The 67,494-nt window shown below is 45.3% G+C and overlaps 2 protein-coding genes and 1 non-coding gene across 5 annotated transcripts; 1 reads left to right on the top strand and 2 right to left on the bottom strand.

Annotated features, from left to right (window-relative positions):
* Positions 1-7,164: 7,164 nt before the first annotated feature.
* ACKR1 (atypical chemokine receptor 1 (Duffy blood group)) lies at positions 7,165-9,924 on the bottom strand. Its single transcript, XM_014848315.3, has 2 exons — positions 8,624-9,924; positions 7,165-8,187 (listed from the first exon to the last, which is right to left on the bottom strand). The coding sequence occupies exons 1-2, from the start codon at positions 8,720-8,722 to the stop codon at positions 7,186-7,188; spliced, it is 1,101 nt and encodes a 366-aa protein (XP_014703801.1). The 5' UTR covers positions 8,723-9,924; the 3' UTR covers positions 7,165-7,185.
* Positions 9,925-11,575: 1,651 nt separating this feature from the next.
* CADM3 (cell adhesion molecule 3) lies at positions 11,576-41,474 on the bottom strand. 3 transcript variants are annotated; one of them, XM_014848313.3, is made up of 10 exons: positions 41,224-41,446; positions 23,473-23,574; positions 21,248-21,388; positions 20,570-20,722; positions 19,759-19,896; positions 19,229-19,399; positions 16,823-16,913; positions 16,217-16,386; positions 13,680-13,805; positions 11,576-12,758 (listed from the first exon to the last, which is right to left on the bottom strand). In XM_014848313.3, the coding sequence occupies exons 1-10, from the start codon at positions 41,303-41,305 to the stop codon at positions 12,640-12,642; spliced, it is 1,293 nt and encodes a 430-aa protein (XP_014703799.1). In that variant the 5' UTR covers positions 41,306-41,446; the 3' UTR covers positions 11,576-12,639. The 3 variants fall into 3 exon arrangements, with proteins under 3 accessions (XP_014703799.1, XP_014703800.1, XP_044614255.1); XM_014848314.3 differs by lacking the exon at positions 23,473-23,574 and having other exon boundaries at positions 41,224-41,474; XM_044758320.2 differs by lacking the exon at positions 19,229-19,399.
* Positions 41,475-65,175: 23,701 nt separating this feature from the next.
* TRNAR-UCU (transfer RNA arginine (anticodon UCU)) lies at positions 65,176-65,249 on the top strand. Its single transcript has one exon. It is a non-coding gene; the product is annotated as a tRNA-Arg (tRNA).
* Positions 65,250-67,494: the final 2,245 nt, after the last annotated feature.

Here is a 67,494-nt window from a genome sequence, read left to right as displayed (position 1 = left end):
AATTCCTTAGTTCTATCTATTAACATTAATCTATTAACATTAATTCTGGTAAAAAACTTCCTAGACTATGTCGTTAGGCTTCTCTGCTTTGTTTTCACAGCGCTCCTTCATCCTCTTAGAGCCAGTATCAGCAAATAATTCTCTGGCCAAACCTGGGTCTGGAGAGTGGTGGAGCCGAAGTGACAACTTCTCACCACTAGAGGGAACCCAGGCACCAGCTACAAAATTTTTTGGCAGGCGTTGGTGTCTGGAATGGTACCCACCTCCTGGAAAAATTCAGGTCAGGTGCATATCTGGCTAAGAATCCCTTCATTTTTCTACAAAATAGGTCGGGAAGAGACCAAAGTATCCCAGCTCTGAACCAGAGGACTTTAATTCGAGGATCCAAGCAAAGAGATTAAAATCATCACAAGTGGGATCCGGACACCAGAATCAAAGAATATACATTTTAGTCTAGCTCTTTCATTTAACGTATTATCATAAGGATTTCAGAGTCTTCTAGTCCCAAATATTCAGATTCAGAATATCCTGAATTGAGTCAAGGACTATTGGATATCTCTCCCCAGGCGATTCTGACGCACTGCCAATTTGGGAAAAAGTTGCTGGACTTGTCCTGGTTCTAGCCCAGTGCATGGGACGTCCTTCTACTATATTTTGATGATTTATTACAGTCAAGCCTCAGCTTGAGTCCCTTCTGTAACTGTGAACTCATAACTCAAATTAGTTTTATCCTCTCATTCTCTTCCATGGCACCAGTTCTTTTCTCTTATAACAGCATTTGTAATTTGTCTGTGTGTTTAACGTCTAATCTCTGCCTCTCATATTTGTATCTAAACAAGGGCAACACCCTCATCTGATATGTTCACCACTGTAAAACAAGAACACAGAGCAGTGTAGAGCCCATAATGTGTGTGTGTGTGTGTGTGTGTGTGTGTGTGTTTACATTGACAGCAATGCTACAGCCCATCCCTGTCATCTGTAATCCAATTGTGGAAAGCCTTTCCTAACATTCAGTCAAAATCAATCTGTGATGTCTCTCCGTACACTGTTTCTAGTTCTAAAGCGACAGTTACATACATGTCTAATGCTCCTTTACAGGACAACTATTGAGTTATATAGAGAGTGTATATTTTCTACATTGTTCTAGTGTCAGTGTCTCAGTCCCACTCCTGGAGCCCCTCCTTATAGAAGTAACATGGTCTCTAGATTTTTGTCATTTTGGCCACCCCCTTCTAAGAGCTCTGATTTGTCAGTGGCCCTTTCAACATGTGGTACCCAGAGCTGAGCCCTTTATTCCAAAAACGGCCTGTCTAGGGCAGGAGAGAGTGGTGTAGTGCCCTCCCTCGACCTGTACACTGCGTCTCCGAATGCAGCTTGAGTCCGCATTAGCTTTTTGGCCGCAGCACACACTATTGAATCATCTTTAGCCTGTGGCCAAGTGAAACCTCTGTCTTTTTTTCTGTAAGAACTTCTGTTGAGCCAGATCTCTTGCATCCTGTTTTTGTACAATTGATTTTTTAAAACACAGGTTTTGCTTTAACCTCTATTAAATTTTATTTAATTTCTGCATTTCTGCTATCCCAGTGAGCTTCCCTCCAATTTGCTCCTTTCACACTCCCAGAGCATTCCATGGATCTCCTTCTGTCAATCAATCAAGAATGTGAAGTGAACAGCCCTGTTCTGGGGCTTGAAGCAGTGGATGTGGAGGAGGAAAAACATGGTCATGTTTTTGGAAGCTTCCAGGCCAATGGCAGAGACAGTCCACTTCTTCCTCACCTCTTTCTCAGGTCATGGACAGACCAGGGCCAACTAATTTATAAAGAGCTTTCTTCTTCAATGTTCCACACCCATTCCATTTCCTCTGGGTAATTGACCTTCATTGTACTTGCTTCCAGAATCCAACACACTAACCTTGTAAGAGCGTACAACGAAAAATGTCCTTCATTCTTGTATCTTCTCTGCATCTGTACATAAAGAACATTCCTGGACGTGACAAGGAGGCAGGGCTAGCCACTGACTAGTGGCTTTGTGATTCGCTAAGGGTCTTTAGCTGTGAAATAGAGGCCTGGACTAAGAAGTCTAGGTGACTGATGGCCTTGTGGATTTTCTGTGTGTCCTGGGATCCAAATATGTTCAGGGTTATTAAGGAAATCCTGAGAACCAAGGAAGGTAGGGAACAGGAGGGAACCAGATGGGTCCAGGGAGATGCTGATGTTTAGAATTGTGTGTGATTCATTTCTGCACCTTCTGGTACTTCTTACAGTGTCTTGAACTTGGTAGGCACTCAATACATTCTTGAAATGAAATGAGTTGTATACCCCTATGTCCCTTATAGGGTTAACCTGACCAAGCACCTAGAACTGCAGGGAAATAAATGTCACAGGGGGGCAACAGAGGCCAGAAGGTGAGGGAAGGAAGCAGAGTTGAGAGGCTGGGAAGGGGAAAGGAGCAGGGGCGCTAAACTGGAACTAAAGAAGAGGATGGGGAACTGATAAGAAAAAAAATCAACAGGGAAACCGAAATGACTTTTAGGTCCAGGAAGGGAGTGGGTTGTCTCCCTGAGTGTGATGAAATCTGAGGAGGTAGCTGGACTCCAAATTTGATTCTGAGCCGATGGAAGACTGTCTCCTGGAATTCTGGGAGAGTCTCCTGGGACTCACTTTTCCTCAAGTAAAGATGAAAAATGACAGCCCTTCCCAGCTCTCCTCTCCTGTCCAAAGCCCACAGTGTCCCACAGGAAAGAAAGCATTGCTCCTCTAACGTGCAGCTCAGGAACTGTGGAGACGTCCCCCAGCTCTAGCTGGCCGAAAGTTGACCCAGAAAACAAGTTTACAGGCCAAAAATCATGTGTTGACAGTCCTCCAGTCTCTTCAGCCCCCAGACGATTGACTGGAGAGACAACCCAGAGAACTCAGGGAGAGGAGGTCCATTTTCTGGAAGTTATTTGGCACCAATTCTTTGCTGACCTGTTCCTCTTCCCCATGGGACTATAAACCCTCCCAGATGGGGCACCCGTTTTATTCATACAAAATTAATTATTTCATACATTTAGCACACATTTACTGGGTTATGACTATGTTCCAGTTACAAAAAAGAAAAAGGTGTTGTCCTCTTGGTACTTGTTTTCTAGTGGTGGGAGGAGGGGTAGATAAGCAATGAACTGGTAAGCAAACTGTTGAAGAAACAAGACAATGTCATCATGTGATCAATCCTGCGCTGGGGACACCCCAGGTGAATTGATGGAGAATAATTGGGTGTTTGGGGTGCCTGAGGGCGAAGGTCAGCCTTGGAGGAGGAGATATTTGCATTGTGATCCCAGGGATGAGAAGGTGCCAGTCAGGTAAGGAGCACAGGAGAGAGCATTCCAGTCAGAAGAGATGTCAAGGGCAAAGACTCAGAGTGGAAGTGGGATTTGCTTGTTCGAAGAACAGAAAGTTCTTTAGGCCACAGGGCCTCAAGCTTAGAGAGTGAGAGGCAGACAAAGCCACAGTCTGATTATGGAAGTCTTGTTAGGCAGAGGGAAAACATTTGAGTTTAACTCCTAGTGTAGTCAGGAAGAACTAAATGCCAAATTTGGGGTGTAATATTATATTTTCCTAAAGAGAGGCTTCATCGCTTTCACCAGATTTCCCAGGAGACTTATGACCCCCTTTCTCTGAAAGATTAATAATACCTGATTTGGAGGGAAAAGACAAGGCCCAGGTCCAGGAGCCACATACAGTGTATTCTTTTAGCACACAGAGAACCACTCAGGAAAAAGGTATAAACAATAATCTTGGAGAAGGGAACGGGACATTATCTGTGAAATCTTAGGAAGGAGGCAACTTTAAATGCTCCCTCAAACGTGGTAGAATATACAAAGAAAGGTGGCAGAATGTCACGATGGGCAAGTTGGACTTCTCACGCTAGAAACCATGTCGGCAAACAGCCAGACAGTGAATTAGAGAGATCTGGGAATTACAAGGACTTCTTCCTCTCAGTTATACAAAGGGGTCTAAACAGTTTCTTAAATCTAAGTGTGAAATACAGATGTCTGAAATCCCCCTAAAGTTATGACCCCAAATTCCCCTAAACCAATTTTTCAAGGGACCCTCTCCCCTGAAGATTCCTCCTTCCCTTTACCCAGTAGTTATAGGAAAGACGAAAGCTAACATGCATCTTTGCTGAACTGATTTCTAAATTCCCCCCACCTCCTGCCTACCCCACATCTCTTCTGCCCAATTCACCTAGATGTGTAGAGATGATTTGGAAGAACTTGGACTTGTTAATTAACCTAAACAGTCACATTCGTCTGCAAGGTGCATTATTGTTAATTAAAATTGCTATTCTCCTTGTGCCCAGACGGCGGGCTGCTGTTGTCAGAATAATTAGATAGCATACGATGGTTTTCATGCAAATCCCTGGCAATTAGAGTTGGCGATGAATTCAGTTTGAAATCCCAGTGAAGTTCTCCATTGGAATTCCTCTGAGGGCGGCTTCTGGAGGAAGGTGATGAGAGGGTGGGGGCCGGGGGGTGGGGAAATAGGGTGGATAAAGGGGTGTGAGGACCAGGTATTTGTTTCCTAAATCCTCTGGGAGGCACCCCAGCCTGAAATAAATGAACTATGGGTATCAACGTGATCTTCAATCCTCCCTTAAGACCCAAGTCTCTCTCCTTAAAGATGCAATGCAGACTGACCTTCCCCAGGGTGTCGTGTGTTCCCCAGAGCTTGCCTCCCTGGCTCTCATCTTTCCGAGAGGATTTTTTCTTTAGCCAGGAGACTCAATAACTCACACACAGCTAAAGTCCCTGCCAACCCTAAGATTAAATTCTCAAGGGTTCTAAGGAAACAGGATTTGTATTCCTGAAGGGTTGCAGAAAAGACGCCAGATTCAGACCAGTTTTGGAGTGGTTGTTGCCATGTGGTGAGTTAAATGGACTAGGGCAACAGGACTCCGAGGAAACCCTTAAAGAAATGGCTGAGGTCAGGGTTAGACTTACAGAAGAACTTACAGATAACACGGGAAAGGCGGGCCCCTGAAGGGACTGGGGCAAAGCAGCAGGGATGGAATGGGAGGAGATAACTGTGGGGAGGCGTCTCCAACCCACTCTGATCTCTTACCATCTGCTGCCTCTGCCTTTACTTTGTGAGAGAGGTGATAGCTGTGGAGCTTTCTGGGACTCTCTCTAACTGGACTGAGCAAGGAGGGATTTCTATCTGGAGGCACGGGCTGGAGGGTAGATAAGACAACCCCAGTGGTCTTAAATTAAGCCTCCCTTGCATCAGGTAGACACTGGAAGATTCATGAAGTGGAAAACACCCTCTCATCCCCCACAGCGAGGTCAGCCTTCCAATCCAGTCCCTCGTAAGGGAGTCGGGTGAGGCTGGTAGGATTGAGAGTGGTCAGAAGCTGGAGGGGGAACTATGAGAGGAGGCTGGAAAGAGAATAAGAGAAAAAGAAAACACTGGGACACATTCATGAACTGTGTTTGGAGACCTTAGCATAATTTAGGTTTGTAAATCATCCCTTTTTTCTTCATTTTCTCTCCCTTCCTTTCAATTTCAGAATGTCTCCCCGTCTCAATCAGTCCCTAAATCTTGCCTTTCAATTTAGGATGCACCAATCAGCAGCAAGCCTGGTGGTTGCTAAGAGACAGGAGGTGGGGGATTTAGAGGCTTTGTCACCGTGCCCACCCAGGAAAATTCCCACAGCCTTTCGCACCACCTGCCTAGGATGCTCTAACTCATCTCTCCTCGTTTCCTGCACTCTCCTATTTATCTCCAAGCCCAGAGAGTCAAGCAGAAACAGTTTAGGGGAGAAACCAGGTAGAGCACATCTTTGAAAAATGGAAAGACCATATCTGGATTCAGACGGATGTAATGTACCCTCTCAAGTTTCCCCAGCTTTTAATTGGGTTGGAGGGAGAAGCTCATTTTTTCTGTGTGTGACATCTTGGGCAGAGGGTGAAATCATCGGTGGTATAGAAGTTGTTTCCCTAATCAAGAGAGGCTTCTTCATTATGCTTCCAATCATCACTTAAACTTGGATGTGTGGGCTTGAGAAAAAGGCTCCAAGATTAAGCAGCCAGTCAGGGGGTTTTGGGAGAAGAGGTGCCCAGGGCATACGGGCACAGTGAGGAAGGTGGAAGGAAAGACTTGTGTCTGAAAGAATGGTTTATTTCAAGAGCTAAAAGGGCTTTGAAAAGGAAATTTAGGAGATTCTAAGCAGAAGATGAATCAGATCAGGCTCCTCCCCTTTAAGTTTCTCGTGCTTCACAACTTTTGATTTTCAGTTCCCTCTACACATCCTACACAGAAAAGAATAGGCACAGAACCAGGGTAAAGAAAACTCATTCGGGTAAGAAGTGAGTCGTAGATCCTGATTCCATATCCCAAGAACAAGGATGGATAGCAGAATGAAGTGGAGGAAGGGGCCTGAGAGAGGTCAGAGCACACGCATAGGGGTGTGCAGTTCAGACACCGACGGAGAGGCAAGCACATACATAGGCATATGTTACTATATGCGTGAATCTAATGTGGATATGAGTTCTAACAGATGGAGACAGACAAATATACATATGCCCGTGCGCGCGTGCACACACACACACAGGGATTAGGGTCATGCTGAGGAATAAACCTTCGAGAGATGACTCCAAGGAAGTGGCTTTTAGAATTATCTTGATATGTTCCCTGGACTAAGTAAGTTCTCCCAGGATCCTTCTCTCCACCTTCCCCACCACCCTCCTGATCTCTAAACAAAGCCAACCGGTGTCAGTGGGATAGAAGGTAGAGAGGAAGGGTGGACAGGCCAGACAGGAAGGGGGTGTCAGGCTCTGGGCTTATCTTCACTCTTCTCCGTTTTTCTTTCTCTGGTTTCTATTCCTATTTCATTTGCCTTCTGCAGCAGCTTCTTGTCTTCCTTACCTGCTAAGTCATCTCTTCTAGTGTTTTAGGCTTAGCTGCTCCCCTCTTACTCTGGTCTTCCTTCTCTTCTCACTTGAGATGGCAGTAACCTCACACCTCAAGAGAACATCTGTGTGCCCTGAGGATGTTTGTACATCATTCACATTCTCCCCAGGCTAGCTAGAGGAACAGACGCTGGTAGGAAATTTTGGTGTGAAATCTCTCTCTCTATTCTCCTTCCTCTCCTCTACATCCACAGACAAAATAAGAAACCACCAGCTTCATAAAAGCAGCATAGACTTTAATTCAGCTTGACAGGTGGGAAGGATTTGCCTCCAATGGTGTCCAGATGAGAAGACTCTCTTGCTGAGAGAGGCAGGGAGGGTGCGGCAGTGCGAGTGGCCTGGTAGCAGAACAGGGCTAGGAGGAGGGGTGTAGCCACACAGTGCAATATTGCCAGGGCATCTGTCAGTTCCAGCAGCAGGTCCAGGGCCTGCTGGGCCAGACATGTTGACAATTTCAAGGACTTGGACCTCACCAGGAAGTCTAATCCCAGAAACAGCCCATGAGGCCACCAGAAAATGAACCAGACCCACAGGATATCAACCCAGGGACATGGTCCCCTGCCCAATGCCTTCTTTAGCCCCTTAGCTCCCAACAAACCCAGTGGCAACAAGAAAAAGATGGAAAAACAGGCTGCAGCATGTATGGCTGGCAAAACTCCTCGGCCCCGGCTGAATGTCAGGGTGCAGAGTCCATGAGGCACATCATTGGCCAGGACAGGCAGCCCCAGTAGAGTAGCTACTCCCCAGAGACCCACAGTGAGCCCCAAGGTAAGGCATGGGACTTGGCTTGCACTCAGTTTGGGGCCCAGACAGGCACGGCACCCTATCAGCAGAGCCAGGGCAAAGGCTGAGCTATACCAGACCAAGTGGGCCAGGTGGCACAAGTGGGCGCTGTAGACTCCTGATAGCCCTGGTGCCACAATGGGCACCACAATGCTGAAGAGGGCACTGCCCACAGCCAGCTGTACCAGGATGGGCCGGTCAGGGCAGAGCTGCCAGTGGAAGAGAGGTCTGAGAAGTGTGAAGAGGAAAGCTCCACTAGCTAGGATGCCCAGGATGCTGGCGAGGATGAAGAAGGGCAGTGAGGAGTCATCAAGCAGGATACAGGAGTGGCAGGGGGCAGCTGCTTCCAGGTCGGTGTTGTTATATTCCAGTTCATAGGAATCATTAAACTCATCAAAAATATCCCCTTCAAACACGAACGTAGTAGGGTTCTCCTCAGGCACCAGGTGGACACCCTGAGAGGGGGCAACCAGAACATCTAGTTACCCCACTGAAGAGTCTCCTCGAACTGAGTGAGAGGGTGGGGGAAGGACAGAAGGAAAGTGGGGGCTGGAGGAGTTGGATGCAGTGGGGATGGTGGAAAGGACAATGCAGGGAGACTCAGGGGCCTGTGGAGGAAGAAAGAGCCATGGAAAAGCAAGTGCAAGGGTAGTGGGGTAGTGGACAGGACTGGGAGAGCAGGGAAGGAGGAGGTGACAAGATGTGGGTCGAACTGACTGAAAGGCAAATGAGGAGGAAAATAATGGGGGACCTCGGAGAATGGGGTAAGGAGAGACAGGAAAAAAAGAGGGAAGGGATGAGAGAGGAGGAGAGAAGGAAAGAAGTATAAAGACCCAAGAGTCAGACAGAGGCACAAAAAGGTGGGGGCTGTGGGCTCAGTCTCAGACTCACCCCGTGCATGCAGTTCCCCATGGCACTTCTGGGAGCCGGGCAGGCAGAGAAGGGCAGGGACTGTTCTGTCAGTGGCTGTGGTTCCAAGATAAGTGCCATGGACTAATGAAGGCCATCAGTTCTGGGCAGGGCCATGGGGTGGGAGGTGGGGGCATTCAGGAAGCTGCTATCCCACGCCCACTGCCTGCCCAAGACTCAGGCCCACATGGGGCACTGGCCAGTTTCCTGTTATGTTTGTATTCCTCTGGTGGGGACCTGCATTTGAGAAAGGAAGAAGGTGGGGACCAGAAAGTGGGTATTTTCCCAAAGATGGAAAGGGAGGCTGAGAAACCAGAGGATTTCCCAGCAAGAAGGGATTCTTCAAGCACAAGGAAGGAAGAGGGGGCCAGAGGTGAAGTGTGAAACAGAGATGAGAGACCTGCTGGGAAATAGGAGGGAAAGGGCAGCTGATGACTTTCGCTGCTCCACCATTCCCTTCAACTTCATCCAAGGAAAGATGGTTCAAAAGCGATGTGTTTGTGGGAAGGGGTGTCAGTGGTGCTTGTGGTTGGATCCATGTGATGCTGTCAACCTGAATGGTATGTGTGTGGGCGGGGCTCTTTGTGTAACAGAAGGGGGTATATAAACGTACTTATCTATCCGTGTGTGTGTGGCTGTGTGTTGTGTATTGTGTGCACACATCTGAGCGCTAGGCATTACGCAGGTGTCTAGGTGTGTCATGCTGTCTCCGGGTCTGGGTGTTTCAGTGTGAGAGGAGGGAGGGCTGGGGGTGACTGTCAAGGCTGCGTAATGAAACTGCTTCAGGGAGCAGTTGGGCATTTGTCTAGCCACCTATGGGCACAGTGAATGCAGCTTCCATACCAAGCAGAACACATGGTCTGACAAGTTAAAGCAGGCTCTGGGGGACAATGGGACAGCATATTTTAAAATGGGACTGTTGCCTATGGAGTAATCCCTATTCATATTTCTGTTGGGGGACATAAAGGCTCTGGAACTGCTACTTTGGCCTGGCATCTCAGCAATATGTAAAGTTTCTTATGAGGGGGAGAGCTTCTATCTCTCTCCACACCACAGAGAGAAAGGGCTTCCACCCTGCAGGCAGATCCCCCTAAGCCAACATCTCTGCTCTTTGGTAGCCCCTTCTCCACCCCGCCCCACCCCACCCCCACTGCTTTCACATGAGCTCTGCTGTTTCATCCCCACCCCTGCATCTTATTTCCTCTGTTGGAGAGACAGCCTGGACATTGGGAGGAGTGAGTCACGGAGTCCGAGTCAGAATGATGAGACAGAGAGGGCTGCTTAGGTGACACTGTTTCACTTGTCTAAGGAAGCATGAGATGTTTTAACTCCAGTTCAACCAAGTAGCTCTTTCCCATCACATAGGGGTTCCTGAAGGTGGAGTAGGAAGCAAAGATGCAAAAGGATGGGTACCCTACAGAGATTGTCCCCTTTTTTCCAGGACACTAGCTCTAGTGTCAAGTTCAGCATGAAGGGGGTTAGAGAGTTACTTTGGGGAAGGTATGTTGAAGCTGTCCTGGAGTGGTGTTGGCCTTGTCTCCACCTTCATCTCCACCTTCTCCAGCACTGTCTGGCAGAGGGCAGTGGGGCGCAGTCAGATGCCTCACCCCAATCACTCTCTGGAAAGCAAGGACCCAGTCAAAGGGGGTGAACACACTTCTCTCCTTTGGAGAGCTGTATTGTTTCTATACAGAGACGCCCGTGGGAGAGAGGCATGGCAAGCCACACACCACCCCTGAGGGACCAGGCACAGGAGAGACCAGCAGAACAGCCCTTAAACACACGCGTCCCAAAAGGAGCAAGAGCAACAAGAAGGAGGCAGCTGAGCGACGTGGATAATCCAGATATATTGAGGGTGGCCCCTCTGAGATTAGCACAGGAGAGTTAGAAAGATTATAAAGATACACGATCCCCTCCCTGCTCCCTTCCCCCCTAACAGACGGACACACACAGCACAACAGCCCCTCTCCCCCCGCCCCCCGTACAAATATGGCTTCTGTGTAATATGGACAGAGTGGTTCAGCTCAAAGAGGAAAAGTCACTTTCCCAAAAGCGGGTGCTGGGAGACAGGAAGCCGACAGGCCTGGGGCCCTAGGCTGCCTTGCTGCTATAAGAGGAGGAGGCCCTGGCTTAGGTGGGGGACTACCTGTGGTGCCCAGGGCCCTAACCAGAGGCTGGAAGATTCACAAGGGTATTACCTGAACTGAAGGGGCGGGCAGACCTGCTGGATGCAGCTGCCCCAATTTTGCAGAGCCCTGGGTTGTCAGAGCAGGGAGGACATGCTGGAGGAGAGGGAGAGTGGCGCCAAGGGGCATCTGGGTCTGAGGCGAGGCGGCCGGCGGGGACAGGGAGAGTGAGCAACCTCATCGCCACGGAAACCAGCTTGGCCATGAAGGAAGACAGAAAATCAAAAGTGGGGGTGGAGATGGGAAGGAGACTGGAGGTTTCACTCCCAGCTCTCAAAGCACTGGGTACGGACTATGGGAAAAAGAAGTGACCGTGGTCATTCCAGGGTCAGTGCCAGGGAGAGGCCTGAGGGGTGCATAGCAAAGGCTGTGGCACTGACTCCATGGCTCCGAGAAGGGAAATCGAGGCAGGGGTTGAATGTTCTGTGTTTTAAGGGAGAGACGAGATGGACAACTGAACAAAAACGCATCCTGGAACTGTTTTCTCCACGAGAGATGGGCACTGGGGGTGGCACGGAAAATACGAGGATGGAGCAACATCCCAGGTGAGGTACAAAGCCTGACCAGGAATCCTCCACTCCCAAAGCCCTTCTTCACATGTCCCACAGCCCGCCCACCCACCCAGGACCCCCTCTCTGTCTCTCACTCACACACACATACATGCACAGGCACAGAGACACACAGATGCACACATTCACACACTCACAGAGTTCACATTATCCCTTCGTTTGGGCAGGAAACAGCTCAGTGCAGTGAAGCTCCTTTTAGTATTTTTGTTGTTATGTCTGCCTGGCTGCTGAAGGAGGGAGGAAAGACTAAGGGACGGCTCAGGGAATAGGAAGGGGCACAGGAGGGCACAAGATGGGAGGGGCAGTTGCTGAGCAATGCCATAAGAGGAGTGGTTGCCGTGCAACAGTCCAGGGCTTGGGTGAGACTGAGGGGCCCCTCGGCGAGGGGGAAGCAGATGCAGTTCAGGCCCCTGAGCAGCGCCTCTCCCACAGCTGCTGGAGCAAGGAGGGGCAGCCTTGCTCTGCCAACCCCCAAGGGCAGTTCCTGCGAAAGGGGCCTGGCTTCACTCATTGTGGCGGGCAAGGGTAGACGGGTCCAACTCTGCCATCCTTCCTCTCTAAATCTACCCTTCTTTATAGGGACCCACATCCTTCCCATGTTGCAGCCCAGGGTCCCTGTATGGCTGCATGTCATCCGCAGGTCACATCTCTTCGGGGACCTCCATTCACCCCTTTCCCATTGTAGTGGAAGAGAGGTGTCAGGGTGGCACTTGTTTCTCTGTCCATAGCTCGAGGTGTGTGACTAGCAGATGAAAAGCCACCTCCAGCTCCTGCTCACAACCTCCCCATTTCCAGGGAAGTCGGGGAGCCCTCTGTTGTAGAGAATGGAGGGCTGGTTAGAGCCCCCCACTAAACCGGCCCTGTTCCTTTCCTGTCCTCACCCCTCCACCTTCATTCTCCTCCTAACACTCCAGGGTTTTCACTTTTCTCACCCCAGTGCCCCTGCCCCTCCAGCCTGGAGACGGATTTGATTTGGGGTTGTTACAAAAATAATAGTAACCCAAACGCAGAGAAGCCACGGAAAGGGCTGAGGGCAACCCTCCCTCCCCCCCGCCCTCCTCCCTCCCCATTCCAAACCGAGTACAAAACCGCACCCAAAGCAGACATTCTGTACAGGGGGTGGGGGGGCTGGGGAGCAAGCGGGAGGGGTGGCCCTGGGGTTGCTCTGTACAAGTCCGGGTTGGTGATGGCCCCAGCAGTCCCCACAGGGCCCCTGGGGGGCGCAGAAGGTGGGTGGGCACCCCTAGATGAAATATTCTTTCTTGTCGTCCCCGCCCGACTGCCCGCCTTCTGCGTTGATGATGGCCGTGTCTGCATCTGGGGCGTCATCAGAGCCTTTCGCCTCGTGGGTCAGGTAGGTTCCTGGGGAGAGATAGAGGCTGCTTCTTTCAGGAGCAGTTTCCAAACCTCTGAAGCCCCTCAACCCAATTTCCCACTCACCTACCCACCCACCCACATCTTGTTCCTGTAACTTTTCTCCTGCCTTTAGCTTTCTTCCTCCCCTCCTGACCTAGTTTGCATCTTGCTGCCAACATTCCTCACCTGACCGCACCCCTATGAATTAATGAATCTTGCCTTTAATTAGAATCTCATCCACAATACAGGCCAAAAACATGGTGTGCATGTATGCATATGTGTGTGTGTGTATGTATTGTGTACATGTCTATATGTATGTGTTTATGTATGTATGTGTGCGTGTCTATGTGCACACGTGTGTGTAAAGTGGTGATAGGGAAACCACTATGTCGGCTTCATGAGCGATGCATGGGTGAATGCAGATCTGGCTAGCATTTGATCAGTACATGTGGTCTGGCTGCTGGCTAGAAGTAATAACAGAGGGGACAGTCTGAAAGGAAGCACTGTGAGGAGAGGGTAGAGAGATAGCATGGATATAGGAGAGGAGATAAAAGAAAAGAGATGGTGTGGGGACAAGGGGTGGGAGAGGAGATCAAAGGACAAGGAAAATGAGGCTAAACAGAAAGGAAGAAATGGGGAGGAGAAGTGGAGTTGGGCAGTTAGACCCTGGAGGCAGAGCCACATGGGAGCTGCAGCTGACTGAATGGGAAGGTTTGCTTTTACTTGGATGATCAGCGACCAGGCTCCATTGCTGGCCTGGGGGTGCTCAGTTATCGCAGGGTTGGCTGCATTTTTTCTTTCTCAAACACACCAAGGGGCCAATCGAGTCTCCGAAGGCCCTTCCTACAGCTGACTTTTTCCTGCCAGCCCTGACTGATCTCCCTACGGGCTCCCAAGTTCTCCTGACACTTCCCTCACGTCTCTGACCTTTGTGCCGGATCAAGTAGTGGCCGAGGAAGATGAGCAGGATGAGTAGCAGGAAGACGATGAAAGCCACAATCCCGCCAATGATGGCGTGGTAGGTGCTGGAGGATGAGGGCACTGGACTGGGATCTGGAGGGAACGGGGGATGCACAGTCAGATCTGGGAAGAACCCTGATCTTACAGCATTTCTGATCTGGCCATGGGTAATTGTACATAGCAGAGAATATGGACTAACATCAGGAGAATGGAGTGGCGTCATCCAGCAAAGGGGATATGCCTTATTTTGTACACTAGTTCTTGAACAGTGTCTGGACATAGTAATTGTTTAAAAAATTGATGTATTCATGAATAAATAGATAAGTCTGCGCACCCTCAACCCTTTAAGGTGAGTTCATGGCATTGAAGCTTGACCTTGGTCAAAGATCACTGCATTAATGTCTAAGCATTAAACATCTATCTGTCTACCTGCGATCAGAGAGAGAAGGAGCATTGAAAAACTGGGTGGAGCCAAGAATTAGGCCCTCTGATAACATCTTCTGAAAGATGATAGGCTGTAACCCCTGTATAAAGAACAGCGCTCCATCTTGGCAGGGAGTTTAGAGTCCCAGCAAAACCCAAGTCCTCTAGCGTGTCTTATCACGGAGGTCCGGGACTCCGTCTCCACTTCCCCACCATCCAAGGGTTTGTGGTAAGGACAAAGACTGAACTGCTCTCTCCCATGATGGCCGATGTCTTGGCCATCAGATACAGAGAATCTGTCCTCCACAGTAGCATCCATAGAGGGTAGATTTCCACAGCAGACTGGGCCAGTCATGCCAAGGATGGCACCAGCCACAGCCAGAGTCCCAAATATCTGAGGAGATAGTGCACAGGCCCAGGACACAGTCCTGATGTGCCCAAAATTACACTAGCTGTAGCTACAACTCTCCCACCCATGGGAGAGCTACTGTTTTTCCATAGACTCAGCTTGAGTCTTGATGCCTTATTGACTCCTTATACATTTTGTCTTTCCTACCTTATGTCTCCTCAGGCTTGACTGGGCCAGCTTTTTAGTCCCTTGCCTGTCTACGCCTTATTTGAAAAGAAAACATTTATACTCTGATTTTTTATGCTCTGCTTGGGAGGGAGTTAGAGGATGGGCCTGGAGGCTCTGTGATATGATGGGGTAGGTGCGATGGTGTAAGTTGGAAGAAGCAGAATGAGTTTACCTACTATCTTTCTTCCAGGGAGTATGGGAGACACAGTCCACATTAAAAACCAATCCTGGATAATTATTGCAGAGACTATGGAAATTGAAATTCCCTAGAAAAGCAGAGGTTCCCATGGCCAAAATGACCTCTGGGGTCATCAGTCACAGGTTCCTGTCTCTAGGTGGAACTCCATTTAATTTCATTCCAGGCTGGTGGGTGTCAAATCTGCTTAGGGTATTCCGGAAGAAGATGCAGTAACTTATTCTACCACCGGGTGTCAGCACTGGAAGCCAATGCAGTCAAATAGGACTTGACTTTCTAGCACAGGACAGGAGGATCAGTAAGAGACCACCCACAAGGGCACAAGAACTTTCTCTGACTGCCAATCATCATCAGAGTTGGTCTGGAGAGATCTGGGGGCAGGAACCGTATTTCAGTGCATCGTCCTGGCTCCTGGCATCCTACAATAGCTTTGTTTGTTGTGCTGAGGCAGCTTGCACATGCTGAGGTCTGCCCCTGGAATCAGAATCATCCCATCCAGACACTCTGGTTCCAAGATCAGGTTTTTTATCCCTGGGCAGCTTGGCTGCTATCCCCTCACTGCTTTAATGGGCATTTCAAGTAAGGGAGCCTCTGATATTCCCCTGACAATGCATTTCCCTTTTTCTAAGGAAAGGCTTCTAAGACTTTCTGGCAGGACCCCACTGCTGTCGTGGTCTTCAAAATATCTCCTGCCAACTCCCCACAAAGGAGCCTCTGCGCTCACATGTCACTTCTCCTAAAGCTGGGTTTTGTGGTCACATATTTGGTAAGAACTTCAGAGAAGGATCATCGTCCTCTAGAATATATGGCATCTGAGAAATGAGTCTGACTACCTCTTAGCATAGTACAAATGTATCTCTATTTTCTGCCTGGACCCAGTATAGTGTGTCCAAAGTCTGCAGAAAAGGAGATGACAGCAGCAACATGCATCCCACAGTAGTCACAGGAGAAGCAACCTTGAGGAGAGCCTGTCGTATCTACACTCACACTTGAGAGGCTGTGGGGCCGCTACACACAGAATTATTATTCTTGTTGCCAGGTAAGTGCAGGGATGGGAGGATGGTGTCACTTGGGTCACCAATGCTAAACAGAGGCAGATGAGAGTCTACCATTCTATTGATTTTTCCTTTTACACATTCCAGAGTGCACCTAGAGCCTAAGTCCTCAGGCTCTCCAGTGGTGGGCTGCTGTCCCTTTAGTCCACTCCCAAGCATGGTCTGGGATGCTACTAGGAGACAGAAATGAGAGTATAAGATGAAAAGAGAAAGGGAGCAGGGGGATGCTGGAGGAGGGCCAAGGAGGGCTCACCATGCACATTGAGAATGTAGTAGGCCTTGTAGCTGCCCATGTTGCTGGTAGCTGTGCAGCCGTAGGTGCCACTGTCACTCTTATTGAGGAAGGGGAAGATAAGAGCACTCTCCTGGGTCATCTTTAGCGGTGGCTCACTGCCTTCCTTCTCCCACAGGTACTGCTGCGGCCTGTGGAGGCAGAGAAATCCAAAGTGTTCAGGAGAGAGTAGGTCAGGGAGCTAAAGGGAGACAAAAATAACCGGGAGCAGGGAAGTCAAGGACTATTTGATGAAGGCTCAAGAAGTTATAGGGGCCAGAAACACTGAGCTGCTCAGAGATAGGGGGAGGGTGACCTCTAGAGGTTCAATTTGGGGATAAGGGAGATTTCCTAACTTGTCTGTTACTGTAACTTGGTTCCTTATGGGAACCTCAGGGACTCAGCCAGAGAGCAGCCTCTCCCTAATTCTGCTGCTTGGGGAGAAACCATAAAGGATGGACAGTGATAGACAGTGTCGGGGAAAATGAGAGGCTCAGACAGTTGAGAAGGAAACGGGAAGATTTTAAGTGAAGGTCACAATCTGAGAGTATGAAGGGGCATGAGAAACCAGGAAATGGATCTTCTTACACGGGATTGCCACGACCCTCACAGTGTAGCAACAGCTTCTGGCCCTCGCGGGGTTTTGGAGGGTCTGGCCTAATCTCTGCAGTCGGTGTGTCTGTGGAGAAGGAAATGGTGTCAATGCCAAACTCCCACACCTTTTAGGAGATTGTCCCAATCTCAGAATCACCCAGTTATGCATTACAGCTTCTACCCCTAAAAGCCTCAGGAGCCTGAGAGGCTGTGAACAAAGACCTTCCCCCGCCACCTCTTGTGAGCAAAGACTGCTATTGCCATTGAATGTGTGAGGGACTTGTACTGCACCCTGGTGGAGGGAGGATTCCAGAAGGTCTGTCCTTGGTGGAGACCCTCAGGATGTCTTAGAGAGCTGAGAAGAGGGGGGTCACTGGTTCATTTGTGCCTAGCACACTGTCTAGCACATAAAGGGGACTTAATACATATTTTTGGCAGAGCAGATAAACTTGAACTTGACCATTTACTGAGCTCACAACCTCTCCATCCTCTCTGCTCTGCAAGGGAGCATAAACTGGAAGCAATGCTTGAAGACAAAATATCATTTTTAGCGGTCAGGCCAAAAGTGAAGTGAGAGCTTTGAAAGAGCAAGAGATTGGGGTCATATTTTGGCTGCAAAAAGGCACTGACACAATATAGATGGGCTCTGCGAAGGAAGAATGGCATCTGCGACCGATGCCAAAGGGCTGCTTAGGAGGCTGGGTCCAGATGGCTGCATAGAACAATACAACCAGATGCTGGTTTAGAATGACAGATAAAGAGGCCGAGCTTCCCCTAAGGATAGGGCCAACCTTAACAACCAGTTAATGAACGTGTTTCAGTCAAACCAAACAGGACAAAGAGAATCAGGCCAGGTGAGAGAATGGGTGTTCTGGGGCCCCACAGCCATAGAAACCTCTAGCACAGCGCCTGGAGGATAGCATTTGTTGACTGACTGCTGATCACAGTTGGGCCTCAAAGGCCCTGGAGAGTAATTGCCAGACGGTCTGGTATCTAACAGAGAAATCTTTGGGGATCAGACGGAAGGGCCACCTTTAGCTCTGGCCAGAGACCAGGCTCATGGGAAGGAGCCCAGGCCAGGGCCTCACTAAGAACGAATAATCAGAGAAACACCTTATAGCAATATAGAACTTTGAAGTTTACATGGTTCTTTGACATATATTATTTCATTTATCCTCACGAAAATTCAGTGAAGTAAGCAGGAGCCACTAAGAGATGAAATGCTTTGGTGAAAGTAACATGGCTATGAAGTAGCGGCAGTGTAGCTAGAATCCAGGTTGTCTGATTCCAGATGGAGAGTCTGCTAAATGGAAGGTGACGCCACCCCAAACCTACCTCATGGTCAAGTTTCAGCAATGCGTCTAGCAATTGATTTAAATAGCACTGAGGTCAGGCCTGGATCTTCCATAAGAAAGAGATTAAGGGTATTAGTTATTTTAGAAGAACATCCAGCCTGTAGATAAGTTAGGACAAAAAATGCATTATTTGATCACTCGTTATCTTCTATCTTTGTACTTTGTTTTCTTTTCCTTTTGATTTCTCCACTCAGAAAAGTTCTTTTTGAATATTTCCAAATTTCCTTAGGTGAGAGGGGAAGTTTCCTGTCTGTACTCAAGGCAGATTCCATAGAAGGATGAGGATCCTTGGAAAGGTTAGGAGTAGTGATCATGACAATGGCCATTTCAGGGTGGAATCCCAAGAAAAATCACACAGCTGGGGCCGATCGGGGACTACCGTGGCGAAGGATCTGAGAATAATGATGCCAGAGAGATTGTGTTTTCCTACCACCTGTTTTTTTCTTGAAATCAGGGTATCTTAGACCCAGAAGAGCCTTTGTGACCTCCGTGTTCATCTTCTCGTTTAGCAAATAAAGTATCCATCTCAGTGGGGTTAAGTAATTTTCTTAACAACATACAGCTAGAAGGTAATGGAGGGCAGACTAGAGCCTGTGTCTTCTGACTTCTGATTTGCGATGGTTACCACTACAATTTACAATCTAGCTGCATAACACTGGCTTAGTCTAGGAGTTGGTAAACTTACTTGTTGGGCTGAATCCTGCCAGCTACATGTTTACGTAAATAAAGTTTTATTGGAACACGTCCATGTTCATTTGTTTACATATTGTCTATGGCTACTTTCTTGCAGCAACAGCAGACTTAAGTAGTTGAGAAAGAGACCCTATGGCCATCAAAGCCTCAAATGCTTGTTCTTGGACCCTTTACATAAAAAGTTTGCTGACACTTGGCCTAGTCCTGTCACCTCTTGCCTCATTGTTTTTTTTTTTTTTTTTTACCTATTCACTTATCTGTGCCTGTTGTTTCATTAAATGTCAGTGGCACTTTCTTTTCCCATTCCCCATCTCATACCTGATCCTTCTTCACCCACAAGCCCAGGACATACATAATACTTCGATGCGTTGAGCAGTGGATCTGTCAGCTCCCTTAAGAGATTCATGGTTCACAGAGCATATGATGTCTGCCCCATCATCCTCCCGGGTAACTTGGAACGTCACTGAGCTGCTCACAGTGAAGGTTTTACCATTGGGATCTTCCTGTACTTGGGTTAGTTCTCCTAGAGTGCAGAAGCAGACACACACATGCACAGACACACAGACACAGAGTGAGCCCTAACATACAGATATTGTGTGGGCCCCACGTAGACATACAGATGGTGAGTCTCAACTCAGACAAACTTAGAAAGTTGTGAAATGGATATGTACAAATAGGGAGAATGTAGGCCCTAACACAGATACACACACACACACACACACACATAAGTGTACACAGAATATCTGTCATTCCCCCTTTCTCCTTCTACACCACACCTTATGTGCACAAACAAAGATGTATAGACATGTACCCCTCTCTCAGCCTCTCTCCTCCTGACCCAGTACCACCTCCTCCCTTAACCCCAAGGTAGGAGGAACTTACCATGGAGCTCTTGGTCACCTTTCCTCCAGGTGAGCTGGGCTGCAGGCTTGCTACCAGAAGACTGACATTTTAGGGTGGTTGTCTCCTTTTCCCGTAATGATGACTTGTAGCCACTGATTGTGGGCTTCTGTGGGACTCCTGCCGTGGAAAGGGGATGGCCAGGATAGGAAGGAGAGGCACCATGAGGTCACATCTCAGCTCTCCCTGCTGAGACGGCCTCTCTGGGGTCGGGATACCTGGGTTTATGATGGGTAGAAGACTAAAGAAATCATCTTTCTCATTCGTCTCCTCCCTGAAGACCAGAGGGAAGACCTGGGGGGAGGACGTATGGTTGTGGGAGATATACCATACCTGAGATATGATACCCCACAGTGCAGCTGGGTGGCCACAGAAATAGTGTGAGGCTCAGGGAAGCAAAGAGGGAAGTTGAAATACAGGATCAAGATAAGAGCATGTAAGCAACTGGGGTACTCGTCTTGGAAATGATAATCATACATTGCATGCACTTCTCATGTTTCCATCTCACTATCTTGGGAGGTAGGTGGAATAGACATTATCATCCTTCTGTTGCAGCTTAGGAAATTCAGGCCAAAGAGAGTAAGAGATTTGTCCCAGAGCAAACAGTAAGCAGAGGAGAAAGGATTAGAACCCAGTTGTCTTTGCATTGTATTCCATTACAAAGGAAACATAGGCTGAACTTTTCCAAAATGATTGGAGACTTGCCTGGCTCTAGGGTGCTTCAGGGGCCCACCTAGGGAGATTTGTTTGTGAGGAAGCATGCTGCAGAGACACTGGGGTTTGGGAGCCTCACCGAGCACAGTGACGAGGGACTTGGCAGTTCTCACGGGCATAGTGAAGATGGAGCAGGTGTACTCGCCCTCGTCCGCCAGGGCCACATTGCTGATGCTGATGCTGAGCTCATGGGGAGTAGATCTAACCAGCTGAATCCGATTATCTCGAAGGGCTGGGGAAATCGGGAGATTTGGAAGCAAGGCTTTTACTGGCACCTTTAATGTTTTTCTCCCAATCCCAGGCCAGCTTCTTTGGGAGAAGGGGGTCTAGTGTGGTTTGGGGTGGGGGGAAAACTGCTCCTGGGTTTGAGTGGTCTTTAGGTTATTCAGTCACTTTCCTGAGCCATTGGGCACAGTAGCCTTGGAGAAACTCAGAAAAGTAGGTTGGATCTTGTGGGCTTCCTTGTGAGATATATGGGGCAATGCTGACATGCTGACATCAGCTATCTCTTAGGGCTCCTTTGGGGTGAATCAATCCAGGACCCTAAAAGACCATGCATGGCCCAGGGCTTCCTGAAGCCATATAATACTGAAGTTTCTCTTGAACCAGTTGAGGAGCCCATGGCTTGTTGCTTCCTCAAATAGCATACCTTCACATTTCTCAGCCTCTGGACTACAGAGACGTTTCCCCTCGGACTCTGCAGTTCCCTTCCTGAGCCCATGGTTCCCAAGGACAGAGATAACTCATGGGACACTACCTCTCTTCTCCCCAAAGTAGAGAGTCTGCTGGGCAGGGTTAGACCACTGCAGGGATGAGTCCTCGTGATCTTTCACTTGGCACTTGAGCACCACGGTGCCACCAGCCACCACTGTCTCATCCGATGTCCAGGGCTGACTGTCTGCAGGAGTAGAATAGGGTTAATTTCCTGAGGAAGCTCCTGTTCCTCCACCCACTTCTGGGCCAAAGTCCACCTCATCTAATTCAGACCATCCAAGGCCCAGGTCTCTGTGTTCTCTTAAGGCCTCGTGGGAGAAGGAGTAGAGGTGGGGCGGGGGAGGCAGACAGACCTTATTTCCTCTCGCTTTGAATACACAGAAAAACAGTCACTTGCTGAATCTTTGCTGAATGGACTGACAGGGCCACAAACATTTAGAGGAATAAAGGCACCCCAAATCTACACAGATCACTCCACATGTATCTTTTCTGATGCATTCTACCAGTCATCTTTGAAAACACACATATGCATCTGTCGTTCTGTGTTTTGCCTTCCTGCCACCACCTGCACAGAAGAGCAAGAACAAGAGAAGCCATTGTGACTAATAATCCTGAAACTAAAAGTGAGGGAAAGGTGAAGCCAGCCCTTGGGTTGCACATTCATTTACACAAGAGGTAGCTGTTAAAACTGCAAAAAAAAAAAAAAAAAAAAAAACAAATAAAAAAGATAAAAAATAAAAACTGAAGCATTTTGACACAGACTTTTCAATTCCTCCAACAATAACTTCCCTTCAGTCATCAACTCCCTTAACATATTCCTTTTGGGATCAGCACCACCCATCACCTCCCAACACCCAAACCCAAATCACCATCCTGATGTTATGGTAAAGAGTAAAAGATTAAAGTTTTCCCTTCGATGTGATGGAAATATGTTTTCTAATCTCTCTCTCCTTAGTCAAGTTAAACAAACAAACAAAAAGGACGAATAAGGTATCATATGGATGAGCCATTGGAATACTAAATAGAGTTTCTAGTTAGGCCTAGCTATGAACCCCTCAGCCTGTGTCACGCCTACTTCCTCTACCCAGCATTGTTCCATGTTCCCCACAGCATGGATTCTGATTCCCAATATTGATTTCCTCATCTTCAAGACTGACTTTCTACAACCCAATAGCAGTCACTTCCACAGAACTAAAATAAACAACACCTATCAGCTCTGAGTCTGAAACTTCCATAAAATTCCTTGTATGGTGCTAAATTACTTAACCAGCATTTTTCATCTCTGAATAGGACACCAAGAAACTTATTTCATACATTCCCTAATTGAGGAATTTAAAACAATCACCATGCTCCCTGCGGTACTGAACTTATCCCTGCCCTGTCTGCTTATTCCTTTATTTCTTGGTCATCAGAGCTCCATTTCCAAGAAACACACAATGACCAATCCTAGCAGAGAAGAGTCCCTGAGGAGTGAAGGTGGCATGTGTTGGAGTTGCTACCAAGCACCAATGCTTCAGGATGGCTGTCTCTGAATTGGAGCACAAAGCCTGGCTGCTACTTTTAATGTTTAGAATCATAAAAATTAGAACGAGGGGGATCTTAGGGATCATAGAATCCAATTCCCTCATTTTACAGATGTAGACAATGAGGCAATGGAGGTGAAGTGATTGCTTAAGATCATTCTACTAACCAGTGATTCTAGTTTAGACTAGAACTCCATTCTTCTGACTCTCAATGAAGTGTCCTTTTCACTGGAATGCTCCTCAAGCAATCATCTAACTTGAGAATTGAAACTATGATTTTGAGATTAGTGAGCCAGAGTCTGAGCTAGCTGAGTAAATTTGGAAGCGATATATTCCTTATATTATCTCAACAAAAGATTTGGGAAACCTTTCATTTACCGCTAGCCACATACCAATTTTTGACTGGTAATTCCGTTGTCCCTGGTTCCTTTTGAAGAATTCTACCTCAGTTGTATCTTTCCAGAACCTCTTTATTCTGAGGAATACGCTCCTCCTGGAATCATTTTATTTTTGGAAAAAGGTGTAGGGGATACAGAGGTCTCTGTATTGGAGCAAGGGAAGAAGAAGTAGGTGCCGGAGAAGTTGGTGGTGTGGAACTAAGAACTACAATGTCAGATGGAAAGGAGAAAGAGTGCGTGGTAATGAGGGGAGTGAGAAGATGGGGTGGAGGCAACATGAGTGGGAGATGATGTGAGGATGGTTGAGGGAACTGAAGGACGTTGAGATGAGAGGCCTGGATTCTCACCTTGACTGGCCAGCATGTCAGGGCTGCTCCAGACTGTGGAGCTGATGGCCTCGTCGAGTGGAGCCAGAGTTCCCAGCTCCAAATCCTGCTCCTGCCAGTAGCCTGGGGAGAGAATCTCCATCAAGGATGAGCCCTGCATATATGGTGCTTCAGTCTGGGATCTATACTTTCATTGTTGGGGACAGGGGAGAGGTTAGGCTCCTATGGAAAGTGAGTTCACCAGGATACCTAAGAGAAGGTGGGTTTCTCACAAAGGGGAGAGACTAACTAGAGTCCTGAAAAAGGAAGCGAGCTCCTCCTCCGCAAGGGTGAATTAAAGGAGGATGCTAAGTTTTATCAGTCAATCACGTGTTAGAGTCAAAAGAGATCTCAGAGATCATCTGGCCCAATTCTCCCACTTCACAGATGGGGGCAGTGAAGCCCACAAAGGTTAAAGTGACTTGGTGACACTCACCACAGAAAAATGAAAGATAACCAGACTTTTCACTCCTTATCCAGGATTCTTTCTGCTACACCGTATTATCTGCTAAAACAATGACAGGTTGTTCACACACAATCCTTTTAACAAACCCGGTAAGCATGCTGGTATTATCACTCCTACTTTGCAGAGTGGAAACAGAATGAAGTGACTTGCCCAAAGTCATACAAAAAGAAGAACACGGACTGGAAACTAAATGCTCGATTCCAAATCCAAAGCTTTATTTGTTTCAAGGTAAGACCCCTAGCGTTGAAAATACAGACGCATTAGAGTTGCAAGTTGCCCCGTGCCTTCCCAGATTGTTGCCTTCTATTGGGGGCTTAAATTCTGAAGTTTTCCTTTCCACCCTCAGTCCCGCTGCCCACTTGTCCCTCCTCTGGCACAACAAACCCTCAAGACTTGAGTCACCGCCACTCTTCGGAGCAGGTAGCCTCGAAACCCTTTTGTGAAGTACTGGACAGTGTCAAAGGCCTATTTTGCCAACTCAGCCTGCAGAGGCGGAGGGACAAAGAAACCGGCCCGCGAATCTTTTCAGGGTCTCCCGCCGTAAGCCCAGAAGTAGCGAATCAAGCGCGCAAAACTCAGTGAGGTCATCGGCTGCTGAGCAGAATTCGGAGCCCCTACACTTCCCGGCCCTGGAGTCCCGGCCAAACTTGGTTAGTAGTCCCAGCGCGCTAGCCAAAGAGCCAGCGCGGGTGCGCGGGCAGGAGAGGAAAGGATGAAAAGGGGGCGCTGGGACCGAGAGTCGGGGTAGGGGAGGTTGGGAGGGTACGGTGTGGCCGGGGTGCGAGACTGAAAAGAGAAGTGGGACATGGGGTTAGGGTTCCTGGAGAACGCGACGAGGGGGCAGGGGGCAGAGAGAGAGAGAGAGAGAGAGAATTGCCAAATCAGAAGGAAAGAGGAGAAGGGAGGAAAGAAGGGGGAGTTGGAGAGAGTCCCAGCGACGCTGGGATAGGGCTCTAAGAGAAAGCTTCAGAGGTGCACTGGCCTCCATGGAGACGCCTCCTCTCCCCTCTTCCTCATAGACATCTTCCAGGACATTTGAGAAATTAATCTGTTCTCAAACAGGAGGATCGCTAATGCCCAAATGGGAGAGGGAGTAAAGCAGAGAAAACAGAAAATCTGTAACAGGTAGAGAGAAGTGTGCAGGAAAGGGGACAAGGAAAGCGTTGATGAAGAGAGGCAAGAAAGATGAAGATGGGAGAAGGAAAGGGGGCCAGGGAGAGGACAAGGACTCTCAAATCCAGCAGAGACTCTCCCTGGGTGCCAGGCCTTCACCCTGCTGCCTTCTGTGGACATCACGGATGGAGGCAACTTGAAGTTGGTAAGTGTTTCACATTATTTCCCAGGTTGTGTGTTTGTGGGTGCCTCAACACACAATAGCAAGCCAAATTGGTTGTTCTAAAGTTTGGGAGGGTGGAGGGACAGGGAGGAGCCAGAACGGGGATCAGTGCTCAGCCCCACAGTATTGGTACCCAGTGCACAAAGTAAGCTCTATAGAGGCCTTTGCTCAAATGAATGGAGAAAATAGCCGTGTCATACCTTGGCATAGAACTTTCAGTTTGCAGAATGGATTTTCAACCATGAATTAATTAAAGTCAAAACAAGCTTGAGAGGTAGGCAGCCAGATAGAATCGCTTCTTAGAGACAAGGTTTAGAGGTTCAGTGTCTTACGTAAAGGCACACAAATAGCACACCTCTCCAGAATCCTCTTTCTCTCTCTGGTGGCGCTCTCAAAGTTTTTTCAACAGCTCCTTTTTCTTATGGCATTTCACCCCATTGTGTTGCAATTTTTTTTGTTTAGTTATCAGTCTCCTCATCTAAACTTTGAGTTGGTTAAGAACAGGGGCTTTATCGTATTCATCTTTGTATCTTTAGCACTTAGCCCATGGTGGGCTCTCAGTACATTTAATTGTCTCTGGCAATTCATTCAGTCACAACTGGCACTGTGCTATGTCTATTCTTGATCAGGCAGAGAATGTATCCTGTCCAACAGCATGGATTCAGTGTTCACTCTCCTGCTCCCTCTTTTATCTGTGCTTTTTGCTGCATTCTCCTCAGTTGCTTTTCTCTTGGCTTATATTCCTTTCATCCCTCCTTTCCTCCTGCCTTTTGCTGGCATTTTTTTTTCCTGCATGGAATGAATAAGTGAAAGGATGATGTAAGTCATTCAAACCAAACTGAATTGTTCAGACACAGGGCTGATAAGTAAACAAATAATCTCCAATAAATGGCATATTTGGGATATACCTGATATATTGTCTCTCTCGGTTTACAGGGAACACACTCTGCTTTGTAGCGTTTTAAGAAACTGATGAAGAGGTAGCTAGGGTTTTTCCACTGGGGGTGACATTTCTCCCTTTAATTCTGAAAAGTACTTACGATCTCATGTGCCCTCTTGAGAACTGTCTGTTAATATGCCTGAAAGTTTTCTTGCTGCTTTTATAAAATTGTACACCTGTAATGATAAGTTCTGAATGACTATTCCCCTGGGAGTGGATGAGTGATTATAATGCTATCCACAGAAACATGGATAAGTAGCAGAAATTATAACCTGGGTTGTGAAAGGCTTGTGCCTTCTTTGGATTTAGATTGTGCCAGTCATTTATGACATCAGCATAAATTCCCTCAGTGGATTCGGACTGGAAAATAAAACTTAGAAGTTCCCAGAAAGGGCAGCATGGACTTTAAAGTGGATGGAAATCTTGAAAACTCTGCTCAGGTTTGGAGGGAAATGCAGACATTTGGACCACAGGACCGTTAGTGAAGGGAAGCCCAGGCTGCTCACATAGAAAAACACATGAAGAGAGCTCTAGCCATATGGGTCATATTGTTTTCTCTGTTAGAAACCTTCACTGACTTCCTATTGTCTGCAGATAATATCTGGATTTGTTAGCCTGGCCTTCAGCATCCTGTACAGTCTGATGCTAATAAGCCTTTAAGCTTTGTCTTTTCTTTACTTCACTCACCCCGCAGCCCAGATGCATGACGCTATTCGGAATTCTTTCTATAAACCCTTTGCTTTCCTGCGTACATTCCTTTTCCTGCAATGACTCTGTCGATATGCCTTCACCCATCTTCACACATATAAGCCCTATCCATCTGTAAAGGCTACTTTTTGTGGCACCTCCTTCAAGAAGTCTTCCCTGATTGCCTCAGATGGAAAGAATTCCTCATTTCTTTGAGTTACAACACTTTATCTGCTTTTCTTACATTATGCATCACTCTCTACTTTGTACTGCAAATTTAGCTTGCCTTCTAAATGATAAAGATTCTGCAGGTAGGGCTGAGATCTGATTCATCTTTGTATCCAATACTGGCCCTAATACAACATATTACACATAGAAGGTGCTTAATAAATATTTATTAAATAAATGAATCAAAGATGCTGAGCATCTTCTATTGTGAGAACTAGGCTTAGCATTTGCCAGTGAAGAGGAAATAGCAAACCAAACAGGATAAGAAGAAATAGCCCAAGGAAGAGAGTAGACCAACCAGAGGCTGAAGCTGTAGAAGTCTACAAGATGGTGGGAATCGATATTTATCAATCACCGTTTGTGTGTCAAGAAGTTAGGTGCTCTATACTCATTATTCCAGAACAACCCTTTTAATAGGTATTATTATGCACATGTTAAGGGTGAGTTAACTACGACTCAGAGAAGTTAAGTAACTCACCCATATGATGATCCAATAGGTGTTGGGATGAGACAGCCTGTAAATTTAGGTCTCCCTGACCACAAAGCGCAGACTTGCTGCATGTCTTCACTACACTGCCTCCTTCTGCAGAAGTGTGTCTTTTGTGTGTGTGGCAGTGGGGCAGGAGTTACCGGGGGAAAGGTTTCTTGCTGCATTGTTGGCCAGAGGTGGCTCACCTAAACGTGATTCACAACACTCATCTGCAATATGATTAAAAAAAATAACAGTGTAGCAAGTTGGAAATGGGTGCTTGTGGTGGTGCTGGTGGTGGCGGTGGTGGGATTTGTACCCACTGAATTACGTTTTTAATTGGATTTCTTAATATGTCTTCATCTGTACCTTTGGGGGCTATTTCATGCACCACTAAGAGCCTTACAGTGTGATACTTTTCAGTTAACCAAGCAACAGAGGTGTCCAGTTAAAACTAATGGAATCCCCTCTTGTGTCCGTAGCACTCTAGCACCTAGGCTAAAAACTAAAGGATTATCTTCTTGTTTACCCTCAATTGCCTTGGGGGTTTCTTAACTCTTGGTTTAGTTACCCACAGGTTCCAGTATCCTTAGGATTCCTAGCATTTTAAAGGACAAAATGGCCCTTTCACCCCTGATTTCCTTGTGATTGACTGTTCATATTAAGAGCAGCAGAGGTGGGAATTGGAGACTTCCTAATGTCCTCTTTAAAGCATATGCTGGCACCTGTGATTCAGTTTTTCACTCATAGCACGGGACCTCACACATAGTAAGAGCTCAATAAATATTTATTGAATAAATAAATGAGTGACTCAAATGAATAAAAATGTATTGTGTCCAATTTAAGTGACGCTGGTAGGGAAGCCTGTAAGCCCTGATGGCTCGGTTTATGTATCTTCCCTGCCTTGTCTGTTTTGGGAATCTACAACGCATTGGCCTTAGGGCTGTGAACAGGGTCACCGGTGCATATCTGAGATGGTGGCACAAAGGGACAGAGCTCTCCCACATGACCGCTGCTGGCTTTGCCAGTGCTTGGGTCCAGAGCCCCACTTCCAGACTATAGAGAAAACCAGCTCCCTGAGTAGGAGTTGATGATGATGGTGATGGTGATGATGGTGATGATTCAGCATTTCTCTAACGCCAGAGTTAAAAATACTCTTCATCCCAGCCTACTTGTTATTCCTCACGACTACCACAACAGGTGGGTGGAGGAGCGTTATCTCCAAGGGAAAAACACTGGGGGCTGTGGCCTAGAATACTGAAGGGCCCACTTCTAGGATGGTTTACTCACACCCATTGCTAGGCCTCCTGGCCAAGTGATCTCCCTCTAATTCTTCCCTGACCCTGGCTATGCAGTGAATTCTGTGTATATTGGGATCACACACAGAAGAGAATGGCTATGACAAAATCAGAACCAGAACTTAACCCCTGGAGCTTTTCTATGCACAGAGCCCCATTTTTCTTTAACAGTGAATGTCTGATTCTGCATTTGGAGGAAAGTGGACCAATGCCATCTGAGTCCTGATTTAGGTGATAACTCCAAGATTTTGGGGAGTCACTTTGACCTGAGAAACTTAAGAGCACAACACCCTGATCAAAAAGGACTCTCTTTATACTAAACTCCTTACAGTTGCTCTTTGGCTGCCAGGAATTATGCTACTTCTACTGAGGTCACTGTATCATTTCCTAGTCTAAGACGTTCGGGCCTGAGTGTCAAAATGTTCTCTTACTTCCTGCCCTCCAGCCCTCTCTAACTTTGACCTCCCCTAAGCTTCCAATTCCCTAATAATCCTGATAGTGCAGTGCAACCACACAAAAGCTGAAGCCTTAAGAGGTGGGAGTCATTCTGTTCTCTGGGACTGTCTGTCTTTTCAGGTGTACTTTGTCTCTTTCTGCTGCTCCTCGGGGATAGGTCTCTGTCCCCTTACAGGCAGCAGGATCTCCTTGCTTAGTTCAGGTATGCTCCGGCTCACATTCACTGTGGACCTTCGGAGCTCAGTCCTGCTTCAGCTGCCTACCCCCTCGACCTAGGCCATCTCTCCATCTCGCTGCCCCCTCCACCCTCTTTCTGGCTGGGCTACTGAGACCTTGTTCCTCCTTGTTTGCTCCCTCTGTTATTTCTGTTGCTGTCTGGTTTTTCCTCCTGGAGTCTTGTTTATCTACCTTCCTTCTGGCTCCCAGCAGCCTCTTGGGCCCCATGTCACTACTCTCCCAGCTTTGCTTTACTCTCCCAGGAGGCATCAGGATACAAATGAAAATAGATGGTAAATAGGGGTGGGGAGCAGAACCTTCACTTTAAGACGTGCCTCATATGCTGATTTGCCTTGTAGCTTGGTAAAGTGTGGCAAAGAAGTCCAGATTTATAGAACCATGGATCCTACACTATTAGGATTTAGGTTTGGAAGGGACTGATCTGGGCTCACTCAGGTTTATTATTGCACGTTGCACACACCTTTTGGTTCCATCCAAAGCAGGTTGTTGAAACTGAAAGGCTTTTGTTTCCTGGGCTTGGAATGGTATGTGGCTAAGCTTTTCCAGGCTGAATGAGGAGGAGGGAATCTTGGAGGTGGTTGGCTACTTTGCCTGTGGTGGGCGTGAAGGTGGGGTTAAAACAAAAAGCTTATCTTGGTGTTAACTCTCTTTTCACTGAAAAAAACAAAACCAGTTATTCCAAATGTTTTCCCATATCCAAATACTAAAAAGAATATGTATCAAACTTTAATGTTATGAATAAATATATTTTGTATATTTCCCAAAACCCTGCAATCAATTTGCATGTCTAGTCATTTTCTACTGACCTCTAATGGCCAGAAGTGTTTATTTCTCAGATCTTTTTGATTCTACCAGACAGATGATGGAACTGATATCCTTTCTGACTCCTGTTACCAAAGTTCAGTAATTCTCCTCCTCTTTCTGTTACACCTCATTCTTCCAAAAACATTTTCCCTTCTATGATTCTTAGAAGCACACACTTTTAGAGTTGACAAGAAGCCTAAGTAGCATCTAGTGCAAACCTCTCAGTTTAAAGAATAAAAACCAAGGCTCAGAGAGGTTTGGGGACTTGAACATGGTCACACAGGCAGCTAGTGGGAGCTGTAGTTATAACCCTGCCTCCTGTACTCATTGTCTTTTGATAGCAGCCCTGTGGACTACCTAATTCAGAGATTAAGTTGCCATTTAGTGTGATCCTTCCTGCTCCCCATCTCCCTAGGTATCATAGTGAGGAACCCCAGGACCCTCCACCTCAAGGGAATTAACTCTACTGCATGCTGGGCACATTAAAGACTTCCGGTGAGATGAGGAGGTGGTCCCTGACAATGCGAAGAATGGCATCTTCACAAACTTCAGGGCCTTACTGGCAGATTCCAGTTCTAACAAAAGAGGAAGCCAGGGAGCAGAAGCCATTTCCATGCCCTTAGGAGTTAAAAAGGATGGTTATGAAGAGAGGCCCTGTGTGTGTGTGCGTGGTAGCATCTGCATGGTGGAGAGCTGGAAGAATGCTAACCTGCTTGTGAAGTGGGAGACAGACTAGAAGAGACAAAAAAGCAGAGGAGCATGTCCTATTCTGGAGCTAGAGAGAGAAAAAATCTGGAGGCAGAAGTGGGCTTGCGGTAGGCTGACGGAGGAGGGGAGCCCTCAGAGACTTAGTTAAGATTCCGAAGAGCAGAGACTGGGAAGTGGGTGGCAGAGAAGGAGGTGGGGACAGCTGTTGCTTTGATTTGCTATTGAGTCAGTGTTCTCTGTGTATTAGCACTGGGAGGGAGCCCTGGGCTGGCCCCCAACGAAAACAAGCCCCTCTGTAGCCAATACTGCCTTGTACCAAGAACTGCATTTGGGAGACACAAAGGAAGGGGATCTGATTCCCAAAGAGCCCCTTCCTAGCATTAGTTCCTTCCTTATAGGACTGGGCTGTGCGCTCTAGACAAGCATCTAAGCTTCTGTACTAAGAGGCTGGGAGGGGACATGAAACAGAGCAAAGGGGATGGCTAAGTAAGAGCTTCTGGGATAACTGGTTCTGCGCAGGGATCTGACTCTTATCAGTTGTTTCTCAGGTAAGCCCCTAAGGCCAGGCACAAAATCACTCCAGTTGATGACAGCCCTGAGACATTTTAGGAGTGTCCATTTATCCCCATCTCCTCATTCCCTTCCCACCAGGCTCACGTACTCAGAAATCAAGACAAGTACAACCTGCCTGGGATCTGTATTCTAATGCAGTAGAGAGTCAGGAGGCCAGACTTTGTCTGAACTCTTAGATGTCCCTTGAACCAAGTGTAGGAATTTTATACTCTTTCCTTACATTTAGCTTGCTGCTTTTGCATGTATGCAGTAGAACTGGGAAAAAATCCCCCATCTTAGGAAAGTACTTGGGAAAGGAAACATAACGGAGTCAGTGTGGAGTAAATGAATGCAGAATTCAGTTTAGCTCATTGGAAAATACGTTTAACATGGCAAACTAGGGACTAGGAATGGGCAAGAAAGCCCAGGGACATTGGGCAGAAGGAGAGTATAGATTCCCTAAGGATGAGAAGTGTGAGCCCAGGTTCCAGAGCCTTGCTCCCACCCTCCAGAGCCTCAATACCTGTTTGAGTGCAGGGATGAATTCCCTTCCTGAACAGGCTCTATCTTATTCTCCTTTGCTCTGTATGCTGCACTTCAGATATTTCAGGCTGATGGCTTGGTGTGGTGGTATAACAATGCTGTGAAAAAGTTTAATTTGTTGGATGTGAGGCAAGAAAGCATTCGTCTTGGCTGATTCTGATTTTACTGACTTGTTTGCTTCCCTTCACTAGGTGGCCACGAGTCAGGGGGTGGATGACAGGCTCAGGGCAGTGGTTAGGAACGCTACATGAAGAGAAATGTGTTCAGCTCCACACACCTGCAACGCTCCAGGTTCCCCTCTCCCCAATCCTAACTGAGATCTAGTCTCTTCCCTTCACTTTTCTTGCTTAAAAAATGTATTTTTCAGGGGCTGGCCCCGTGGCTGAGTGGTTAAGTTTGCTTGCTCCGCTTCGGCAGCCCAGGGTTTCCCTGGTTCAGATCCTGGGCGCGGACATGGCATCGCTCATCAAGCCATGCTGAGGCGGCATCCCATATAGCACAACCAGAGGCACTCACAGCTAGAATATACAACTATGTACTAGGGGGTTTTGGGGAGAAGAAGGAGAAGGGAAGGAAAAGATTGGCAACAGATGTTAGCTCAGGTGCCAATCTTTAAAAAAAATGTATTTTTCAGAGTGGCACATTGTTCAATTAGCCTTACTTTGTGCCTTTCTGGGAATTTAACTCTTCTATGAAACACACACATTCTTCCAAGTCTACAGACCTCACAGTTCCCAAAACAGCAAATAATACTGTCCTGACCCAAAGATGTCTTCTTCCCCTCTTAAACCATCGAGTGTCTCTCCTTTGATGCAGGTGTACACTTGTTTTTGTTTTCCAAGATGCATATATATTCCGACCTGGTTACCCTCTTTCTCTGCTTCAGCATGTATCCCTCAACACACACACGCACACACACCCAACATACTACAATTTTCACTATTCATATGGCTGGTTTTTTTTCTGACATAAATACTCCGTTTTTCTTGTGACCCAGATACAGAGCCCTTTTCACAATGCCATTATTAATCAGAACCCCTTACTTCCAGAAAACCATATGGCTTAAACTCAGAGATTCTCCCCAAAGCAGAATTCAGGCTCTCTCTTCTGCTCATACTCCCCAGGAGAGGACCAGAATCCTCTCCTCCCCAGGGCTGAGGCTCAGTCCATCTGTCACTGACACTGGACTCCAGGGCTTGGAAACCAGAAAAGAGTTGGCATAAAGCAGCAGTTGAGGATAAATGAGAATATGTGAGGCCCAGAGGCTTAGTGGTGGTGGTTTTTATATTTGTTTGAGATTATAGGATAGAGATTAAGGGAGGAAACATATAATATGTGTTTGGAAAGATTTCATCCTTAAGAACTAGAGTAAGAACTAGGAAGAATAAGTGAGTACAATTGTCCCACTGTCATTTTTGCATTTGCTAGGGGACAAATGATTAGGAGCAGATGGTAAAATTGGCCCCTTATTTTATAATAATGAAAGAACTTGGCCCCGGGCTCTTCAAAGGCTGACCTAGGCTATGCTAAGTCTCAAGTTACTTGTCTTCGATGTATTTATTAGAGTCTTGCTGGATTTCTAAGAAGTGTCAGATATTTAAGTCAGAGAGTCAATAAACCAGCTCACCTTCTGGAGCTTTTTACTCTGAGGCTTTGGCTGAAATTCTAGAATCAGAATTGCAAGCAAAGAGCCAGGGCATAGAAGAAGGAAACTAAACAAATGAAGCCAGGATCTGCATATTCTCAATGGAGTCTGGTATTGAAAGTCCCAATTCTCCATTCTACCTTGCCACTATCTGGGACTATATGAAGGACAGGGAAAGCTAAGTCATAGTTAGTTTGAACATCAGTGGCTGAGATATCAGCCTTCATTTCTTTTTCTTTTGTTCCCTAGGGAAAGGTGATGTATCTGACCTTCCTGACCCTGAACTGGAAGTAAATGAGCCAAAGGTACTTATAATTAGCAATCAATACACAATTAGTGTAGGTCTAGCTGGGGCAAGGAAAAATAAATCCGTAGAGAAGACAACACTTTAATTCTTTATATTATTTAGCTTTCTTATCATTCTCCTGGAGACCTCTAGGAGAATGATGGAGAGAGATGACATGGTTAAAGAATCCCAGAGGTAGGAGCTCACATGGAAGAATGATACACATATTGAAAAAAATGTTGAAATCTCTGCATTAGAATCTTTTCTGAAACATGTCTGCTCTTCATGAGAACAGGAGGTTCAGGGAGATAGATAGATGGGAGATACTCCAGCTGTTACTGTAACCCTAATTCTGTCTTCCTGAAGGCTCGCTCATGGAAATAAATCACTTTCATTACCTGTCCTTGAGGAATGAAGTTTCTCCTTGTTTCAAATGAGGAAATGGAAGAGGGGTCTTGGAAATTCATTCTGGAAGTCCGCCTCCTTAACTAGACTCTGCTATAGGTCATTCATAAGCGTTAACTATTATATGAACTAGTGTGCAGAAATTGACATGGGGAAATCACCATTTAGGGGAAGAGAAGCTTGTGTAGTTTTGATATGATGAGACGAACAGGCTGTCTAGTCTCAGACTGGCAGGGGCTGAGCATTCTCGGCTCCTTGCCGCACTTGACATCATCGTTTTATTGGCAGATACCCCAAAAGAGTAGCAGAGTCCAGTTTAAAGATGCATCTCCTGAGATCTGGCTAATGACTTGGACTCTGGGATAGGATGGTTGTATGTAAGGTCATTTAGTTCTGTACAAGATGGTTTTAAAGATGGAGCACATGAGTCAGGGTTTTGATATTTGTTTTCTATGCCTCTCATATATTGAATTCCTCCATTATCTGTTCTTATAACCCATCACTATGTATTGTCCTTGCAGTTACTGCTAAGGTTGAGGGTAGAGGGAAGATAAGCATCAGGCTCAGGGTGGTGTTAAGAGGTGCATGCTTATAAACTGAGTAGGACTCAATTTGCGTTCCACATTTATGTGTATATGAGGTCATTGTATATGAGCAATACTTTCTCAATCTAGGACATAATTATTTGTAGCTCTGTTTTAAATCTATAAATCCACAGATGGCAAAACATAAAGTTATTTTGAGGCCATTTGAGGTCACTCTAGGCCTTAGTCTCCCAAGCATTTCAAACAACACTTCTTTTCAACTTCAGAATTACTTGCTTTTTCTGTCCTCTTCCTACAGTTGATTAGATAGTTGTGAGGACTCACCAGATCTATATCTCAAGGTTTTATTCCTCTCTTCCTAGTGAGGCAGGTCAGGGATCATAACCAAGATCATGTGTGTGTTTGTGGTGAGAGGAGGGAGATTCCAGCCGTGTTCTGAGGTCTCTGCTGTGGAGAGTAAAGCGATTATGAAGCTTGGAGGGAGAGCAGGACCATGGAGAGCAGCAAGAAGAGCCTGGAGTGTCACCATCAGAGGCTAGCACCATGGAGAGCTCAAAGCACAGGTAGTTTGTTCTACAAAGAACAGGGCAACCAGGATCATGGGTTAAGGCAGCCAGCTCTCAAGCAATCAAACTGAAAGAACAGACATCAGGGTTTCTGTTAGGATCATGCTACATCCATCACTAGTTCTCTAAAAGGCCTTCTGAAATACTTTGTTAGAACCAGTCACACACACACTCGAGTTTATAAAAAGTGAGGACCACCACCGAAGTGAGTTTGTCAACATGAGCCTCAGTAATTATGTCAATTACTTAAGTTATTAGTGGTGGTGATGGTGATGGTGGGGTTAATTTGCTGCAACCAATTATGAATAAAATTATGATTATCTTCTAATGAGAGAAACAGTGCCACAGAGACACTAGGGCATGAGGAAGCCAAAATATGTATTACTATCAGATAGGGTGTGAGATGCAACAGAGTCAGAGTGTTCTAAGGCACCCCAAATTGCTGTGAATAGTTCAGTCTTGATCATACATGGAAAAGAGGAATGGATCATGCCTCTTAAAAAGGGTATTGTGCTCAGGTCTCAAAGGTCTCTGTGTTAGTTGGAACATTTGGTCACTGTCTTTAGTCTTAGGGAAATTTTGGTAAAGGGACAAATACTTCTGTTTTCAATACTTATTGCTTCAGTGAAGGATATGTAGCTTTACGGAACCTCTATTTTGCAAAAATCTCAAAGCTTCATGTATTCAAGACTCTTGAGAGCTTGGCTTTCCTGTGCTAGAAGGGATGGATCTCCCTACTATAACAGTGTTGGATTGAGTTTTACTCAGGTTATAGGAACCCTGAGCATCAGCTAGTTTTGACCTCATAAAGAATTATCATTGCTGCTGATCCTAGAAGAGGCAGGTCTTTGGCCCCAGGGACTTATTCTTCCCCATTTTCCAATTACATGGAGTGTTTATTCTTAATGTGACTGAGATCTTAGAGACCTGAATCTTTTTGTGATGGCTTGCTTCACCAGGCTCTTTTTCTGATGGTTTGTTTCTCTGTATCTCTTATAAGAATTCCCATGGGGATTGCTCTTAGAGTTTATGGATGAACCTCTAGGACATGACCTCATCTAGGAAGCAAAATGTTCCAGTATATGGACCTATAGTCAATGGTTAAACAGGAAATAGTAAATTTTAACATGGAAAATGAAGGGAGAAGATATAATTACCAAAATTTCCTAATACCTTGGAATTTTCATTTAGTAGTCAGTAAGGAGCTAGTCCAGTACACAGCTTGCTTTCATGGAGAATCTGGAACCAGCCTTAGGTGAAATTCCATTACCAAGAAGTAGATGACAACAAAGGGGTTGTTGAGTCTGTATACAGTTCTACTGGAATAGGAAACAACAAGAACTGTGAATAGTCGTAGCCCCAGGGGCTTTAGTTCTCTGGTGATGACTGTGAAGATTTTTTTCCTAGCATGTGACTTAAGGACAGGCAGCTTTTGATCCCATTCTGCATTATTATTTTGACTGCAAGAAAGTAGTAACAGCAAGGAATATCAAAATCAAATCTAAGGATTTACAGAGCAATGGCACAACTACCCAGTCTGCTGTTTCAAAGTGACCAGAACACCAAAAAGATGACATCTGTGGAATTTTATGGCTGCAGAATTATGAGTCACTCTCCAAGTGAATAGTGAATGTCTCCAACAAGGCACTCTTGAAATGAGATTTGGACCTCCTTTCTTCCTCAGTCGGAAGAGGAAGGAGAGAGAGACAGAGCCCAAGGGTAGTGAGCTGGCTCATTTACTGTCAGTCTAGGGCAGAGGATGTCAAACTGCATGTAGCAGAATGCTAGATTGTGCCTTAAGGATTATGGGTTGTGTGGGGAAGCCAAGAAGAAGTATGAAAGGGCTACAGGTCTTCTCTGTTTCAACAAGAGTACTTCTCCTTTGATCTGTTTTATTTATTTGATAAAGAAGTTTCACATTTTTAAAAGAAAGTGTGAAAACCACTGCCCTAGAGGAAACCACTAAAACCAACAGTTTTCCCCAGCCCTAGAGAGAGCTTAGGATAAAATCTTTGCTGTAACTCCTGAATAGGCAGTTAATATGCCACAGCTTGAGCCCTACAGACTGGGTCTGCATGGAATTAACTATACTATACCAGTGTCTTCTGATGGTCTCAACTTTTCTGTGCAAGAAAATGCATATCTCTGAAAGGAAAGTATATCCTTCCCAAAGGTTACAGCTGCAACTAGGAAGAGACCAGGAACAGAAACAGAACAGAACAGTTACAGCTGCAACTAGGAACAGAAACTGGATGGAGTAGGTCTGCCAAGCGGATCTGTGGGCAGCTCTAGAGTGAATGCCTGCTGGACTTCTCCGGCACATTGGGCATGATCTCTACACTGGGCACCTGGCCAGGGGGCTGCAGAATGGACGGCAGTGGGCAGAAGGTCACTGGAAAAGGAAAGACATTTGTGTGTGGGGCAGTGCAGTACAAGGTTAAATTGCTATAACCTGATCTTAAGCAAAGTATCTATAGTTTCTATGCTAGATCAACTCACAGAGTGCTGGAAATAACTTGAAAAGGAAGAATCCAAGGAAGGCTGGTCACAGCGTTGAATGTCGAGCTGCTCATCACAGAGATAACCACAGGACACATTAAGTTCACAGAGCTTTTATCCCCCAAACCTGGAATTTCCAACTTCTGCCAGTACTATTGGGGAAATGTGAAAAGGAAGGTGCAAATGGCAAACTCTGAATGTCTAAACCATTCCTGAGCTGCTAGCTTACAGCACTAATAGCCAGGTTCAGGTATCCCTTGCTTGCCCTTTTCCAGCCTCTTAGTCCCTGTTCAGCTTTATGAAGCCTAAAAAATGTATGCTGTATTCCAGGGAGCTATGTACCTCAGCAGCACATGAAATTTGTTTTCCTTATTCTAAGTGAAAATAGCTGCTCTACCACATACCCTCGATCACTCAAGCATCAGTCTTTTAGGGTATCTTGTCCTTAAACTTTCACACACATCTCTCCTTGTTTTGGTCAAACATTACCAGGTAAGCTATGTACTGCCTAGTTCCCTGCCCAGGGGCCGCAGGCCAACTCAGGGGCCCTAGACACACCTTCTGCATGATCCTGGTCAGAATGGCCTTCAGGATCACCATCCATGAGCATTAAATCTACGCACCCACCTCCCACTATCAGAGCTTGCTTTCAGCTCTGATCCAGAAACTAAGAGGTAAAATTAATTTAAATAGAAGATCGTATGTGCTTGTGTTTCTACTACATCAGTGCATCTTGAGACGTTGCACCCCAGGCATGTGTTCACTGTCTGGACAGATGATGCTCTACAAGGAAAAAGATGCTTGATTTGACTCTTCCTAGGGAACACACCTCCCTCCTCATAGCCGACTTCCCAAACTCTCCTCTAGAAATTCTCCATTTAGAAGTTAGTGGCTTCCACTCCTTTCCTCAAGCCACTATTCTGAGACATATTTATAGATAAGGATAGAGCATTTCTCTTCCTCTCAACCTTAAGCCTGAGTAGGGGCTGGGCCCCCAAGTTGAGGATGAAGAAAGAATAGTATAGTTGGTGAAGAAAGACTTGGCTAATATATAGATTGACTCTGTTCTTCAGTGTTTACATCCTAGACTTGAAGAGCTCACAGCTTTCTGGGACGACTTCTTTCTGTTTAGGTCCAAGCCTGGTGCCATCAGTTCCCATTGCTGAACAGGTACAGTTTGGGTCACACTTGTCTCTGTTTAACACAGCTAGCAGGATGGGAAGGCCAGGGGCTGCAGTTGAAAGTCAAAGCCTAGTAGAGAGTTGTCACTGAGGCATGAACATCCAGCACTCTCCTTGCCTTGCACTTAGCCTGCCCTCCCTCAGGACTCTCCTCACCTCCTCAGTGAGTAGGGTCATGAGTACAGTCCTCTGGGGAAGGGGGCTTCCACATAGGGTAAAGGAGGAACTGCTGTCTCTGTGCTGACTCCAGCAGGACCTCCCGTTGGGGAGTGTTGATAGGTACAGGGGTGGAAGGAGCCAGCCAGCCAGCTGTGAGGAGGGGAATCCCCAGTGTCCCCATACAGATGAGGCTCTTTTATCATGATGGAGACAGGGCTGGGGGAGGAGGTCAGGTGAGATGGAGTGATTATTCCTCCAGCACCCTGCTCTTTGCCTATTTTCTTCAGATGAAATTCTCTACATCATCTTCCCAGTTTCAACCCCTCCCCTCTCCACCCCCGCCCCGCCCTGTGCCCATCCCTGCTGGCCACTGGGTCCATCGCCCAGGAGCCGCCTCCCCTTTCTCCTCCCCTGCGGTTCTTTCTGTTTTTCCTTGGCATCTGGCCGGGCATAGCCACCACCCTCCCTCTCACTCTCCCCACATCCCTCTGCTCCGCAGAGGTCCCGTTTCCTCACCCCCCTCCCCCAGCCCAGCCCTCCTCTGACAGGCGGAGGAGACCGGAGGGAGGATGCATTCCTTTAGTCCCTTCATAGCCTGCCCTCCCTCCTCCGCGGACCTGAGGCTCTGAGCTGTGGCTCCCTTCCTGGTCTCCCTACAGACTGCCCCCCACCACCCCATTAACCGTCAGCAGCCTTTAAGAAAGCTGAGGTTCCCCTACAGCGCTGACCTACATAGCCGGGTCCAGGGCGGGAGGGGCTCTACCCCAAGTCCCCTCATTCCTGGCCCCGCCTCCTTTCTTCCCCCACTCTCCCTTCATCTCTCTACCATTACAAACCAAAGAAGATTTGAGTTCCAGACAGGGGCAAAGAGGGCCAGACAAGCTACCCTACCCCAAATTTGGGAAAAACAATATTTAGCCCAGGAAAGCTTTGGGTTTTCTATGCATCCTCCTCCCCAAATACCTTGATCCTTCCTTTTGCCCAGCCTCCCCCCACCTCCTCGCTCCTGTCTAGGTTTCTTTTCCCAGCTTCTGCCTCCACTAGGGTTATTGCCACCCTGGGGCCCCCTCTGCCCTGTGTTGTTGTTTTGCTCCAAGGAGAAGCCCCCCTTCTTTGCCCACGCCCCCCTCCACAGCCTCACCCAGGCCCCCTTCCCTGCCCACTCCGAGCCCCGCCGCGGGTGGGGGGACGGGCGGGGGAGCAGAAATGTTTGCATACAGCAGTTTGGGGAATTGCACTGGCTACCCAACCCCTCCAGACATACATACACAAACACCCGACACACGCCCTGACTGAAACAGCGACAAATCTCACTCCGCCCCCAACACACACTGACACAGACATACACACAGATACTGACACAGAAACGCAGAACCAGACACCAACACAGACGCGCACACCCAGACACACACACGGACATCAACACATCCAGACCCCGGGCTGCTTATAATAGACCCAAACCCCGGGTGCACACGCAGACACACTCGACAGTGTACAAGGAGGGTGCACACCCGGCACAGCCCACGATCCACAGAGACACGGATGCCCACGATCCACAGAGACATGGATGCTCAGAGACAGACACCGGGTTATTAGCAGCGGCTGACGACTTTAACCCCGGTTCCAAACAAAGCCAACAGGCTCCCTCCGCCCGCACTGCCCATCGGAACCCCCGCCCCGGTCACTCCCCACCTCCCCTGGCGCCGCCCCCTCCCTCACTCACCGTCCTGGGAGAGGTTGGCTCCGCCGGGCGCCCAGCAGCAGGCGAAAAGCAGGAGCAGGGGCAGGGCGGAAGGGGCCCCCATCGCGCTTCTCGGCCGGCTCCCTTGCTGGGCGCTGGCTAGCCTGGGTCCCCAGAGGCTGGGGCTGGGGAGGGGGTAGACTACGACGCTGACCGAAAAGGCGCCCCGGAGCCGCTTCGGAGCCCGGGGCCGAAGCGGGGACCGGGAGGGAGCTGGCGCTGCTGCAGTCGCCGGGATTAAATAGGGCGCTCGGAGCAAACCATTCGGTTGGAGGTGGAGGGGGGGTGACGGGGGGCTGGGCTGGGCGCGGGGGGGCCAGGCTGCCGCATTCCCCACTCCCCCCGCCTCCCACACCCCCTCCGCGCCGTCGTGGTGCCTTCCACCTTCTCCCCCGGGAGCTCCGCCAGCCGGGCGCGGGTGTGGAGCAGAGGGAGGGAGCTGGCTCAGCAGTGGGACCCGGCAAGCACCCCTTTTAGGCTTGGGGTGGCGAGAGGGGAGTCGGACAGGGCCTTGGGCCAGCTGGCGAGAGCGGCCACTGCAGGCCTGGGCAAGGGCGTGCCCACTAGCCCGAGATCCTCCAGCCCCGCCCTCCCTCCTTTGGCAACTGGGGATCCCCGTGAGCCCTGGAGTCCTTCTATCAACAGTGTGCCCAGGGCCGTCTCCCCGGGGATAACCAGTAACCCTGACCATTTTCCTAAACGCTAACATGTTCCTCTGACCCAAGAGCCCCTAGTTATCTGTCCAGCAACAATTTGTGACCCCAGGCAATTTCCCTTGAAAAGCGTCTCCTAGCAAACCCCGAGGCCAGGGGGATCAACATTTCCCTTAATCCCTTGTCCAAGAAATTCTTCCCCCTCTGAATCAGTGATTTCACTTCAGACTTTTGCCCAACCAAGCAGCCTACAGAGCAACACTTAATCCTTCCTATTCCCCACCTTTACTCTCAGTCCTTCCCCCCAATATTTTTCTTCTTTCTTAATCTTTCAGAAGATCTTGTCCTTCTTTCTTAAGTTTTAGGGAGTAGGATTCCTGGGTGAAGGGTCTGATCTCCAGACCCTCAGGAAGCTGTCATCTTAAGGACCAGTGAATCTGTGACTAATACAGTTCTTGTTCCTGAGGCCAGATAGAAGATGGATGAGAGAGGCAGGGTGTCTGTACTTGCTCTTGGCTCAAGAGTCCCAAGTCCCTGGGGTTTGCTGTTCTTTGTGATGGAGTATCTCTGGAAGAGTCTTGGTACATCTCTTAAAGGGATCCTTCTGAGCCAGTTTGCTCAAACTTAGCTTTTGGGAATAAATTTCTAAATTTTAGAATCTTTGAATCAAAGAATTTTACATGTATAAGGATTCTTAGAAAAGATGTGGTAGTCCACTACTTATTATATAGGTGCAGTTGAGGTCCAAAGGGTGTTAACTGACCTGTCCAAAGTTATTTTTGTTTGTTGTTAGTGCCCTCGAGTCTATTCTGACTCCTAACGACCGACCAGACCTGTGTACAGCAGAGCGGAACCCCGCCTGGTCTTTTTGCACCGTCCTCTCACCGTGTGGTGCTCTATCCAACAGTGCTTCACTGCTATTCATAGGGTTTTCATGGCCAATTTTTTTCAGAAGTCGGTGGCCAGGTCCTTCTTCCCAGTCTGTCTTAATCTGGAAGCTCTGCTGAAACCTGTCCACCATGGCTGACCCTGCTGATATTTGAAATACCAGTGGCATATCTTTTAGCATCATAGCAACATGCAGCCACCACAGTATGATGACAACCAACAGACAAGTGGTGGGGTTCTATGACCAGAAAAAGGACCTAGGCCATGGTGGAGAGATCATTGAACCTTAACCACTAGACCACCAGGTCTACCCAAGGTTACACTGACAGTTAGTAGTAGAAGGCATAAGTGTTGACTAGCGCATGAACAATATGATTTTTAAAGTGCCTTCCAATTCTGTGAGACCATATTTTGTCCCTAGATGAGGGATTTGGGTGCATGTCTTCTAACACCGGGACCAGTCCCCTTTCTGCTCTCATGACTGTGCCTCACTATGCTAATCTTTAATGTTTGAGTAGTCTTTTCCCCTTTTAGATAGGCTTTTTCAGCTTTCTGTGATGGACTCAATGTCTCTGTCACCTAGTAACTGAAGGATGAGGATGTGGAATGTACTTGGTAATCAGTAGAGCTCTATATAAACGTTAGTCACTGATGGAGAAGCCAAGAGAGAATATTCTTTGGGAAGATCCTTCAGGATGGTCAGAAGGCTGCCCCATTGTTTTTCTCTCACTGTTTCTAGAATTTATCTATGGTTTCTGGAAGAAGAGCTCTGCCTGCCTCTTGAACATTTTGTGAGTGTCTGGGTAGTTATTAAGAATTATTTGCAGGACAGTTTTTGACCACTTTGGGTTGCCTGACTTGCCTGCTTGACATATCTCAGCGACTCCAAACCATTCTGCCTCCTTGGCATTCTCTGACATCTTGAAATCTCGGAGAGGCAAAAATGGAGGGAGTAGTGTGGTTGAGGGATATGAAGACCTGGATGTGAGAGAGGCGAGAGGCTGGACCATGGAGTGGGAGAGGAGTGGAGATAAGGGTAAGATTGGGGTTTCTGATGGAGTTGATACCAGGCTGGCATGAGTTTAGTCATGCAGAGAAAAAGGAGTGGGTGTGTTTTCAAAGAATGGAGCATCAGAGGGGAAGGATCAGGCTATCCTAGTTAAGAGTCTTAACGGATAAGGGGTATTATCTTAGGAACTAGAAGAAGCCTTGGAGATCATCTAAGTGGGCTTAAGAGAGGAGCAGTTAGTGACTGATGGGGGGTGTGGGAGTGGGCATGGGTGAGACGGGGACGGCAGGATGTGGGATTAGGTCCCGAGCTCCTCTAAAGAATCCTCTTTTCCATCTGCTGCTCTGCAGTGATCCCCTTCTGCCTATCCTCTCTGAATTCCCTGGTGACTCTGCTGGTCTGGCCCCACCATCTACTGTAGCTGCGTGGGACAAGAACCAAGGGTGGCAGGAGAGGAGGAGAGCTGTTTTGGAGAGAGTATTAAGAGCTAGCAAATGAGACTCTGGAATGCTCTTTTCCTACTGGCTCCTTTTCTCTTTTCTGCATCATCAGCATCAGTTTGGCAGCACTTTAGGCCATGGGAATAGGAAGCAGTCATTGGCTTTTAAAATTATAGAATAAAAGCGTATTAGAGTTATAAGGGACCTTCAAGATGACCTAATTAATACCCCTTGTTGAACAAATGAGGAAAATGAAACTCAGAGAAGTTAAGTGGCTTTCTGTGTTCACACAGCTTTACAGTAAAAGGACGAGCTGTTGGATAGGGGAGGCAGATAGCACGCTTGGGGCCAGAGGAATAAGGAGAATCATTCCCAGGTCTCTTGAGCAGTGTCCATTTTGAGGAATTCCTCACTCCTGCGTAACTCAGAGTGAAAGGGTAGTTCTTCCTACAGATGCAGATGTCTCCATCTCAAATAACTCCTTGCCTATAATCATTCTAATGCCCTTCGTACCTGTGCACCCAACATCTTACAGGCACCCTATTCACTAGAAATAGAATTTTGCAAAGAAAAACTGACCTACAAGGATTATCCCCATCATGAAAATAGGTAAAATAAAAAAGTATCCATGTTGGATTGTGATCTCTATGGTTACTTTCCACTCTGAAATGCTCTGACATACAATATGCGTTTCCCAGAGACTTGCACGAAGTCTGGAGTAGGTTGTCTGTGGGATTAAAGAACTGGTAGCTACAGTGAAAATTGCAGGGAGCAGAGAAGAGGAGGGGAAAGAAGGCGGGTCTTGGCTCCTAGATGCCCCTGTCCACTCAGCAACAGCCTGGGTAGCTGGGGGTGTGGAATGTGGTGCTGGCACTGGTGCTGGGCTAGACGCAGCTGTGTGGGCCTGGGGCATTCCTTGCCCCACGCTATTCCTCTTGGGAGGGAGAGGAGAGGGAGCGAACTCAGCCTGGGTGGAATGAATCCTACATATTCATCTGGAAGGGACATGACAATACCTGTGGGAAAAAACTCAGGAGACTTGGCTCAGTTCTGCTTTGCCCATCTAACCCTTCTTCTCTGTATGGCTTTTTCTTTATCAGTAAATTCTACACAGGTTTCCACGTTGTTTTCCTCTTTAATTTTCCACCTAGCTAAACCAGTACTCCTCATACTTCTTTCTACTTCTATTATCCAGTTTTAATTAACCCTATCGTTAATAGTAACCTCTGCATGCATTTTAATTCCAACCTTAATTGAATTCTAATTTTAATCCTAACCCTAATCTATTACAGACTCTAACTACTAATCCTAATACCAACCACAATTTAATTGTCAATCTTAATTCTAACCTGTTATAAACCAGCAACTAGGACAGCAACCTGCATGAATAAAAATGATCACAGGTACAATTTATTGAGAACCCATTGTATGCCAGACTTTGCGCTGGGTACTTCACATATATATCTCATTTAAGTACCTAAAAGTACCCTAATGTGGTTGGAATTATTAGTTGTCCTACAAATATGAGGAAGCAAAGGCTTAATGAGATTATGTAATTTGTAAACAGTGGATCTAAATCCACTACTTAAGGTCTGCTTGACCTTGAAGCTTGTGATGATTGCTCTTTCTGCCAACAAATACTTTTGATTAGCCTTTTCCTAAATCCTAACTAATTCTTATCGGAATGACTTCTAACATACTGAGTTTCTTGAAAGTATGTTATTAGGCATTTTTTAAAAATAAATAGTAGGGCAAAATAGAAACTAAACAAACAAACCAACAACAAAGTTCAAATCTCCCTGCCCAGAAACCCCATTGACACTTTAAAACATTAAAGTAATATATTTATAAAGTTAAAATAATCAAACTATAGAAATAAACAAACTGAAAGGAAAAGCCTCTTTCTCCTTCCCAGACTCACCATATTGTGCCTCCCCTGGGGGCCTCATTTGCACTGAAGTTCTGCAGCACAGCTGCCTTGCCTCCCACAGCACATCAGAAAGGCAGATAAAGTCAAGGTAAATATCTGCCAATGAAATCACCCTGTGTATGTGTGTGGTGCAGGCATGAGAATTGTTAGACAATTTGAATTTATGATTAACAATAACTATTAAAGGCTAATGATGTGCTAGAGTCAAGACTAAGTTCTTTACATTTCTTATGTCTTTTCATATTCACAAGCTCTCTGTGCAGTGTTCGTTATCCCTATTTTACAGAAGATGGCAAGGCCTGGAACAGTCAAATGACTGGCTCAAGGGCATAAAGATGGCAAAGGAGAGACCCAGGTTTCAAAGACAGATTTGTCTTACCCCAAAGTCTAAATTTTTAACCATTAGACTTAGCCAGAAAAGCTTCTTAGAGAAGAGGTCATTTGAGTTTGATTCTGAAGGAGAGAAGGGGAGTTGCTTGTTATTAGAAAGGAGGATGACCTATGAGACAGTAGATGGACTCAGATCGATATGGGAGGAGACCATACAAAGGGAAAAGGAGCAAGATAACTAGAGTACAGAGGGAGATGAGAAAAAGGTAGGAGAGTATTAGGGGAATAGAACAAATATGAGCAGAGACTTGAGAAATTTTTTGTGATAAATTCAGGCAAAAATAAAATCATGTAGTAAATATATGTGCCACTTTTGCAAACAAGCTGATTGATGTATTTTGGAAAGACAGTAGGCACACATAATCATCTGCAAACAGAAATACACTTACTCAGTTACATGGGTATCTGTAACCTCTCCAACAAAATATCTCCACATTCCTCCCCTTGCATTCCGTGCTCCAGCAATATCAAATGGCTTGTAATTTCCCAAACACGCTGTGTTGTTTCATGCCTCAGTGTCTTTGCACATACTATTGGCTATACCTAGATTGCCCATCTCATTAAGCTTGATGAAACTTGTGCTTGTGTTTATTCATCCAAACTTTGATTAGGTGTCACCACCTCCGTGAAGCCTTCTACCCAGAGATAATCACTCCTTGCTAGGTGCTACCATGATATTGAATAGATACTTCCACTGTGACAGAGCTTTCACTGTATTGTGATGGTTTGTCTACATGTTTTTCTCCTCTAACTGTGAGCTCTTTGAGGGCAGGAATGATATTTTGTGAATCTCATTATTCTCACTGCTTAGCGTAGAAACAGAAAAATAGTAGAGTCTCAGTTAATTCTACTGAATTAAACTGAAATGGTATGTTTATATACTCACAGTCTTGATAAACCATTTATTTCCAGAAGCACATCCATGTATATAAGCTCATTTCATTAGCATACTCCCTGCAGGTATGTACATATTCATATAAATACAATGTGTCCAAAATAAGTTGAATGAGTCTAATATACATGTACACATATTTTTATCCATTTATTCAAGATACCTTTTGTAATTCTTGGAATTGACTTTAGAGCCTGCCACATCCTTTTGCATATCTTCAACTGTGGAAAATTTTCATGCTCTGAAGTTGGCTTTTAATTTTGAAAATAGCCAAATGTCTTTGGGATCCAAGCCTTATGAATAAGTGGCAGTTCATGATGGGTGATACAAAAACAAGATTTAGCTGTAAAGTAATAGTAAATGGCCTATCAGTTGACTAATACATTGGTTCTTAAGGCAGCTCCCAAAGAGGAGTTCTAGAAAATTCCTGAGCAGTGGCATTCTGGTTTATTTGTTAATACAAACAAAGCAAACAAGAGTTTGCCATTTTATAGTCACACCTGGTGAACATACATGCTTGAGTAAAAGAACACAAAAAAATCATATGTCCAGACTAGAACTCCCTAATCATTCATTCATTCATCATTTATGGAGCTTTTATGTGCAATGCACAATGCTAGTCGAAATTGGGCATTTTGACCCGGCTGTTTTATTGAAGTCTATAAAAAGAACCTATAAACCCCCAGGTTTTATTTTTTTAAATTACAAAGTAAAGTGATAAGTGGATGCTCTTACTCCATCCTCAATTCCTATTTTTAAGCCTCATTTTATCTGTGGGGAATAATGCAAGGGTCAGGGATAAGTAATATTCAGAGGTGTGAAAAACTTGAAAATTAAGACCAATCCGACAGTAATGATTCACTTTTTAGAATCATAAAGTGGAAGTGAATGTTAAAAAATGCTACAACAAAATGTCAGTGTCTGGTACTGGGGTCTCGAGAATACAAAGATAAGTAAGTCACAAAACTTACCTTCAAGGAACTCATAGTCCAGTAGGGAAGGCGGGCAAACACAATTACTACACCATGTGATAAGTGCTACAGTACAATTATATATAAAGCACTGTAGAATCAGAGAAGAGACAGAGATTAAATTTGTGGAAAACCTTAAGGAAGGACTATGAGTTGGCCAGCAGTAAAAAGGATGAAAGGCATTACAAAAGAGGGAACAGCGTATGCAAAAGTAGAAAGCAGGAAACAGTATAGTCAATTGTCGTGAGATTGTGGAGGGAGGTTATGCTGAAGATTGCGTTTTATGATGCAGACAAGGAGTCATTGAAGGGTTTTAAGCAGGGACATGAGAGTGCCAGATTTGCATTTTAGAGCGATAACTCTGGCAGTTGTGGATGGATGGACTAGAAGAGACACATCTTTGATTCAGAAGCCTGACCCTTCTAGGGATCACAAATTTAGTGCCGTGACACTGAATAGGACCCACTGAGTGTGGTCTTGTCTGATCCTATGGGTAAGGTGGAGATAACACCCAGAGCACTGTTGTAGGACCCAGACATCAATACATAGTGTGGACAGAGCTGTGGAGCACACAGGTGCAGACGACGGTGCACAGCAACATAGAACTGTGTAGAGTAAGGGCTTCGGTACAATGACCAACTGTCCCGACTTGCCAGGGACTGAGATACTTTCCAGGACTTTCAGTGCTAAAATTGGGAAAGTCCTGGACAGACTGGGATGGTTGGTCACCGTAGACAGTTCCTGACATAAACAGCCTGCACTCAATGGCACCTGTTCCCCAGACCATCTCCTTGGCAACCAGCTGGGGGGCATCTCCAGGGCAGAGGGAGGGGGAAGAAAGCTGAGGGAGTAATTTTGTGTTTTAGGGGAGGCTAGAGGTGGGAAGGGGTCGTGGCGAGTCAGAATAGCTAGGCCTCTTGAATGGGAGGCGAGAGAATAAGAAAGGCTAAGTAGGAGACAGAAGATGGAGGTTGGTTTCTGGTCCAGGATCCCACCCCACTCTCTAAGATCCTGGGCTCTCTGCTGGTGGTAAGGAATTTGGCAGGCTCAAAACAGCGAGCGTTGCAAAGAGTGAGTGCATATATTTAGCTTGTCCTTCCTGCATAGGTTTCGTATATTCCTGTGTATATTTATTCCTGCAACATTCACAGAGTGCCTGCTCCGTGCCTGGCACTTTGCATATGCTGTATTGTTTAGTCTTCATGCATGGACCTATGACTTATAGGTAGTATTAGTCCCATTTTACAGATGAGGAAAATGAGGCTCTGGAAATGTGGTAACTTCCCACAAGTCACACATTAACTGGTGGAGTTGAGATCCTAATTTAGGTGTGTCTCTGCAGTCCTGGTCATTCCAGCAAACTAGTGTATCCATCTGTGCTTGATCTTAAGAGTTACATGGGGGGCATCTGTTAAAACTAATACAGGGAGCCAGGAGATTCTGGTCCCATAGGTTAATAATGATTCATGACCTTGTTGTTGACAGGCGCTGCCACACGATATCTAGGCCCTGACCATCCTGAGAAACAACACACCATGGCCTGTGTTTCCTCCTGAAGAGCTCACTGACTCCTGAGAGACCCATGCGTGTACATAGTTCGTTAGAACACAGTTGTGTTGTTTTAAAACCAAAAATATCAGAGTCTTCCAACAAATAGTGTTCTTGACTCTTCCTCTCCAGAGATTGCTACCCTTGTTTATAAAACCCTATGCAATCTGGCCTCTCTCTGACTTCTTGTAACCTCGTGGCCACACTATCTGCCCCACACTATTTTTCCTTTTGTATCTCTAACTCACCAAGCTCATGCCCACCCTGAACTTCTCCACTGGCTGGTCCTCCTGAACTGGAACCTTCCCTCTCTGCTGTATGCAAATTGCTCTTGCTTGCACATCTCAGCTTAAAGGTAACCCCTTCAGAGAGGCCTTCCCATTCTCCTGCAATCACTTATCATTTGCTGCTATTTTCTTAATAATCTATCTTTTGTATTTTTTTTATTTGTTGTTTGTACCCCTTCTCCCAGTAGGCGTAAACTTCCTGAGAAAAGAAAGCTTGTCAATTTTGAGCAAAGTTGTGCTGCCAGAAACTGAAAGGATTTTGCACATAGCGATGCCTGGCACATAATATGAAATATCGTTTGAATGAACGTATGAAAAAGAACACGCTCACCCATCATGTTTGGAGAAGAGTGTCCACATTCTTTAACTTTACACTTAGATTTTACAATTAAGAACTTTTTTTCTTAAGCCCAAAGTAAAGCCTCCCACTGCCATTTAAGGCTTTTCTCTCTGATTCATGAAAGAAGATGCTTCTTTCTCTTTACCAGCCTCTGTATAATGTCCCTCTAGAGGCTTTAAGACTGTTATTAAATTGCCCCTCAACCTCCTGTATATCAGGTGAAGTGTCCTAATTCTTAACCTTCTGCCACTTCTTTTATCATTTCAGAACCTCTTCTCTGATCCTTTTCTCTTATATAGTTGGGTTCAGAACAGGTCCTGGTAGGTGAGTAAGGACATGGCCGATTTTTATGAGTTGAATATGAGATGTTATTCCAGGCTCTCTTCTATGTTTTTCTGTTATTCTTGATTTTTTAAACTGTCTTCTTTGGCTCACTCATGGCCACTTGTGGTCCATTTTGGTCCTCAGATCTTTTTAAGCCCTAAAATTCTAGAGCTTGCTATTGCTGGGGTAGTATTCCCTTGCCAAGTGGCACCTGATGAGATTTGCCACAGAGCTTCCAATCTCAGGGCTCCTACTTTGTGGGCTAGTATCCCCGTGTGCAATACCTGTCAGGTTGACCATTGCTGCTGCTTTTCCTGTGACTAAGCCAGACATGGGGACAGAGATATTTAGGGTATTCTTGCTACATTCATGTGAAGCTATGGCTAATGTTGATGTGCACTGTGAAGGTCCAGGAATGACGGCGTGTTGTGCTCTAAGAAAGTTAAACCGGTTCTAAGTCCAGCTGTGAGAAGTCACTTCTGATTCATTGAAGAGATAGCACAAGACAGTGAGAAAGCAGGGATTTTGAAGTTGGACTCACCCGGGCTTAAGTACCAACTGTGCCGCTTCCTTTGTTTAAGATCAGTCTTTTCATTTGCTAAACATTAGACATTCTTATTATCTATCTTGTAGGCTTGTTATGAAGATTAAATGAGGACAGTTATGCAAAACTCCCAGCTAAGAACTCAATACATGTTAGTACCCTTTCTCTGTGCCCCCTTCACTGTGGAGTAGATGTGTGAGGCTGTTCCTCTGTTCTTCCTGGGTGTACCGGTAGAATTGTGCTCTGTGCCCGTTGTCTGAGTGTAAAGTACTACTTGGATCTAGATTTTCAGTTCCAGTTCCCTGATCATCTTACCCAGGTCTCTTCTGCTTGGCTTACTCTCTGCTACCCTCGTGTGGCCGCCCTGACCCCTCGCCATTCCTGATCCTCTGCTCCCTCGGTGTGGTTGCTTTGCTGTAATGCAGCCTCATCCCAGCTTCTTGGCCGAACTAGCTCCCAACTCCTGTGAGTTTAAATGTGTACAAAAAACATTTTTCTGTTTAATTTCAGTCTTCTCTTCTCAGGTAGTATTATCTAAGTTCTAATTGTTTTGAATATTTGTCTCATCTGTCAGAGATTCTGTAGGGAATGTATCCTCCAGGTTGACAGTTGGGGGCCAGTAAGGTTTTTTCAAGTTTCAAATCCCATTCAACACTAAGTTCTCTGTCCCATGAATGCTGAAAGAACAGTATGTTGCCATATATTATTTAATCATAGAAATCCCCTCTTTTTGCTCTCAAATTCAGATTGAAGTCAGTAAGGGGAAATACACCCATTCTTGCCTTGCCAAAGAATAATGGTGTGCCTTGGATAGAGTGCAGGTGTGTGGGTAAATGCTGTATCTGCTTTCTCCCTCTAATTCACAGCATTTGTAGCAAGGGGAACGAGGGATTATTTAGGATACACTAAGTATACTAGTTTGTTCAAAAAACTTTCTGGATGAGAATAAAGGGAAATAAATTTGGTGAGGTGGTTTTAAACCAAATTTGAGTGGGTAAGGCTTGAAAATCTGACACCGAAGAGTTTTATCTTTCCCCCAATGTCAGTGGGAAAAATTTTGTGGCAGGATGTTATGTGATTGAATTGATATTTAAAGATTGATCCTCAGATTCAGTATGGTAAAGATGTTAGTTCTTTCTTCCTTTTAATCTGTAAATTCAGTGCAATCCCATGCTACGTCCCAATATTTTATTTTACAAAACTTGACTAACATTCTCTAGGAAAATAAAGTCAAGAATAGCAATGATTTTTTTTAAACACATGGGGTTGGGGATGTGGGGAGAGGGTTTTCCAGTTATCCTAGGTTATTTTAAAATTATGGCACTGAGAACGTTGAAGTATTGCAAAGGCGTACACAAATATTTCCATGGAACAGGAGAGAGAGAATAGTCACAAGCCAATGTGGAAATTTAGTGTATAAATAATCCTGCATTGTATACTTTATTTCTAATCAGCAACTAAGGGTTGGACTGTTTGATGAATTGGTATTAAAATAATTGATTACCTGTCTGCCTACTGGGATGGGGTAGGTCGAGCCCTCCTGTATGCCATATACAAAAATAAATTTCAGATGGATTGAAGTGCTAAATTTCATAAACAAACAAAACTAACAAATTGTTAAACACTGTAGAAAAATATATTTAATCTTGGAGTGGGGGAGGCCTTCCTAAGCAAAACACAAAACTCAGAATCCATAAGGGAAGAGACTCACAAGGTTTACTGCGTGAATCTTTAAAATTGACATAATTGTAGACACCATAGTCAAAGTTTAAAAGTTAAGTTACAGACTGGTAAAATTTTATTTACGACATATAGAACAAAATATTAAATCGATAATATGCAAAATATTCAATAAATGCACATAAAAAGACAATCCAATAGAAAACTGGACAAAAGATATGAGTAGGAATTCTCAGAAAGAGTATAGCTGACGAATAAACATCTGAAAGATGGTCTACTGCATGTGAATTTTGAGAAATATAAGTTAAAGGAACAAAGATACCCTAGATTGTTAAAAAGCATCAGAGACCATCAGATCGTTAAGAATTAAAATGATGGATATCCAGTGTTGGCAAGTGCTGGGGAAACAGGCACCTTCATTTATTGTTAGTGAGAATGAAAATCTCTGCAGCCATTTTAGAGATATTTTGGCAGAATCTATCAAAATTAAAAATGAAAATACGAGCAGTGCTGTTTCCACAAATCTGTGCTATAGATCTGTTCACACATGAGTGCCTTGATTTATGTACCTAGATGTGAATCACATCGTTGGTTCCAGTAGTGAAAAATGGAGAGCAACCTAAATATCCATCAGTAGTGAATTGGTTAAATAAATTATACTATATCCATACTTCATAATAACACATAACAGTTAAAAAAGAATGAGGTAAATTTATATATACCAACATGGAAAGTAACCAAGATGTATTGTTAAATGAAAATACAAAAAAATGCACATACTATTATCTCCTTTGTGTAAAATAGGAAAAAAGCTTAAAACAATATATGTGCATATGTTACATTTTATATGTCTATAAATGTGTGTCTAAGTAAATGAATAGCTACTTACTGGCTCTATGACCTCAGGCAAGATGCTTAACCTCTCAGTATTTTCCTTGTATGGAAAATAGAGAAAATAATAGTATATAACTTCTAGGGTTGTATGTTATGAGGCTTAAATAAGTTAATCTATTTAAAATGCTTTGAATAGTGCCTGGCACATTGCAGGTGCTTGAGTGCTCCTATTATTTAGGTACATGTTAAACCTGGAAAATTATTATTTCTGGTGTGGAAATGAGATTTATGGCATAAAGGGGGGACTATAGCTGTTTATATTATATACTTAATTATTTTACAGTGATCATGTGCTTATGTGTTGAGTGACTAAAGAATTAACTTTGAAAGCTTGTTCTAAGGAGGTCTGTTAAAAGATGATTGTAGAAATCCAGGAGCAAAGTAAAACGGTCCGGAGCTAGGGCAACAGCATTGGGAATAGAAAGGAGGTGCCACATTCGATGTTGTTTATGGGAAGCAGGAGAGAGATAGAAGGCAGAGGTGGCTCTCAGTTTGGGAGTTTGTGACTGACTTGGAAAACACTGAACCAAAGAGAGAAACAGTGGAGTCAGGAGAATCTTTTTGTGGGGTGTAATATTTTGGGGTGGAGGAAGATTGATTTCGTTTAAACTACGTTGAGTTTAAGCTTATGGGAACCCATTTAATAGGAAATATTCAGTAGACTGGCTATAGCAACTGGAGCTCTGGAGAAAGTTTAATGTTTCAACTCCCATTTTGAGATAGAGCAGCCAAAAATGTCTCAAGTCCTCAGGTCCCATTTTAAGAGTTCCCATCTAATATTTTCATTATAAAAATAAATAATTTTGGTTTTCTAGAACAATCTCTGGGTTATGGGGACAGAGAATTGTTCTAGTCAATTTGTTTCTTCATTCGTGTTTTTTTTTTTTTCAGCAAACATGTATTGAACACATTGTAATGTGCCAGGCACTGTTCAGACTGAAAAGGGTAGAAAGACTCAAGTTTCTCACCATCCGGTGGGAGACAGACATGATGGACAAAACTGATTGCAGTACAGTGTGCTCAGTGCTCCAGCAGCCATATGCACAGGGTGCAGTCATGGTGTGAAGATAGGTGTGACCCAATCTGCTTAGGGTTGTGGTGGATGTCAGGGAAGATATTATAGAAAATGAGGTAACTGAGCTGAAACTTCAAGGGGGAGGAGCAGTCTTCCAGGCAGATGTGAGGGTGGGGAGAAGAGAAGGGCATTTCAGAAAGAGGAAACATTGCATACCGAGGCATGTTAGTTAGTATGGAACCATAACTTCTTACATTTTTTTTATTTTAGGGAACTATAAGTACTTTGGCATTTCAGAACATAAGGCCAGGGGTGGTGATGGGAGGTAATAGTAAGTGAAGTTGAGAAGAGGAACATTTATCAGATCATAGATGACCTTTAGGCTCTTCTCTAGGCAATAGAGAAACATTGATGGGTTTTGCCTTCCAGAAAAATCACAATTGCTCTGTTGGTGGTGTGGCAAATGGATGCAAGGGGAGGAGGAATGGCTGCAGACAGACAAGTGAGGGGTTATTGAAATATTCAAATAGTTTCAACTCTTTAATCCATTTTGAGTTAATTTTTGTGTATGGTGTAATATAATGATCTACTTTCATTTCTTTTGCACGTGGCTGTCCAGTTTTCCCAATACCGTTTATTGAATAGTCTTTCCTCTCTCCACTGTATGTTAAATTTGAAATATAATGACGACAGCTGAAATTTATATAATGTTATAAACCAGTGTTACTTCAATAAGAAAAATAATTTTTAAAAATATTCAAGTAGCCCTGGTTACAATGGATGCACTATCTGAACTAAGCTAAAAGCAATGGGAATGGACAGGGAGGGATAGATTTGAGATCTAGTAAAGAGGGAGCGCTGATAGAACTCAGTAGATGATTAAATTTGGAGGATAAAGGTGAAGGAAGGAGTCTTGACAGACTCCAGGTTTCTAGCATAAGTGACTGGATGACCAGTTCTGTCTCCTCAATACTGTTTTTATCAAATCAGTCTTCTTTCAATTACTATTTCTGTAGCCAGTTCTATTCCTGGGGTTCAGATCTCCATTATAACTTATCTCGATGACTGCGAAAGACTCCTCACTGTGTCCTCTTGAAATTACCCACCACACAGCAGCCAGAGTGATCTACCTAAAATGCAAATCAAATCGTAATTCTCCTTTACTTAAACCCCTTCACTGCCTCTGCGTCTCCTGCAGGATTAAAATCGAAGGTCTTTAACACAACATACGAAGGTTTCCATGATCTGGTCTTTCCAGCCACATTCTTTGTCACCTCGTACCTGGGACTTTGGACTTCAACATCCCCTCATTTCTCATAATTTCTTGCATAGACATGGTGGCTTTTGGCTATATCTTTACTCTTGCGCTCCCTGCTTTTTAGAGTGCCTTTCTTCTTCAGTTTCCTCAACACGCACATGTGCGTGTGAGCACACACACACACAGACACATGCACACTCTTCACACCCCAACCGCTTTTTTGCTCAGATTAACAAGTGTTCTTCCTTTAAACCTCAGCTTAGATCTGTAGTTCCAGAAAATGTTCTTAGACTCTCCAGACTGGATTAGTTTGCCCATATTCTTTGATTCTGTAGCATGCTGGATGTATTTCTACAGTTGGGTAACTTTGTTTTATGATTCTGCTTATTTTCTGCTTCTGCCTGTGACCTTATCGAGGGCAGATATGACGTCTGCATTATCCTTGTGTCTCCAATGCCTAGCACATTTCTTCATGTATAGTGCATGTTTATGGGTTTGTGGAATAAATAAATTAATGAATGAGTAGGTGGATGGTGCTACTATTAACTAAACTAGTGGATTGTGAAGAGCAGAGATTTATGGTGGGATATAAATTCAGATCTGTACATTTTACAATTGAGATGCCTGAGTCATACAGGGATGGTTATCTAAAGGCAGCTGAAACAGTAATCTGGCTTTCAGGTGAGATGTCTGGTTTTAAGATAGGGATATGGGAGTTTTTGCTCATAGTTGGTAGTATGTGCTATGGTGCTATTTAAGATCATTCAGGGAGAAAATATAAGAGAAGAGAGCCAAGGCACACTTTAGGGCAGTGTTTTTGACCACAACCCACAGAAGAAATTAATTAATTTTTTTATTATGACCTAGAACACACATGCCCACTCAAATACATGTATGAAAAAAAATTTATGAAACAACACGTGGTCTAATTAGAGGGTGATGCCTTTGGATATTTTCTTTTTCATTCTGTCTTGCCCTATCCTATCCTGTCATTTCTTTTCTCTTTCATTTTATTATATAAAAATACTGCTAACATTCTGACTGGTGGTCTGATAAACGCTGCTCTTTAGAACAGTGATGTTTAAGAAGAAAGAGGAGGGCTGGCAAAGGAGACTGAAAGGAGGGGCCGAGAAATAGGAGGCAAGTTAGGAGAGAGTGCTGTTTCACAGAAGCCAGAGGAGTGAAAGTTTCAAGAACGAAGGTGTGGTCACTAGTGAAATGCTGCGAAAACGGAAGTAAGATATTGGATTTGATGATTAAGAGACCATAAGTGACTTTAACGAGAACATTTTAGCATTAGCTAGGCTCTCAGTCAGTTGAAGAATGGGTGGAGAGTAAAGGAAGAGAGCCTGAGCTTAACCTATTCTCTCTGAAAAGAGAGACTGCCCGGCAGGAGTCTACTAAGGATTTTCTCATCCTTTATCTCATTTATCCCTTATAATGACCTTACAAGGTAGGCATTATTCCTTGTGTGAGTTTTTAAAATCAGATGAGTAACCTGAGTCTCAGAGGTTCCTTTAGGTGTCCTTAGGTGCCCATCATCACACAGTACATTGTGGAGCTGGGAGTCAAACCTTGGTCGATCCTGACTTTAAAGTCTGTAGTTTTCCAGTTGGACCATAATGGTTAGTCTATTTTTGTAATATTGGATAAGTAATTTAATTTCTATGGGCATGAGTTTACTAATTTATGCAATCACAGATGGAGAGGGTTGACAAAAATTATAGACTACAGAAATATAGAAAATAAAGAGCAAACATTCACCCACTTAGCATTATCAATTTAATCTTCAAATTAGTTTTTTTAATTTATAAAAATAATAAAATCATATGGTAAAAATTCAACTGATGCGTAAAGTTAAAAATGAGACAATTATCTTAAAATCATTTTCCATTTTGAGCATTCACTGATTCCAGGAAAGGAAGAAGTTATTCGATCCTTTTGCTTTTCTAATTTGTCAGTTAAGACTGAATACTAAGCATTTTGCTTTTTCTCCCTTCCTCCCCTTCCCCACACTCTGCAGAAAGACTATATTGGGGATTCAAGAGTGATTTGGTGACACTACAGTGGAGTAAAAAGAGCACTGAAGTAGGAGTCACAAAACCTGGAACTGAGGACCAGCTTTGTGAACGACTAGCTGTCATTTTATTTATCTGGACCTCAGTTTCCTGTGCTTTATCTTAAGGTAACTGAAGGGAGAATGAGCCACTGAAGTGGAGACCATAGAGAGCTCCCTTACCAAATGCTGCTGTTTCTGTCTGCCAAGCACTACAGTTTTTTACTCTGCCCTTTGGCCCTTCTGAGACCTGCCTGGGCCTCCTCTCCTATCCCTAGGGCACCACCCTACAATTGCAAAGGCAGGGAAAAGACTTGTAGGGAAAACTCTCAGGACCTCTTTTCCTGGGACAAATCTTTTTTTTTTTTTTTGAGGAAGATTAGTCCTGAGCTAACTACTGCCAGTCCTCCTCTTTTTGCTGAGGAAGACTGGCCCTGACCTAACATCCATGCCCATCTTCCTCTACTTTATACATGGGATGCCTACCACAGCATGGCTTTTGCCAAGCGATGCCATGTCTGCACCTGGGGGCCAAACAGGTGAACCCTGGGCCACCGAGAAGTGGAACGTGTGAACTTAACCGCTGTGCCACCGGGCCAGCCCCTGGGACAAATCTTAATGGGCATCCTGTGCCTCTCAGCAGGTACTTTCTGTGGAGGCCTGCCTGGAGTCGTGACAGAGGTCAGTACACTGTACCAGTGGGTCTCCTCTGGGCCTGCGGCCCACCGCTTCCAACTTGAGTGACTTTGGGCAAGCCACTTAATGTCTTTGATCAAGGTTTTTCTTTGTAAGAGGAGGATAATGATAATCACTCTTTCTGCAATCTATCATAGTTCTGATGATAAAATAAGATAAAGAATTCAAAATACTTTTATCATCATTATGACTACTGTTCATACTGTTTCTTAGAATCATAGACAGTTAGTGTGAGGAAGGACCTTGGAAATTCAGCTACCACCTTTAAAGGAGGAGAATCTGAGACTGCAGGAGATTAACTGACTTACTCAAGGTAAAGTGCTTCCCCTTATCTTCAATGTGGAGACTGAGTGTTCTTTGGGACAGACTTTAGAAGGGCCAGTCCTGTTTAGGCAATGACTGACTGTTGTGTAAGGATAAACTGTATATAGACCTTGCTGTGATATGTCAGACAGGAGGTCCCTGTGTAAGGACAAGTTTAGTTCCTGGGATTGAAACTTTCATGGTCGTAGTTTTCTGTTTAATTAAACTGATGCATTGTAAAAGATGAACATCGTTTTCCTCTTGCCATTGTGGAGTCTGCTTTGCCATGTTCATCTTAAGATTCCTTCCAGGCTGAATGGGAAGTGGAGCTGAGGTAGGAGAAAGATGAAGAAAGCCCAGTTTACTCCTAATATTAAGCAAAACCGATGTTCTTGAATCCCTTGGCCAATGACTACAGAATCATTGACCCTTTAAGGATCCATCTTCTCATTTTTTGGCCTTTTGCCTAGAGTATCTGGCCCTTTAAGGACCAGAAGCCTCATGATCACTGTGAACGTTAAGGAACCTGGTTTCTAGCCCATCCCCATGGTAACTCAATGCCGTGGGGATTAGCAGGACCCTTTTCAGGGCCTCCGAGTTGTAAAGCTAGTGGTGCATAGTGTCCCAGGCAAAGAAGTAAAACAGACAGAAATGTGTTGTAGATCCTGGAAAATCCCAGGATGTCTGGAGGTGAACATGGGAAAGAAGGGAAGGAGCAAGTTGTTCTGGACAACCCTCAGGAATCTGGTACTGTATGGACTGGGTAAAAAGAGATTCAGCAGAACTGGTACTCTGTATTGAAGATTTAAGAAGGAGGAGAGATTTGGACTAAAAGGATGAGGGGAAAGTGAAGAGATGTAGAGATTGAAATCTGAAGAAAGGAAAAAGAGGGCCTGAGGATGAAGGAATGAGAATACCAAGACTCTGGAGCCAAGTGACAGAGTATAATGATCAAGGGTGATGGTAGAGGAGCTTGGAGTCCTGGGAAACTCAGAGAGCCTTAAAGATGATGGCCAAGGGGGACAGAGACAGAGAGGAGCAGTGGGATGAATCTGGGGGAGACCAGAAGCAGTGAGTTTGGGCAATAATGTGTAGAATAGATAGATCTTAGGTGAGAACAGAAGGGGATGTGTCCAAGAAATTAAGCATTGAAGAGGATAGGGACTGGATAGGAAAAGATTAGGGAATGCCAACTGCAGTGGAGAGAGGTGAAATGAACGTGAATGAGGAGAGGTATGCACAGAGAGAGGGGCATTTTAAATTGGGAAATAACTAAGGGAGGTGTACCCAGAGGAAGAAGGAGAAACGATGGAGATGGCAAGAACAAACAGTAAGAAAACAGGACTGGGGAGTTAGTACTGAACAGACAAGAAGGCGATGGCTTGGGGTTAGGAACTGAGGCATAGAGAGCCTAGATTCTAAAGAGAAGAAAGGGGGTTGAACTAGAGAGGTAACATGAGAAATTAATTCATTTTGGGGGGAACCTAAGTGAAGCAGAGAGAATGTTTCCCTGCAAACTCCCAGAAAGATCTGGTAGGACATGACGGTCCACTTCCTCTCCTTTTGTTAAACACTGCCGGCTTCCTCGTCCTTCTTTACCAAACAGAGAATTCCTATCCTTGGAGACACACTCTCTAAAATTCTCTTTATAGTTGCTTAGAGAAAGTTGAGAGAAGTGGGAGATAGAGGCAGCCAGGAAAGGGAGATTCTATCTCCAGATTCTTCACTGTTCCTGAGACTCCTTTAGGGGATTGGCCTTTGCATGGACTCCATTGTGAACTTGACTAGCCAATTGTCAAGATAGATTGGTTCTAGGTCTACTTTTGGGGAGGCTTGAGAGGCCTGGGGAACCCAGTTGGACTGGGCTAGACCTGGAATGGTTTCTGAAAGTTGAATGTGATGATTAAAGCAAAATTTCTCTGCATTTGTCCTCCTTTCACTTAATTCTCAGGCTCAATTATTACCCAGGTTATCTCACTTCTTCCTGCTTGAAGGATAGTAAAGAAGATAGGGAGCAAATAAGCAATCTTCAGTCAGGCTCGTTGGCTGAAGATGGAAGGAAATAGAAGCCGTTAGGAGCACAAATGCGTTATTATGATGGGTTAGAAAAATGCATGAGAGGAATAGACAAATGAGCATAGGGTAAGGCCCCATGAGGATGAAATGTCTGGAAAAGAGCTGAAGGGCCTTTGCCTTATGGGTGTGTCCCTGTTGTCCTTCTTTAAGAGGTAGGGAATTGTGAGCTGAACATCTATTACTTCTGCAAAGTGGGTCTAGCACCATGGGCCTAACTTTGCAAAACACCTTTTTCAACCTCCCTGGGAGGTGCTGATAGAAGGAATGAGGTGGGCTGACTCCTAGGGGGTGAAATAGTAAGAAGGAGCAGATAGTAGTTAGGGGCACTAGAAGATGGTACATGGAAACCATTTCTAGAGGATGTGTCCACAATAGATGTGAATTAATAAGTTTTGACATTGTAGGTACTGAGACATGAAAGTATAGTGTATAAAGTCTGTGTTATCCAAATGACTATTTTACTGTCTTACTCCATCTAATATCGCTTAGCATTTAAAACATGGACTAGTTGGTACAGGTACCTATAGGAAAGCTTGAGTAGGACCATAGCAGGACGTGGGATTTAATTGTATTTGTTTCTAGGCCAATGGGAGAGTTTTTTTTGGCATTTATCATAGGTATCCCAGCAACGCTTTATGGATGAAGTAAAGTATGAGCATCACTAGTTTGTCTGTGGGGTCAAAGAGTGGTATTCAATTAAAAGCATGAGTAATGTTTGAGTCACAAATCTTTAGAGAATTAAATCAGTACAAAATTTTTTTGGGAATCTTCTTAAGGGTTGACATAAACACAGATGACATATACCTAGTTTAAAAGACGAAAAAGATGTACTGTCTTCAGTCGTTTTGAATGGCTTAACTTCATCTTTCCCATCCTTTAAAACTGTTGCTTTCTTTGATTGTTTCCCTCATTACTTATAAATTAAAAATGTAGTTTAGAGGTATTATTCGAACTTATCAAGAAGCTTTACCTGATTTTCAGATAATAAAGTGAAATGAGAGATGTCAGAGAGACATCTCTGATTTGAAAAAAGCCCTTAGACAAACTCCAGAGTATTTTTGTTAATGTAGATTATAAGTATAAGGGGTCCTGCAAAGACTCTTGTTGGGTGGGAGGTGTTTTTTGCTAGAATGGCGAGATTGCTGTGGGGGGGTGAAGGGAAAATAAGGGATGGGTATTCAAGAGGAAGGTGAACACTCAGGCAATAGAGTCGAGAATTATATCTCGTGGACCAGAGGAAGGAAGGGACAACACCTTACATCATGAAGTCTCGGGTAATCTTTACTAAAGAGCATTGATTGTTGCCTCCAGTTTATAATGAGGAAATGGAGGATTGAGAAGTTAAGCAATTTTCTCAGGATTTTGAAGAAAGTAAACTGCACAGCTCGCTATTGACTTTGGATTTTTCTGCTTCCAGAGTTATGGCCTTTCTGTAAGCTTGGAAAATTGACACATTATTTGGTGGGCAATAAAATTGATTCCTTCTTTTCTCTAATGTGTCTTTCAGAGTAGTTCCTACACTGAAATTTAGGAATTTGCCTACAAGATCTTGAGGGTGGGACCACGTCCTATTTTATCTCTCATCATCGTATCCCCAGCACCAAGTGAGAACACTGCAAACAGCGGATGAAGCTCCTGGAGGGAGTTGGAGAGCGGAGACCCTGCATTCAGGTTGTGGAGAACCATGACCTCTTAAGAGGCAGCGAAACTTTGGGCAAAACTTAAGACTGACAGATTTTTTTGGGATTAGGACAATATCCTTATGAAGAGCAGAGGGTTTGTGTCTGTGTATAAGAGAACATTGACTGAACCTGGTGGGAAGTGTCCTGAGAACCTAGGCTCTTCTTTTCATTGTACCTGAGTGTTTCATGGCTGGCCTGAGGGGTTGAGCTTCCCTTTACAGACACATGGACCTCCTGACTAGTTCCTTGTTGCCAGCAACTCAAAGTCATATGATCTCCAGCCAGCATTGAGCTCTGTTTGTCAGATTCTTGCAATAGTCTAGGGTAAATGTGTTAAGAAAGGCCTATTCTGTGCCTCTTTGCTTTAAATTTCTTAAATACACCATCAGTTTCACTCTTTCGAGCTCCAATATCTAGATCCTGGAGGGAAGGCAAACTTGGTTGGAGTGACTACTTTCCACCAGGCGTTAGAGTCTTCTCCTTGCATCTCAACCTGACTGAATCATCTTGGTCCTGTTCTCTCCCACATCTCTTTCTAGGGGCTATATGAAGGTTAGGGAAATGTGAGATCTTGCTACTATAGTCTTAGAGTTAGAAAGGCCCTTAAAGATCTTCCAATCTAAGTGCTGCATATTGTCATATTGCTCTTCACTTGGCCATGATATGGTCTCACAGATTACAAAGAACTATCTTGGGTTATGATCGGAGTCCATTGGTGGTGTCCAGAGCTATGGGCCATAGAAGCACACACTGAGGGAAAAGGAGGGAGTCTGAGCCAGCTCTCTGCTTTTATTGTAACCTTTTGAGAGGGAGTGGAGTGGTGAACACTAAGTCAAAGTCTTTAAATCAATGCATTGTCATTGAGAGCATAGAGGCCAATTGTCCTTTGATGTATCTAGGAATTAAATGGGAGAAAATGAGCTGAAGGTGAGGTAGGAGAGAATTAGGTTAGACATTCAGAAGAACTGGCATAGTGTAAACTACAACCAAAAGTGATTATGGAATCGTCTTCTCCAGGAGAATTTTGAAAATAGGTGCTGTTAACTTCGATCTGGGTGGGTATGGAAGCCTTTACATATAGGTATGGAGGGATGGCCAGTTTGATTGTCCTAGGATGCCGCTAGCAAGCCCACACAGCTGAGAAATCCTCATTCTTTAAATTAGGCAGCCCTGGGAGCAAAGAATGTCAGAGATTTAGAGCTAGGGAAGGTGGGGGGAAGGGAAGCAGGTATTCACAAGGGCTGTGTGAGGACCATCTGTAATTCATTAGGGAGCTGGCGCTCTTACCCTCCTCCCTATATGTGCACACACTCTCTCTCTCTCTATCTTTCTATGCCTCACACACACATGCATACACACGCACTCACGCACACTCACCACTGTTCCATCTCCTCCCCCATCCTTAATTCTAGTGAAGATGCTGAGGGAACATCACATCAGAATCCCGGTATCTCCTCCCTAGGCTTGACAGATACAGCCCTCAAAGCTGAGAGGTGGGCCAGTCTCCCGGAGCCCAGCTTCCCTGCCGTCTCTGCCGCGGATCACACTGTTTTCTTACGGAAGCAGCTCCTTTGTCTCGGGGATCAGGGATTGAGGGTTTTCCTGAATCCTCCAGCTTTGCCAAGCCCCTGTCTGAGAATAGCTGGACTGGGATGAAACCACAGTGAGGGAGAGGGGGTGGAGGTAGAGATGGCTTCTGTTTTCTCTCCTGGGCTGGGTGCACTCTGCTTAATTAGCATGAGAATAGAGAGACTTTCTCCGTATCCTCCCTTAGGGATGGAGAGGAAAGAAGAGCAAAAGCTCTACCTCTGTCCTACTCCATCAGAGATTCTGGGACTGGGAAAATGACTACTGTCACATTCCTCCAATCCTCTGAAGACCCCCAGGACCCACGGTATTGAGAAAAGCTTTGATGGAGCCGGCTGGTGGATCTCCACTCCAGATTTTCCAGCTGTCCCTGTCCCCCCACCGCTCAGAGAGCAGGATGCTGAGATGGCTCGGTGATGCAGAAGGTATGTGCTTTTTCAGTTCTGGTGCTGATGCTGTGTGTGTGGTGAGGTCTCTGTGGCGCAATGGACGAGCGCGCTGGACTTCTAATCCAGAGGTTCCGGGTTCGAGTCCCGGCAGAGATGGTCACCTGGCAGGTGCCTCTTTTATTTTGTATGCTGTCATGCTAGGTTGGTAATTATATTTATCCCTCCCTGGGGACTCTGGGGAAGAGAAAGGAAACCCCTTTCCTTGGGAATCCTACCCCTCCTCTCCTTTTCCCTTCCCTCCCTCTTCATTCTTTCTCTGTTCCTCCCTGACTGATTTTCATTGTCTAGCAAAGGCTCAGATGTCTGCTGCATCTCTCTGCTCAGCCGGACTGACACAGCCTTTGAATTCTTTGCTTCACAGGGAAATCACTGGCACACCGTGATTGAGATGCCAAGCCACAGGTTCTGGGACCTCTATGGTTCCCTCCTTTTACCTCTGAGGACATAAAAAGGCAGATTGTCCCATATACCAATGAGGAAATGTCCGGTTGTCCTCTACGGTAACACCCACCTTGACTGAGGCCCGTCAAGAGATGGAACGGGTCACACAGAAGATAATTTCTTGCATTATCTTTGTCAGCTATACTTTTGCATTTCCAAGCCTGGGTTTTTTGTGCTAAAGCTCATCACTCACTTCCTTATCTACAAGGAGAGATGTAATGGTTGCTCTTTGTCTCAGTGGTATAAACCACACAGCAGCACACTAATTACCAGTGGCAGACAAACTTGTCCCCAGAAACTCAAAGGTCTTATACTTAAATGCTCTGTCTTGTGAAAAGTTTGTAGCCTTTCCTGCTTGCAAGACAAGCTTTCAGGGTTGTATCTGAATGCTGTTTTCATAATTCCCAGTTTCCAACAAGCTCTCTTCTCACCACCTCTCTCATCCAACATTCACTTCTGTTCTCTTTCCCTGTCTCATCTAATGGGCCACGTTCAGCAAGATTGGGAGCTTGGTGAGATTGGGAGGTAGCTTGGGTTTCTATTTTGGGCTGGTCTGGCTCTTTCTCTTCCTTGCCTATTGCAGCCTCTAGCCTGTTAGCTCGAGGGAGCTGTCCATGCCAGGAACTGACCTCCACCTCAGGTGAACCCAGGAAACCTAAGAAGACACACCTCTCCTCTGACAGCTGGGGAGTCAGCGTCTCTCCCACGTGGGGCTCTGGAGGGATGACCAGAGGACACAGGCAGCCATGCACTTGTGTTCTCAGGAAGCTGGGGTGGGGTGAGAGGGGAGCATTCACAGAGGGTTTAACCAAACCATGCCAAGAGGTGGGAATTGATAGGGCAGACAGGAGGACTCTGGGGGGAGACTGATGTTTTTTAACTTTAGGACATGTGCACATTTGTAGCAAACTTAAACTCCTGAAATTATTTGAAGTAGTACAGTACTTTAAAGGGACTTAATATTCTTGCAGTAAGAGCCAACATAGCCTTCAATTTCTGAATTACCTTGGTGGAATGTCAGTTTAGATATTAATTATTCCCTGGCAGCCCCATGGATATGCCCTTTGGGGAATACTGGTGTGGACCCGAAATTCCCGTGCAGACCCTCTTGGAGTCTTTCTTTTATTGTTAGCTCAGCTTATCATTGATATTTCTGCTTTAAGCTCTGGCCTGAAAGGAAAAATTAGTGTGTGTTGGGGTATGGAGTTGGGGGGAGTGTGAGTTTAGAGAAGGGGCATGTGACATTTTCCAACCATATCCAGAATACTACGTATTTCAAGTTCCCCCTGCATCATTCTATTGCAATGGGGCCACTCAATAGTAACAGTTCTGAGAAGTAAGGAGGTTGTCCCTCTGTCACTTAAAAGTCGGAACAAGGGTTTAAGTTCATTACAGCCCATGCTAAGGTTTGTTCAATTCTGGAAGCTTTCTAGGAATAAAGCCTTCATGAATTGTAGGGGCCGGGAGTTAGAGGTGGAAGCTGGGAGGGCAATGTGTGCCCAGAGGCATTGAACTGAGATTGGTTCAAATGTTTGGTCAGAGTGCACTGTAGCCAGCTTCTTTAAGTGAAGTTCTATACCAGCGAGAACTAAAACCCACAGATAATCCCCTAGACCTGATTTTAGCCAGTCATTTCCATTTTATAACTTGGAATCAGAAGACCTTGGTGTAAGTTGCAGCTTTGCTGAATTTTATTTTGCTTTTTTATAAAAACCAAGTTATATTATCTAGCGTCCACATGTGAAAATGAATGAGGAAGTCTGTTGTACAACTCTGTACAAATATATAGGTATGTGAGTATTCAAGTTGCTTTTGTCTCTTTCCTCAGCATGCGGGAAAGGTGTCTAGTTACAAAGTGGGAAAAATGAAAGGTTTGAATGACCAGCCTCTGCCTGAAATA

Source organism: Equus asinus, chromosome 25 (assembly GCF_041296235.1).
Source record: "Equus asinus isolate D_3611 breed Donkey chromosome 25, EquAss-T2T_v2, whole genome shotgun sequence".
In the NCBI taxonomy this organism is placed as follows: domain Eukaryota; kingdom Metazoa; phylum Chordata; class Mammalia; order Perissodactyla; family Equidae; genus Equus; species Equus asinus.
Note: the sequence above shows the minus strand (reverse complement) of the source record. Positions and strands in the feature narration are given on the sequence as shown.

Excerpts from the sequence above, each read along its gene's own strand:
- CADM3 (XM_014848313.3), bottom strand. The coding sequence starts at position 41,305 with ATGGGGGCCCCTTCCGCCCTGCCCCTGCTCCTGCTTTTCGCCTGCTGC. Across the intron at positions 20,723-21,247 it reads CTACTTTGGGGAGAAGAGAG|CCCTTCGAGATAATCGGATT; the intron begins GTAGTGTCCCAT and ends CGATTTCCCCAG. Across the intron at positions 13,806-16,216 it reads CTACATTCTCAATGTGCATG|ATCCCAGTCCAGTGCCCTCA; the intron begins GTGAGCCCTCCT and ends CGTTCCCTCCAG.
- ACKR1 (XM_014848315.3), bottom strand. The coding sequence starts at position 8,722 with ATGGCACTTATCTTGGAACCACAGCCACTGACAGAACAGTCCCTGCCC. Across the intron at positions 8,188-8,623 it reads TGGGGAACTGCATGCACGGG|GGTGTCCACCTGGTGCCTGA; the intron begins GTGAGTCTGAGA and ends GCCCCCTCTCAG.